General features: G+C 46.5%; 1 long non-coding RNA gene and 1 pseudogene across 1 annotated transcript; one reads left to right on the top strand and one right to left on the bottom strand.

The window, feature by feature from the left end:
- Positions 1-18242: 18242 nt before the first annotated feature.
- LOC124695972 lies at positions 18243-49007 on the bottom strand (annotated as a pseudogene).
- On the top strand, positions 22721-24466 carry LOC124698847. The gene is made up of 2 exons (XR_007001139.1): positions 22721-23875; positions 24133-24466. It is a non-coding gene; the product is annotated as an uncharacterized LOC124698847 (long non-coding RNA).
- Positions 49008-72089: the final 23082 nt, after the last annotated feature.

Genomic DNA, 72089 nt, shown 5'->3' with positions numbered 1-72089 from the left:
AACGGCAGCCGGGATCCGGTGTGGCGCAATAAATGCGGGTGCAGAAGCCGAAGGGAAGTGACCCCTGGCACTGGCGCGTCAGAAACAGTGCGCATGTCTCTGACAGGCACTGTACCCGAGAAATTCTCGACTTCACCGATGAGGAGTTTAATGACATAGATACCGGAAGGGAAGATACCGTAAGTACTTTAAAAGAAAGGAAGATGTAAGTCCGGCAAAGATGCCGGAAGATCTAAACTGACAACCGGAAAGATTAAACCGGTACCTTAGGATATGGGAACCTGGCATGGTCCGTCGGATAAAATCTACCGGACTATACCAGCTTCGGGGACTAATGTTGGGGGGATGACCCCCGGTATGTCAAAAGCATGCCAAACCGGATGGTTTGAGCCATCAAGATACCAGTTTAATGTTTATTCCGGAGCTTGAAGTTAAGCGTTGGGCTGAGTAAGTCTATACCGGTATCCTCAAGAGGGGTATACCGGTATAAGGTAAAAATACACCGGATGACCGGTAAGAGGTGCACTGTAGCACGTCGGCGAGACTGGTCAAAGATTCTCTCCAGAGCTAGAGGACAAAGATGAGCTAAGCAAGGTAGCTTTAAACGAAGCCCTGGCGCCAAAGAGGAAGGTGACGCCAAAAGCAACCGGAGGACGTCAGCCTCCCTGATTAAAGAGGATACCGGCGTCACCTATGATTAAAGTAACTTTGTAAAGTAGTTTGTCTGTTCAAAGATGCCATTAGGGTTTCCTAGGGTTCCTTCCCCTGTAAGCCACCCTCTCCTCTATATAAGGAGAGGGGGCACACTCCATCGCGGGCACGAGATGTATGTACGAGCTAAGTGTTGTGTTGTAGCCAGAAACCTGTAACCTCATAAGATCAATGAATAGAAAGATCTAGAGCAGAGTTCTTCCTTGTGTCTTTCTTCTTCTACCTCTGGCCTAGGCCTGGTTCTTGAGGAAAGCATCCGGAAGTTCATCCAATCTAATCGAAAACCCTCCCCCGAATCCACTAGCGCCCATTCGGCCCCAACTTAAGCCATCCCATGGCATATGTTCGTTCGCCACGACGACAAGCTTCGGGAACCTATCCTTGCAAAAATATACCCAGACCATATCACCAGGCTTGAACAACATCTTCTTATGCTTCTTGTTCATCCTTGCAGCATTGCTCTTGCCTTTCTTCTCGATCAACTCTTTAGTCTTCACATGTATCTTTCGCACAAAATCTGCCCTCTTGGATGCCTCCATATTAACTCTCTCATGTATGGGCAAAGGCAACAAGTCAAGTGGAGTAATGGGTTTGAAACCATACACCACCTCAAAAGGACACAGCTCCGTGGTAGAATGTACCGCCCTGTTGTAAGCAAACTCCACATGCGGCAAACACTCTTCCCACTCCTTCAGGTTCTTCTTTATCATGGATCTCAATAGTTGTGACAATGTTCTATTCACCACTTCAGTTTGTCCATCAGTTTGAGGATGACAAGCAGTACTGAAGAGTAGCTTCGTTCCCAGCTTCCTCCACAGCGTCTTCCAGAAGTAGCTCATAAACTTCACGTCACGATCAGAAACAATAGTCTTCGGGACTCCATGTAGTCGCACAACCTCCCTGAAAAACAGATTAGCAATATGCGATGCATCGTCGCTTTTGTGGCAGGAAATAAAATGTGACATCTTAGAAAATATGTCCACTACCACAAATATAGAATCATGGCCTCTCTTAGTACACGGAAAACCCAACATAGAATCCATACTAATATCCTCCCAAGGTGTAGTAGGTGCCGGTAAAGGAGTATACAAACAGTGAGGCTTCAGCTTGGACTTGGACTTGTTGCAAGTAATGCACCTCTTGACATATCTGTCCACATCCCGCCTCATCTTTGGCCAATAAAAGTGATCAGCGAGCATGAGTAGCGTCTTCTCACGCCCAAAGTGACCCATCAAATCTCCAGCATGTGATTCCTGCAATAAGAGCAAACGCACAGACGATTCTGGAACACATAATTTGTTAGCTCTAAACAAGAACCCATCATGTATGTGATATTTTTCCCATGCTTTACCAATAGCACACAAGCGATATGGTTCAGCAAAATCATGATCGGTAGCATACAAATCACATAGTACATATAATCCAAAACCGTACCCCTGTACAAGAGCACAAGAGGCATGGCTGTAGGATCCTCGCTAAATTCTCTCATGTCTTCTTTGGTGGCTAATGAGACTAAGGAATTCACTCTCTCACTTTTCGTTATATCACTCACGACATTACAATTCTCTCGTCTATCTAAAGAAGCAGCATCCTCCAAGTTTACTTCAATTTTCTGACGAGATTCATTGACAATTTGCTGCGGTGACATAGGCTGTAGATTGATTTTCTTGCCCTTGAACTCCAAGTGATATGTATTGGCACGGCCATTGTGTTGCACAGAACGGTCATAGAGCCAAGGCTGACCCAATAGTAGGTGACACACCGTCATAGGAACCACATCAAAATCAATGCAATCACTACTAGGAAAAAGCTATTCAGTGGCGCACCACTATCCCCCATCAGTGGCGCACTGCTGGTGCGCCACTACTATCACGCCACTGCTAACTTTTAGTAGTGGCGCACTACTGGTGCGCCACAACTACCCTAAGTAACGATGGCGCACTGCGCCGTGCGCCATTGATATGTACACCGGTGCGCCACTACTACTCCAAACGGGTGCGCCACTGTTGTTCGGCAGCGAGTGTGCCACTACTGTCTCGCTGTCGGTGCGCCACTGCTGCCTCCTTGGGTGCGCCACTGTTACGGCGAGCTGGTGCGCCATTGCTGCTTGTTTAGGTGCGCCACTGTGGCATCTCAGACGTGCGCCACTGCTGGCAGCTTTGGTGCGCCACTGGTAGTTTCGAAGGTGATCAGAGGGTTGTGCGCCACTGGGTCCAGGCTGGTGCGCCACTGTTACTTGGTGGTCGTGCGCCACTCATGATCCAGTAGTGCGCCACTACTAGTAGTTCGTTTTCATTTTTTGCATTTCGGCATGTATTTGTACAGGTTGTATAGCACCAGTATAACAGCACAGATACAGAATATATAACACATATATACAACAGCACAGTATACCAATACATAGTCCTTCACATTAGCCTCCATGATTCACAAGATTTCAAATATTAGACAAGTGTTACGGTGTTACAAGTCAAATGAGCTAGTGGTTACACAAGGTCGATCATCTAAACTAGCATCACATAGAAGAGAGCTAGAGTCACTACTAGCACCGTCCCGATGAAAGTGGTCTTCATCCGGTTCCTCCTCCGCTCCGTCCTCTCTCCCGCCAGATAGCGTGCGTATCTGTCTTCGGCCTCCGCTCTAGTGGTGTACCCTTTGTAGCTGTTACCGCTAAAACGGTGAACCTGTCTCCGACACTCCTCCCAGTCGTTGTAGACTCCGGGAACCTTGCCCTTGTACACGACATACCACGTCATATCTGCGTACATATGCACAAGCCAAAGAAACATTAGTGCACGCTCATAGATGTTTGCAACGAATAAGAGCAAACTCAAAAACGATCCAAGTAGTATGAACTAAAAGGCATGCCTCATACTTTGTTGGTCGGAACAAATATGAACATCCCGGGATGGCGTCAGTGAGGCCAGGTAGGATGCACAAGAGATTGATATTTGTGCCATCACACCAGGCTCACTGGCGTCACCCCGGAGTGTACAGTTGACCAAACATTCTAATCATTGGCACTAAAATGGAAGAAAGGCCAATGCAATTAAGAAGTGCCAACTCAAATAAGAGACAAGTAGCTATTATGAACTAAATGGAATGCCTCATATTTTGGTTGGTCGGAACAAATATTAACATTTAGAGAAGGGGTAAGCGAAACCAAGTAGGATGCACAAGAGATTGATATTTGTGTCATCGCACCGAGTTCACCGGCCCCTCCTCCAAGTGTATAGGTGACCAAACATTCTAATCATCGGCATTCTGAAAAACCTAAGCAAATGGAATGACGATGGCCTCATACATTGTTGGTCGAAACAAATATGAACATCCCGGGATAGCGTAAGTGTAAGTGAGGCTAGGTTGGATGCACAAGAGATTGATACTTGTGCCATCACACCAGGCTCACTTGCGTCACCCCGGAGTCCTCTGTTGACCGAACATTCTAATCATCGACACTAAAATGGAAGAAAGGGCAATGCAATTAAGAAGTGCCAACTCAAATAAGAGACAAGTAGCTATTATGAACTAAATGGAATGCCTCATATTTTGTTGGTCGGAACAAATATGAACATTTAGAGAAGGCGTGTCAGTGAAACCAAGTAGGATGCACAAGAGATTGATACTTGTGTCATCGCACCAGGTTCACTAGCCCCTCCCCCAAGTGTACAAGTGACCAAACATTCTAATCATCGGCATTTTAAAATACGAAAGCAAATGGAAGAATGACAAGGGCCTCATACTTTGTCGATCGAAACAAATATGAACATCCCGAGATGGAGTTAGTGAGGCCAGGTAGGATGCACAAGAGATTGATATTTGTGCCATCACACCAGGCTCACTAGCGACACCCCGGAGTGTACAGTTGACCGAACATTCTAATCATCGGCATTTTAAAATACGAAAGCAAATGGAAGAATGACAAGGGCCTCATACTTTGTCGGTCAAAACAAATATTAACATTCCGGATGGCGTCAGCGAGACCAGGTAGGATGCACAAGACATGGATATTTGTGCCATCACACCAGGCTCGCTTACGTCACCACGGAGTGTACAAGTGACCAACCATTCTAATCATCGGCCAAATGCAATTAAGAAGTGCCAACTCAAACAAGAGATAAGTAGCTACTATGAACTAAATGGAATGCCTCATACATTGTTGGTCAAAACAAATTTTAACATTCAGGGATGGAGTGAGCGAGGCCAGGTAGGATGCACAAACATGGATATTTGTGCCATCACACCAGGCTCGCTCGCTCCACCCCCGAGTGTACAAGTGACCAACCATTCTAATCATCGGCATATGCAAACAAAATTAATGACCAAATCAAGTGCGGAAAACGACAGAGCCATATATATAAGTTCACAAACATAGCCGAACTAGTAATTAATAGCAAGTAAAGTGCTGGATAAAGTTTATTACAACGAAGCTCGTCTTTAGTTCACAACTACATAACTAGGCTCGCACATCAAGACTTTCTCGGAGCGTGGATAAAACCGCCGCCTTTCTTCAAGCACATCCATGAGCGGTAGTCGTCACCCTGCATTTGGAGCTTTGTGTCTATGTCACTGTTTGACGGCTGATAGCCGGCGAAGAACTCCCCCGCGGTTCTAACGACATCTTGATGGACGATTTCACAAAACTCTACTTGGATGCGGAAGAAGTCTTGCTTGATGCCGTCGTCAGGGACCCGCGCCAATTTGTTGGCCCAGTCTCTGAGATGCTCAGGTAGCGTAAGCTGCTGCTGGTCCCGTATGAACTTATCCATGTGATAGAGGGCGTAGTAGGCATCCTTGTTACTAGAAGGCGGCTTCTTGAGGCAGGGAAACTTTGTTTGGTGCTTGAACACATGCTTCCCGTACCTAACATTTGGCCTCTGCATGTTGCCTTTCGCTTTGACGTAGCCATTGAGAGCATCATCAAGTACGGCCTTGACATTCGTGTAGTCCGTGGTTGACTTACCGTCCGCATCGAGGTATGTGGCCACGGAATGCTTCGGGGTTATGGAGATGAGTGTGCAGGTTTTGTCTCTGCGTAGAACACATAATGTTTAAGAACATGACGATTGAAATCTAAAAAAATCACGAGTTAAGACCAGTACGGTGAGGTGGTGACTTACTCGGGAAATACAGGCAGGAGGATGTTACACTTCTTCTGGTTCGCTAGAAAGAAGTCTTTGAGGTATCCACTCGCGACTGCCCGGTCTCCGGCGGTGGCCAAGTGGACGGCACGCATGTAGAAGGGGTCGGCTATCGCGATGTCCGGGATGTTGTTTCTAATGATCCGCATCGCCTTGCTGAGCGAGTATAGGCGAATGAAGGTGTAGTGCAGCGGATAACTGTTCAGCATGGCGAAGATGTCATCATACCGCAGGAAGATATTCTCCGCGAAGCCACTATCGACAAAGCCATGGCCCGAGGGCACCTTGGCAACATACACTGGGTATCCATGATCTTTCTCCCTGAGACGCCGCTCCTCCATAAACATAACACCGTCAACCAGAGATCGCATAGGACCGGGTGCAGCATCGTACAATCTTTGAATTAGCATCCGCTCACCCGACACATGCACCCTCGCCTCTATATTCTTGGGCACCGGTGGCCCGTCCCGAGCACGGATAGGTGCCGGCTGGCTCGGCGGACTTGTCATCCTTCTTCTTTCTTTTCCGTCCCTTCGGCTTCATTTTTACTGGGACTGCATTCTCCTCTTCCCAAGCCTTCTTCAGTGTGTTAGGATTGATAACACTTCTCACCTCGGCTATCGGCTGAGTCTCGGTGAAATCGGCAGCTGGAGGCGTCTCCTGAGAACAGAATAGGCGCCGCTTGTTGCAATAGGTTTTCCCCTCGGCGGCAGCTTGGGAGGGTTGGCTACTGAGATCGTAGTCCATCACCCCAAAATCGAAGTTGCAGTCCAGGTTGGCGAACGTACTGTCCTCATCCGGACCATCGTTCGGATCCTGTGCCATCTGCATGTCCACATCAGCTGATGGCGGCACCGTTGGGGTGGTCTTGCCATGGCTTGGCACCGGCACGGCTGGGGGTGCTATCTGTGGGGTGGTGTCCCTCGCCCCCAAACGAATATGGCTCTTTGGCCAAACCATGGACCAATTGAAGCAATGCTGGAGGGTAAGGACCTCATCTTCGTCGGCACCATGGGGTTGAAAGGGAGGTAGCACGTCATCGTAGCCGCTAAGCACCCGAACCAGTTGAATCCTATACACGTCGGGTTGCATGGGTGTACCGTGTAACTGACGGTTGCTCGGTTGAACGATTTTGGCCTTGGCAACATCGATCAACTCGCCGTTCACAAACTGCAGGAGAGTGCATGGGACGTCGACGGCGGAGCTCTGCGGAAAACATGTAGGGCGTTACGGATGGCTAGCTAGTCAAAGGCAAGGATATGGAAGTCATTGGCCAAGGGTTGGTTACCGTGATGGCGTCCAGCTCGGCTAAGGTCGAGGCACCGCCGGCGGCGGGCGTGCAACTGATGGAGTGGCCGCTTGTTGGCACGGTGTCGGGCGGCGTATTATCCGCAGCGACGGGTGCATTGAGCTGAAGTAATGGCGCCGCGGGAGACACCAAGGTTGGCGCCGCGGGAGCCACCATGGTTGGCGCCGCGGGAGCCACCAAGGTTGGCGCCGCCGGAGCCACCAATGTTGGCGCCGCCGGAGACACCATTGTTGCCGCTTGCGGACTCACCGATGGCTCCACGCTGTGGGAGTTGCTGCCCGTGAAACTGGGAACCGGGGGAGGCCCCTTTTTTCCTCCCTCATACCACACGTCCAGACCGGCAACCAAGGTAGGGATGAGGGAGCTAAGCGTCGTGCCCACTTGGTCCTCCACTTGCTGTCTTTGCGTCCTCTGTTGGGTCTCCACGATTTGTTGCACTTGTTGCCGCACTTGCTCCTCGACCAATGTCGGGATCTGCGCAACTTGTGCCTTGAGCTGTGCGACCTCCTTCTCAACGATGGTGGCCTTTCTCTCCTTTTTCCCCGACTTATAGTATTCTGACCATTTCATAGAGCATCCTTCGCCGACCACACGACCAGCCGACGTCGGCTTACTCAATGGATCCCTCTTCTTGTGGGCATTCAACGCCCTATTTAAAGGGTTGTCCCAAGGGGCACACTGCGAGGAGCTCGTGGACCCCACGCCGCTACTAGCTTCCTTTTCACTTTCCGCAGCGATCTCCTTAGCCTACGGGAGGAACATGCATGAACCATTTAGAAATTTGGATTCATCAATAAGAATGCAACCATAAAGGAGCTAATTAAGCGGGTGCATTCCTTACCAGAAGAGCCTCAAACTTCTTCACATCCGGAGTGGTGGTGAGCTCCTTTGTTTTCGGGTCAATACGGTACCGGGCCAGGAGAAAGTTCCTGGTTTGCTTGTTTGTGTATTGCGGGAGGAGGGGCTCGAGGCCGTTCTTCACACGCTCCTCGTCCGCGGCGTCCCATTTCGGTTGCGCCACCCTAAAACCGCCAGGACCAAGTTTGTGGGTGCCTAAGTTAGGTTTTCGCATGTCCTTCCCCCACTGACTAGAATCCGACGTTGACTCGCTCTCGCACTTGATCTTGAAATCAGTGTAGTCTTGCTCGGTGATCGAGGGATTTGACTCCTTGATCTTCTCGTAACTCTCACCACTATTAATCATTTTCTTCACTCGGGTCCTCCAACTAGCGAGGGCGGTGCTCATCTTCGTGAGGGCGGCATTGTGCACTTTGTTCCGCATGAGACGCTTTTCTGAGCAGTCCACCGGGAACTCGTATCGTTCGTGTAGCTTCTTGAAGAGGAGGGTGCGCAAATTCGCTCGGTCAGGATGCCTGAGGTTCTCGGTGTTGATCGAGACCGTGCTCCGGAGGATGCACCCGAGTTGGGCAGAGTACCCTTTGACTAAATCAGGGGGCGCCGTTGGATGCCCACTGGCGTTCACTTCGGTGAATGCTTGCTTCACAGTGCTGAGCACATTCGGGCGAAGCTCCCTCCGTAGCTTCTTCGGTGCGCCGGTGTCATCCTCGGCGGCACCATCCGTGGTGTCATCCTTGGCGGCACCATCAGTGGTGTCATCCTCGGCGGCATCGTCCGCTCGGTACTCTGGATCGGGGCCATCATCCTCGCCGTCGTCGCGGCGAGGTTGTGACTCCATCACCTCAATTTCATCGGTTAGCATCCAGAACGGCTTGCTGCCGCCGGCCTCTTCGTTGTTGGCCATGTTCGAACTAAGTAGAAAAAAATGCATAAAATTAGCGCAAGATTTCACGGAAAAATTGGGCATGACCTATGCTAATTTATGGACATATGAGTGCCCCATTTTCGCCGAAACGGAAATGAATCAACATTTCGGCGATAATGGGCAACTCTGTCGATCCCTGCACAAGAATATGACACCATATACACCAGCTGAGCACCATGGCACATGTACAATTGTTCCTCATATACACCAGCTGAGCACCATGGCACATGCACAAGAATATGACACCATATACAGCAAGCAAGCAGCAGCAACAGCTAGCAGCATGCATCAACAGCAAGCAAGCAGCAGCAGCTAGCAACATGCATCAACAGCAAGCAGCAACAGCTAGCAGCTAGCAGCATGCTCACCGTGAGTCGCGTGGAGTCGCCGAGAGGTGAGGTGTTGCCCCGGGTCGAGGAAGATGCGGCAGCGACGGTTAGGGCTGTGAAAGAATGACAATATGGTAAGAAAATGATCAATAAAATATGCACAGCTTAATTACCAGTGGAGTTCTTCATTATTTTCATCTAAATGATTCTACTGAATATTCCAAGCAGCCCATGCCAATGGTGTTATTTTTGATTTATTTGCTACTGCTAGCTACTTCATGATGGAATAGCTTGATTCTGTTGATCGTAATCATTAAGCAATGAATCCATGATCATATGCATCCAATAGGAAAAATTGCTGAAGTTGCTACTACTATGGCAGAAATAAAAGAACTACATCTAGCAGCAGCACCTATCACTAATATGCTAGCAGCAACACCTAGCAACCAGCCAACAGCAGCCACAAGCAGCAGCAAAGCCACCGCAACCAAAATGCAGCTAGCAACAGTGTGTAACCAGATATCTTTTGACATATAAAATGGCTGTCAGCATCATTGTTGAGATAACCATGCATTTGAAAAGGAAGTAAATCCACCCATAGAGGAACACTTTCTAGCAGCAGCCTAGGTAGCACCAGCAAGCAACATCACTAGAGGAGGAGGGGCATCGGGGGCTACCTGTCTGCAAGTGCGGCGCCGTCAGCGGTCGAGGGCGGCGCGGCGCGGCGTGCTTCTCCAGCTGCTGCTCCAAGCTGCTGCTCCAAGCTGCTTCTCCAGCTGCTGCTCCAAGCTGCTGTTCAAGTCTCAGCCATGACCTCCTTCTCAGCCTTGCAAATGTTTAAAATAAAAAGTCAGTAAGCTTTGAACTCTGAATATAAAAGAGCTACAGTTGCTACTATGATGGCAGAAATTAAAAACTGCACCTAGCACCAATATGCTAGCTAGCAGCAGCACCTAACACTAATATGCATCCTAGCAGCAGAACCTAGCACTAATATGCATGCTAGCAGCAGCACCTAGCAAAACAAAACCTTGCAAGATATATACTATAGCAGCCAAATGCAGACACAACACCAACTACATATTTACCATGAAGTTCTTGGATCAGCCAAATTTTCAAGCCACTAAACCTACTGTCAAAGAGAACATTTCCAAATTTCCATTTCAACAGAGAACATTTCCAAATTTTCAAACCACTAAGAGAGAACATTTCCAAATTTCCAAACCACTAAACCTACTATCAAGAGAGAACATTTCCAAATTTCCATTTCAACAGAGAAAATTTCCAAATTTTCAAACCACTAAACCTACTGTCAACAGAGAACATTTCGAAATTTTCATTTTCCAAATTTTTAGAGAACATTAGGTAGTAGCTAGTAGCCAATTAACAGAGAAACTATACTCAGAATAAAGCTAATTAACAGAGAACATAGCAGCAAGCACATAGCAGCAGCAGTACAGATGTACCAAATTGTTTAATTTTCTCTTATCTTAAATATTTTTGCTTTCTTCTTTGTTGCAGCAGCTCAAGCATGCAGTAGCACATAGCAGCAGCAAGCTACCAACAACAGCAAGCAAGCATGCAGTACCTAGTAGCAGCAGCAAGCTACCAACAACAGCAAGCATGCAGTAGCTAGTTTACTTAGCAGTTTACTCAAGCATGTTATCCATGTTAGCATGAACTGCCAGTGACTATTAGTCGTCGAGCGGGGAGGTGAATCGAGGGGTACCTGGCGGGGGCGGTGGTCTTGGAGCAGACGAGGACGGCGGCGAGGAAGAACCTGCTCCGCGGCGACGAGGTCGCAGACAAGGAGGTCTGTGGTCGCAGACGAGGAGACGACGATGAGGTCGCAGACGAGGAGGCCACCTGCGTGACGCCGCCGGGGTCTGTCGTCGCTCGCGTCGCCGGGGTCCGAGGTGAATCGAGGGAGAGGCGGACGCCGGTGGGAGGTGGCGTCGGAGAGGGGGCACCGGTGAATCGAGATCGAGTGGGGAATGGGCGCAGTGGTGGAGGCAAAGGAGGGCGAGCAGGTGGCTTCGGAGATCCAGGAGCAGGTGGCCGACGGAGAGGAGGGCGCAGTGGTGAATGGGCGCAGGGCGTCGCCGGCGGAGAGGAGGGCGCAGTCGCAAGGAAGAAGAGGGCGCAGTCGCAAGGAAGAAGAGGATCTGGTCGGGACGGGGAAGAGAAGGGGATTTTTCTCTAAGTCCCCGACTCCCCTTAGCAATAGCGCACCTCTTTGGGTGCGCCACTATGAGGCTTAGCAATAGCACACCTCTCGGGGTGCGCCACTGCCTCTTTAGGTTTAGGTCAAAAAGCAAACAGACCAGGGTTTGACAGAAATCGATTAGTACCACACTGGCTCTGTCCCCTTGTTGGTTTGCCAAACCTGGCCGGCCAGGTTCGAACCCTGGCGGCCCCATTTTTTCACTTTTTAATTAAATTGATTTAACACTATAATACATAGCATAATACACCAAAATAAAAGGCATAAATAATTATAATTATGTAGAATATTTAAAATACTATAGAATCTAGAAAATATCCAAAAATATAAATTATGTAGAATATATTTCTATTTTGATCGGTACAATGTGTAGACTAACAATATGACATCCATTATTCATACAAGAAAATGATACATAATTATCTTTTCACAATCTTCTTGCCCTTCTTTCTCGCGGTTGAATAATTTAGCCCCGGAACTCCTAGACTTCTTCTCTTGAATGGACGGCCTTTAGGTAGGGTGGTCCTGCTTCTTCTTGTTGTGTATGGTTCTTCATCATCGTCGTCGTCATCTTCCATCTTCGGATCGCCGTACTGGTCAAAGTCTAGCTCGTTGGCGGCTCCATCCATTCCGATGATGCTCCTTTTGCCTCTCCTCACGACAACACGGCTGGGCTTTTGCGGGTCGGTAATGAAGAAGCATTGGTCCACTTGGGAAGCTAGTACCCATGGCTCATATTTCGCGGTGACCTTTGCGCCCGCTGTCTTGGATTTGGCTTCGGGTATAACCATGGTGGTGAAATGCCGGTCTTCTTTTATGACGTTCTTGGCCCACCTGACACGGAACATCGGCACATTCTCTCCGGCGTAGCTCAGCTCCCAGATCTTCTCGATCTTTCCGTAGTATCTCTGCTTGACGTCACCGGTGTAGGACTCCATCGTTACCCCAGAGTTCTGATAATCGCTCTTCATGTCCTTTTCCTCGGTGTAGAATAATCGCATAACATATGTGCACACACACGTGTGTGTGCAAGACGATCGGAACCGGTCACACACAAAGCATAAAACCAACAAAGTGGCGCGCCACTGCACTGCTAAGTGGTGCGCCACTGCTACGCCTCTCATCTCTAAAGGGGCTCTGGCCACCCCCTAGCAGTGGCGCACCTAATGACATGCGCCAAAGGTAACCTATGTAGCAGTGGCGCACCACGAGCGGTGCGCCATTGCTAAGCCTATCATCTCTAAACGGTCTCCGGACACCTCCTAGCGGTGGCGCACCTCTACAACGTGCGCCATAGGTAAGGAATGTAGCAGTGGCGCACCCCGGAGACGTGCGCCACTACTAGGTTGGGGGAGGACCTGGCCTCCTGTCACCACTTACTTATGGCGCACCAGAATCAAGGTGCGCCACTACTACTTTTGTAACAGTGGCCCACCGTGTTGTGGTGCGCCACTGCTAAGTAGTAGTGGCGCACGGCAGCCATGGTGCGCCACTGATGGTAGTCTTACGGCTAGGCCTTTTCCTAGTAGTGAATCCTTATACGGTCCAGTAGCAAATTCAACACGCACCATGTGGTTTACCTTCATCTCACCATTGTCGATCAACCACTGAATATAGTATGGATGCGGGTGCGGTAGATACTTCAACTTCATCTTGGTACACAACTCCTTGCTTGCTAAATTGCGGCAACTCCCGCCATCAATAATGACCTTGCAAGCCTTGTCAGGACCAACTAAAGCCTTTGTTTGGAACAAATTGCAGCGCTGAGTAGATGCACTAGGCAACACATTAAGAGCACGCTGCGACACAACAATGGTGCGAGCTTTAGACGGATAAGCATTTTCACCATCAGTGTCATAGTCATCATCTTCTGGAGCATTAGGATCAACATCATCTCCAGTCTCATACTCATTGTCCTCATTGATAATCATGACTTTACGGTTAGGACAATCTCTCTTGAAGTGACCTTTGCCTCCACATGTATGACAAGCCATATCACGATTGCGCGCAGTAGACATGTTAGAGTCACTCGTACTTGCAGCAGATTCGGACTTCTTTGTGTTAAGCATATTGGAGACCAACTTGCTAGGCGGAGTAGAGTAGGGTGCGGAGCGCGTCGAGGCCGGCGCCGTAGATGGGGCCGCCCGGGGTGTGAAGTGTCCACTTCCTGTAGCTCAATTCTTAGTTCTTAGTTGCAGAGCTCAATTCACGTCGATAAACCCAAATTATTGTAGACCACGTTTAAGATAAACCCTAGTTCTTAGTTGTTTGCTCTGCAAAACTATTGAATTCCCTATACCATATTGCTTGATATTGTGTAGATCCTGATAAAGTCTTGTGTGATCTGTTGTTCCATTGGAAATTAGACGGTTGCAACTTACCGCTTCGTTGTCGGCGGCTACGTGCGCAAGTGTGTGGAGTTGCGAATATCTTGCAGGGTTGAGAGCTGTTGCATTGGCGACAGGGACCAATCGAGAGATCTCGTTGCGTCATACAAGTTATCATCCACTACATCGTCGTGTTCCTCCACTGCTATCACCCGGTGATCATCATCACCACCGTTGCTTACTGAGAAGATCGGGCCACCCCTTATTATGTGGTATCAGATTACAGGTTGATCACAGCGAATTGGTGTTGATCGATCTCATCTAGATTGGTTGATTTGGCGGAGATTGTTTTCTGTTCTGCGTGGAGGAGTTTGGCCGTCGGCTAGATGTTGGCACGTGGCGCAGCTGGACATCGCAATTGATTCGTTTCAGATTGATTGCGTGGAGTAGAGCTGGGCATCCAGGTGATTTTGCTGATCGTTTCCGGCCGGAGACGATCGTGGGTTTTCCACACTGCAGGAAGCAGATCGCCGGATCGATCTCACTTGAGGAAACCGATTGTTGGCGTTTTTGCTTGGTGCGTTTGGAACAGATCAGGCTAGAATAAAGAAAAAGGAAGGCAAAGGAGATTGATTTGCTTGGAGAGATCGTGTATTGAGGCTGCCCGTTTTTCCTTTCCTTGGCAGCTGCACGTTGCCCGCGCTTTGCCCTGGTTTTGCCCCGCGTTGAAGTCCCTGGTCCGCATGTTCCCTGCCCCGCGGAGACGAGATCCCTTGCAGCTTTCTGCAGATTCGTGCGGCCGAAACGCAGACGTGCGTCACTTTAAGTCTCTGCCCCGCCGAGTTGGTCAGTTTTGGAAGTTCACGTGATCACGAAGATGCAGCAGTTTCAATCAGCTGATCCGGCGCCACGGCCGGCAAGGCCGGACGCCAGACTGGACAGGCCGGTGCAAACCGGGCTAGACACTGGTGCCAACCGGGGCAATGTCCAGGGGTTCAGTCCATCCGTCCGGTCGCTGGCCCGGTCAAACCGGATGACAGGTCGGACCAACCAGTCACCCGCCTGGTCAGACCGGCTGCTGGGCCGGCCCGTCCAGTTTCCAGACCGGCGCAACCAGCTTTCAGCCTAGCAGTTCAGCAGTCATCCACGACGGATTCGTTTCCAGGCGATGTTTTGGGCATTCGGTGTTCTCGTGGTAAGAAGTCCAATGCTATTTTTAATGATTATCTTGATATCAGGCTACGAATACAATGTCATGTATCCAAGCTTAGTTGGTATGTACACCATTGGGCGACTGTTGAGGAGTATGAAGATTGGGAGAAGAACATGGAATTAGGTTTCAATCGCTGTCGCACATACAATAAGAAGTTCAGTGGATATGATGCATATATTCTCGCTCACCGGCGTGTGGACGAGGAACTGGACATTTATTAGTGTAATGCAATTGATAGAGGCGAGTTTGCGTATACGTGGGGGGACTTCAAAACTTTTCTTCGTGAAGGTTTTGGGTTACCGTATGTGGAGGAAGTGAGCAGCCATCCGAAGTTGTGCATGTAATAAAGGAAGTGGGCAAATGCATAGTTCTTATTTAGGAGGTTGGTCCACTACCGACAGTTACTAAGGGCAAGGTGACATGTTCAGAGGAGAAGCAACCTGGCTCTGATACCAAGAGCACTACTGTGACTGTTGAGGAGGATGTACCATTGAGCGGGCTGAATATGCAACACAAAAAGGTACAAGGTGATGTTTGCAAGACAGTTGATAAGGTTCAGCGGTGGAGTTTGTTTCAGACTCAGTGCATTATCAAGGGCAAGGCTTTCAAGTTGATGATTGATGGTGGTAGCTGTACTAATGGCATTAGCAAGGCGATGGTGGCAGCATTGGGGTTGTCTACATATCGTCTTCCTGAACCTAAACGTCTTGAGTGGTTGAATAGATGTGGTATGCTTAAGATTACTCACAAGGTGTGTGTGCCATTTCCAGTTGATGACTATGTTGATGAGATAGAGTGCGATGTGTTGCCATTGGAGGTGTACGGATTGCTACTTGGGCGTCCTTGGCAGTATGATCGTAATGTGACACATGCTGGGAGACCAAATACATATTCTTTTATGCATGGTGGCAAACAGCGGACTTTGAAGCCTATGGGTGATGATCATATCAAGTCCGATGTGGAGTTAGTGGTGCGTAAGGAGAAGTTGCACAAGCCTAAAGTGCAACAAGAGATGCATGATGATCCGAGCATTGATGTTGGTGATGTTTCAGCCATGCTTGTAAATGACAAGCCAGTTCTTGTTGGTGACAAGCCGGATGAAGCTACACTTGTTGTTGATGTGGATGTTGCAGCATGTGCTACAGTTCCAGTTTGTGTTGATGCTAGTATGCAGACTGATGATGTTTGTGCTGATGGTGTTTCAGTACATATGGCGCAGATGCGCGTGGGAGGAGTGGGAGGCGAGCGCGTCAGTGGAGACAGTGGGCAGCGGCACTACCGTGCTAGGAGTACTGCAGTCCAGTTTTCCGCGACACCGCGGATGCATCGAGGCAAGGATGGACGTGTGAGACACTTATGTGACCCAGGCATTACACATCTTGTGCAGGGTCATGTTCAACGACACAGGGGTCCATCAAAACCTCGCAAGAAGAAGGAATTGGCGCCGAAGGCCAAGCTCATGTGGAGAAGAAAGGAGGCGCCAAGTGCTTTATCAAGTCGAGAAGGCCGCGAGGGGGGATGTGGTGTGGAAGGCAAGCAAGACTTGAGGACGGCAAGGACGTGTCATGTTCATATCACGTCACCTTTTTCCAGAAGACCCTCACGCGTTGGGGACAACGCTTCTTGAAGAAGGGGAGAGATGATATGGATATCCGGGCCTGGTACTCTAGGACAGCCATTGATATGATATTTTGGTCTAAGGTTGTACCAGTAGTTTATTACTCCCTCCGTTCCTTTCTATAGTGCCTATAGATTTTCGGCATTTGTTTCAGAATATAAGGTTTTAGCTTAGCTTTTTTTCAATTACCCCCTCCCCGTTCAACTCCCAAATCGTTCAGCTCCCAAAATTGTTATGGTAAGTTAGGAAGATATGGATTTCCCAAATTTTACATTGATCTCAAATCGTTCAGCTAGGGGTCTTGTGTACAAAATACTCTTGCGCTAATTTCCGTGCCAAAAAACAATAGGCACTATAGAATGAAACAGAGGGAGTATAATCTTGTTATTAGGAGATAATAATGTAGCCAGGTCATGCTGTGGGCCATCTAGGGTTTTAATAGAGTCTGTTTGACTTGGGCCTGTCCAAGTCGAACTAGGTTAGGCCCAATAAGGGGGTCGGCCGGCCACCTCTCCCTCTCATATAAGGAGATGGCACGGCTAGGGTTTAGGAGAGTTCAAGTTTAGTCTAAAAGATTAGGGTTTCCCTATTGCGTGTGATCACGTGTATCATCCCTCCGGGGGTACGGCGCTGCCGTTATCTATTATATCCGCTGCGAAGGTTCTTGTGTTCATCAAGGATTGTCTAGCTCTTGATTTGAGGCGTATCGTTCATCGATCCGTTGCTTGCTGGATTCGTTCCCTCTTCTCCATGCTGCGTTCATCGCGTTGTTGGGAGGATTCTCTACCCCAGGTTCTCGCTGTGAAAGATCGGGCATCAACCAAGGAGGATCCAGTGGGTCGTCCCCTTATCAGGAGGCCTCCTCTGCTGGTCCCCCTGACACTGGCGCACGGTCCATGATGGCCCGGTATTGGCAACACCGGTACGTGTCTTCATCTCCGACGCATCCCCGGGCCTGGCAAGCTCGGATCAGCTCCTTGTCCTCATCGGCCTCGACAAGGTCTTCCTATGTGAATTGTTGCAGATAACGTCTATTTCTTCTAATGAAAGGCAGTGCTCATGCCACTCGAAAACGAAGTACTATATATTTACTCGAAAATAGTTGGCCACAAACATTACGGTACTTTGAGCCAACAACATTACATGAAAACTATTTGAAGATTAATTTGAAGTTTAGGTTGCACCAGATAGATCTACTACAAATTGTAGCAATTTAGTTAAAATTTAATCAGTTCTGAAAGGGCAGAAGCTAAAGAAACTGAAATGTTGCATGAGTACGGGGCAAAGCAGGTAGGAGAGATCATTGGATCACCTTCACTACACTAGTGTCAACCTCTACTTGTGAATAATAATGTTCTATAGGATTTACAAAATTTACATATACTGATATTTTGATTGAAAAATAGTCCAGGAGAAAATTTTGATACTGATTCACCTATATGCATTCTCAAACTTGCCTTAAATATCAATCAGGCGAACAATCCCAGTCATGTCCAGTAGCAGGCATGACATTATTTACTTACAATTTACAGGAGGAGCTTAAGAAGAACGTACACAAGTTTCTAATGCATTATTGATATAATGTACCTAGGAATGAGTTTTGATTTGGCATGTTTCGGTCACCTCATACCGGTGGCAGATCCGCAAGGGCGTGTCTTTCGAAACAGGCCTCTCCTCGGACCATAGTTCCATCTTCGGATCCCCGGTTCCCCAATGCGGCAAACATTTGTTAACCTGACTTTGATCGAAGCGGTTTATCATGCTCAGCCCTGAACACTTGTCTACCAGCTTCCACTCCCCTGATCATTAAGTTTACCAGAAGATGGGAGAACAAATTAAAGAACCATCATAAATGTTACAAATGTCCTGGGTGGCAAGCCAAATATGCTGGTAAGGCAACAAGAAATTAGAAACATTGTGGAGAGTGACAGAAATTTACCGTTAGGTCGCAGGTCTCCCTCTAATGTCACTTCTTCGAACTCCAAAGAGATCTCTTGCTCTGAACCATTGATGGCCGTGAAAGCAACAACCACCTCAGTTGGGTGTAGAAGCGTAAAAGTAGGATGAACTCGCAAACAGACCAACCTTCAGAGGAGAAAAACCAAACATTGACGAGACAAGATTAATGCTAGCAAAATAAGCTCCATTAAGCAGTTCAGTGAGCTCTATTCAAGATGGATCAAATTATGCACACATTTTGGTCAAAATAAAGATGCATCAATTTTACTACACAATTACACTATAAAATAACCTTTTTCCTCTTTTCAGATAATATATAAAATGACCCTTTAAAAGATCACTTCCCCGGTGTAAATGTTGTGTTGAATATGAAATAATTTATGGTTATCTGAGGTTATCTTCTGATAAAACAAGCACTCAACCACTCGCCTTGAGAATCCACCAGAGCCAGGCCCAACACTTCTTGCTTGGATGCTAGAGTCAATCTGCAAAATTTTGGGATTGCCTTTCAGAATTGATATCTGACGCTGAATAACCAGTCCACCCCCAATGTCTCCTTCCAGAAAAGCAGATTCCTCCTCGCCTAATTGCTCCAGAGGCCTAGAACCCACAAACTATTCACTGACAGGCTAAAGAGTATCACACGAAAAACAAAAATTTGCCCAGTATGCAATGATTACTCATGTTACCTTACGATCTTGTATTCTTCTGTGCAGCCAGCAGACCTATATTCAGTGCCACTGTACTCTTCATAACCATGGATTTCAATTCTGCTGTGCAGCCATTGGGAATCTGAAGATATCGAGAGACCAAGTACACACGGTGCTTAAGTTAATAAGGTAATTTTCGGATATATTTAAAATTCATTGACTGTCATTTGTGAATTAATGCACGAATTATAACCTTCTAACTCATGTTTTAAAGCAACTAAGAACTAACTTCAAAAACCATTTTGCACTAGACATACTGACATACCAACAATAGTTCAAGAACTTTTTCTGAAGAAAAGGCAAAAGGTTTACGTTGGTTAATTGATGGAGTTGTACATAAGAACAACAACTCAGGAGCTTACAAACATTAATGCCTACTCTCGTGTATAAGGTGACCCAATTTTTCTGCCCCCACAAAAACCCAATTATCCACCTCTGATCTTGGGCGAAAGCCCTGCTCTGATCTTGGTCAGTGCCGACAACGGCGACGTCCTCGGGCGTCGTTGTCTTCATTGGAAGCGTTGTCTGGTTCCGTGCCCCCTAGTCTGGTTGTGGTGCTCTTGCTTGGGCGAGCTTGGCAAGTTCTAGCCCCTGTGCTTTGCGTCTCGGGGCAGCGCTAAATCCCCCTCGGGGCAGCGCTAAATCCTTGTGTTCTTCTGCAACAATGGCTGACCTCTCTTCCAGGGATATTCGTGGCAGCGGTGAGGTCTCGGTGATCATCCTTCGATGGCGCAGGAGGTTCTCGTTGCTTCGCATAGTGTTGAGGATCGCTCTTTTGGTGTTCTCATGTTTGAGGCCAAGAGGAGGTGCATCGGTCTTCTCGGTGGAACTCTGCCCTTCGGCCGCGACGTGACCTCGGCAGTGGGATACCCTTCGACGGTGGCCGCGACTCTCCTAGCTCTGCAATGTGTAGAATGATCGCTCGGCAAGCGGGTTTCATTTCTCCGCGTCCTCTCGACTTCGAGATCCTTTCGACTGATCCAACTCCACCCCTTCCTGCTTTTCTCGGTCTGTTCCGGCGTTGTTGGGTGCTAAGTGTTTAGGCTTGGTGGTGGCGCTTGTGCTCTCTTTCTCTTTCCGTTCTTTGTGTTGGTGTGTGATCTTCCTTTTTATTCTACTCTCTTGTAACCCATGTGTACTCTGGTTCACTTGAACCCATCTTGTTCTGAAAAGCCTTATAAGCAACTTGACTTAATACATGTTCAGGCTGGCTAACGCCCGCCGTAGTTACAGTAAAAAAAACGTGTGAAAACTACTAGTAGTACACAAACATCACAAGACTAATATAAGGTCATGCATCATACAGAACGAAAGAAGCATACCAGATGGAAGATGTGTCATTGAAATAATACGACCGCCAATCCATGGTACAACCTTAAGAAACCAGTCCCCACTCTTCAACTCAACAAGTTTTCTAGAGACCTCAGCACCTTCCAGTCTTGATGGCTCATCTATATCAGGTATAGGACGAATCATCTCTGTACAACCATCACAAGATACCAACACAAGACACATTTAGCCAATTAGAACCGCGGTTAAAGTAAAAACTTCAAGATCTAAAATATTAGAGCCATAGATAAGAGGTAGGATACCTAAACGTTTCTTGAGATCAATTTCACTTGTTGCAACCAAGGTGGAAAGTTCAAGCTCAGAAGGCATCACAAAATGTACCTGTTCGCCATCGACACCATGAGAACTTATCTGTGTTCAGCGAAATAATTCTTAATATCCTAAAAAAGGTTTATGTTTATATTGCATAATGTGATAAAAAATAGGAAAAACTATACATTACCATAGCACCTCCACCAAGCAGAATACTTATGTTTAAGTTACGTTTTGGTCTATTCCAGGATCCTTCAGTTTTCAAAATTTTCACAGAAACCACTGATGAGTGGACTTCGGCGACATAATATGTCAGTAGATAGTCCCCCTGTGTGAATCCGTATCCATCCCCGGCATCTTCAAACAAGACACCTTCAGCTTTACCTGTAAAAAAAATTCAGTCATGGCGCAGAACAGAAGATATGCACACCATATTGCAATGTTTTAATGAAAACTGGCTAACTAACACATTGTGGATGTTATTCTACTTGTTCCGAAGCATATTTGTGAATTCTTTATTTTTTAAAGTTTACTAATGGTACCTTGATCAAATTTTCATAATGGGGATAAGAGAGGCATAACTGTGGATCACATTAAACATAACCAAACCCTCGATAGACCACGGATCATGAATCCAAGTTATTCCAGGCAAAATTTAAAGAAACATACCATTTTCATCCAGTGCAACAAGTAGCGACAAATTGTCCTCTAAACTTGCTTCACCAACATGCTTAATTGGAAGACCTACAGGAAGTATTGATCCTCCTCTTAGATATAGCACCGGCAGATCCTATATCATTAGTTGTGAATAAATAAATTAGTTCTAGAATAGCTTTCAAGGCAGCTCAATAAAAGTTTACCAACCAACTTACAGGGTGTGAATCTTCAAAATCAAAAGGTAACCAAATGCCCTTTGGGAATTTATGTGCACATTCATGAGCTCCTTTATCAGGTAAAGTGCTGCCAAAAGGAATGTTTTACGTCATATAAAAGCATAGAAATATTAGATACAGATGGTGCGCTATTATTTGGCTATTGATTTCTATGTTTAAAAGGATAGCAAAAGCATTTTTCAGCCAACGATGAAGACCAGATTGCAAGCTCAGGCACGCAATGCAAGCAAATCTTGGTTTCCAAGAGAATGACGCAAAGAGGTATGCCGTGAGCCAATTGATGTGAAACCATTACCTTGCACATACTAAAAGTGGCCCCAGGAGAAAGGAAGTCTCAACTTTTCTCAATTCCAAGTCTTGCGGATCTACAAAGCAATAAATAAGATTAATCTCTACTAAAAAAAAAAATGAAACCGTGTCTAGGAGGAACTAGACACTTTTTGATATAGTAGAAGAAGCGGGACTTGGCATGACAATTCCGAAATTCGTCCCTGATAGGAATCGAACTCCGGTCGTTAGGGTGCGCCACTGCGACCCCAACCACTGGGCTAAGCCCACGTCGTCAAGATTAATCTCTACTACTTATAAAGGCACAAAGTGCCGTAGGAAAATTAAATCATAGCCATCTATCTAGATCTATCATACGGTCCACACTCATGCATTCTCCCCTCCCCGAATCACGTGAATTTACAACCCGCCCGCATCTCACGCGCATGCCTTTCAATCCTTTTGGTCAATCTAAAACAACAAAGCCGACGGTTCTCTCCTTCTCTTCTTCCACTCCTCCCACTCATGCATTCTCCCCTCCCCGAATCACGTGAATTTCCATCCCGCCCGTATCTCACGCACATGCCTTTCAATCCTTTTGGTCAATCTAAAACAACAAAGCCGACGGTTCTCTCCTTCTCTTCTTCCACTCCTCCCACAATCTCCTCCTCCTCGCTGGTTGCCGCCTTCAATCCCCCACCGCCGCCCACACTGCCCGGATCGCTCCTCTCTCCGCCGTGCCTTCAGCGCCTCTCCCTCATCAAACCGCCAGCCCATCATGCATCGCCGGCACGGGTCAACCGGTAGCGCTCCTCGCTGGATCAACGCGCTCCTCACCTGCCCTCCGTGCTCCCCACTCGGTCATGCTCAATCAGATGCCGGTAAGATCCGGCTCCGCCGCCCCTACTGGCGCGTAGGCGTCGTCTTGGATGCCACCGCTGCCCCAATCGCCGAGCTCGCGCCGCCCGCCCCTACAGTCGTTGCCACCCGAAGCTAAGCCAGCCTGCAGGAGCTACGGTAGCCCGCCTCTCTTCAGTTTTTTTTCTGTGTATTTGTCTATCCGATCTTCGTTTCTATTCTTGGATGAATTGTAGTAGTAATAGCACGAATTTATAAGTACTGATATTCCTGTGGTTTGTGCGTAAGAAAATAATGAATCTGGAGACATTGATAATTGAATGTTACATCGATCTACTTTCTCATTATGTGACGCTGGACAACTATATTCAACCCGTTCAGTCCACATGTTTGGCTTAATCATCATGGATTGTATTTATCTGCACGCTGGTTATTTGCATATTCAGACTTTAGACTTCTCCTCTGTACAACCCTTAAGCTGAACTTGACATAGGGTAAACTGTAAAGATGTTTTATGCTCAGTTAAGGAAAGTTTTTGCTGAATAGAAGGTAGCAATTTTCCACGCATCATCATCTGCCCCGCGATGTTGGTTCCCCATGCGACGGTAACATCTTCACACCGTGATCTTATCTTGTTTTGGATGTGTTATGTTTTGTTGAAGTTTGCTGTGATTTCGTCTGAAACAGTTTAGTGTCCTGTTGAAATAAAGAATTCTACATAATCTGCATTCCAGATTCAAAGCATGTAGGCCACGGTCTGCACTGAATTGGTTCGGAAAGTTCAGATGTAGCATCCTATCTCCTGCTTGTGCTCTTCTTAATTTTCAAGTGTCACAGTCTGATTTTTAAATGACAATTTCAGATCGTTAGACAGTGGGATATTTGGGAAAGACAGTCTTTTAAAATTCCATGCAGACCATCAGGACTAAAGGTATAGGCTGATTTATCTTCATTGCAATGTCTACATTTTGATTCTGTTGTCCTACATTATTGTGGACCTATCATGATTTTACTTTCTGTCTAGAAAGAGCAGAATCTGAACGAGGGAATGGAATCATGTCTGCTTGCTTGCCATATTATCACAACAACTGAAGCTATAGAATGTTGCTTTCTTGCCATGGACAAATCAGCATTTTGATTCGCTGTCTTTCATTCTTGTTGATATTTCATGATTTGGTTTGGGTGCAGAAAGAGAAGAATACGAAGAAGAAAAGAAAACCATTTCACCATCAAAATTCAGAAATAAAGACATGCGGTAGAACATGTCCTCCAAGAGCTCACGAGGGAGTATCCAGATCAGCTTCATCGCATTTCAGGCCGAGAGGGATTAATTATGAGTTCATTTGATTTTTTTGTCACTAGGTGCTTATGTGGCCTTTAATTTTTCTACACTGAAATAAAGAATTTCCTATGGTTAGTACAACGACTCAGAGTAGGTCTTTTGGTAATTTCATGGTAGGAAGAAATCAATTGTATACATGTTAACTTTCTACCTGAAGAATTGCGGTGTATCTTTGATGAACATCTGGCCGACCTTATTTATTACTGTACCTAACTAATTTATACGCTGGTAGGTTACGCCGAATTACAATAAGTAATTAAGTGCACAACTTGTAGCAGATATTATGTGTTGTGTGGAAGAAAATTCAGGAGTATTTTTTTTTGTTGTATTATGGTGATCTCGAGTAGTAAGACATATAAGCAATATTCTTGATTTGTTATATTATGGTTGTTGAACATAATTCCTGTATCAATCCAACATTTTTAGAATTAGGCTTTTCTGAGTTGGCACCTACATTTCAAACATCTTTTGGTTGTAGAGTCGGTACCATAGTTTTAAATAGCGGGCTATGAAAAATAGCGGCAGCCCTCTAAATCAGGCTATAGCGGGTTAAATGAGGCTATAGCGGCTAATTTGTACATGATTTCATTTAGCGGCAACAGCTATAGCGAGGCTATAGCCAGGCTATAGCCGGCTATTTGAAACTATGTACCCCATTACACATAAAGTAAGGAGGAAGAGTGCCAAATGAAGTTCCATGGTAACTCCAATACAAAACACAAACTACTCCTAGATGAAAAGATTGGGAGATGGGAAACACTTCATAGTGACATATCCAAAGTTTTAAATAGCGCGCTATCGCTTCGCTATAGCATCACTATAGCAGATTCACAAGACTCCCGCTAAAGATAACCACTTTTAACGCTAAATAGAATCTCTCGCTAATAGCTCGCTAAATCGCGCTAAAACGCTAAATAGGGCTAAAAATAGCGCTATTTCTCCCGCTAAGACCAAATATTTTAAAAGTTAAATCTACTTATGTAATATGTATTTATGCACTACTTTTATTCCTAAATCATCATAATTATTGAGTACAAGTTTGGTACCATTGAATCATTAAATTTCTTTTCATATTTATAGATGATGTGAATGTTTGATGCCTAATGTTTTTTAGGAGTTTTCTTGTTTTATAAAAAAAACGCTAAATGACTTAGCTTCGATATAGCATCGCTATAGCTTCCTTAGCGCCTAAAAAATATTGCCGCTAAGAAGCATAGCTCGCTATTTGACACATTGGACTTATCTGATTTGTACACTATTAACGATTTGCTAACTAAGAAAATCGTGCGTTGCACGTGCAAGCTTACTAGTAGTAATAAATAACATAAATTCTCCAAATAAGGGTCACCAATGAATAGGGGCAGCAAAGAAAAAAAAACTTCTTCATTGTCTAGTTTTGAATCATCAAATTCAATCGAGTTCTATTTTCATAGACCCTATTTAGGTGGGAATTTCACATGTTTCATAGACACTAGTTCCTTCAAATTTTATATGAAATTATTGTGTTCCAAATATGCCCTTGTCATAGTAGTGAATAAATAATCTTAATCTTTTTACATGTGTACCAAGAAAACACAAAAAAAAGGCATCCATAATTCACCATTCCATGGATTTCTGAATATTCTAAATGCCAACTTAGACTATGGGTCCAGTTCTAACGATGTGGTTATATATGAGTAATAAGCAATAGTAAGACGGCCATTATTACCAGCAAAGAAAAGTGGAGTAGCAACTGGAGTACCCTTCTTATGTGAAACATAAAATAGCGTGTAGATGTGTGGCAGTAGCCGATACCGTCTTAGTAGTGCAAGACGACAAACTTCTTCGCACTGAAATATGCATTCACTCTTAGAAATAGCTGGCGGTATCTTCATTTACAAATTAACAAGCACCAAAAATGCATTTGGGAGCTTGATTTATGAATAAAGTAGAATTTGTAAACATCAACACAATATTACTTGATGAAAAAGCTTCGTCTACACTATATGCACAACAGTGACAAATTTTAGGGGGGGGGGGGGGGGGGTTGTCCTCAGAGTGCATAAACCATAGATTATGATGTCTGGGTGAAGGACTGGCATTATAAAGTGGAAGAAATGATGTATAAATTATATGCTAATCTCATGAACAAGGACGCTGACCTGAAAATTAGACATGTATACCGAGCAAAAATATGTTGATGGAGATACTATCAACTTGTGTATCAAAATATAGCATACAATAATTCTAGTACAGAATATAGCGTACAAAAATCAAACATAATTGAAGCTTTTAGGAGAGCAACAAGATTTTCTTTGCATGCATGCACACATGTGTGAGATGAGGGACATGAAAGAGTACCTCTTCACCAAAGGACCATGGCTCATGATCAATAGTTCCAGCTTCAGAATGACCACGGGAGAATGGAAACAATGCACCGAAACCCATCCATCTTGCAAAAAGTTTTGGTGTAGCATTTCCAGCAAACCCACCAATATCAGGACCCGACAGTGGCTGGCCACTGAGACCCTGATCATATGTAACCACACCATTATATTTCTAGAAATTTATGCTTATCATACCGATAATAATAATAATTTTCCCATAGTGATGTCTTGTTTATGTCAACATAGAGAGGATGACTTAGTACAAAGTAACACTAAAACAAGAACATGCTTGCAGAGTTGCAACAAAAGTAAACTAAAGAACAACCAAAAATTGCAACTAATACATGTGGGAATGGTCGACACCAAGAAAATTGAGAAATTGTATGTTACTCTAACCTCTAAGGTCACAAGACCGTACTCACAGTACAATTAAACCGCAGGACTGATCGCATGTTCTTTTATTCATTCAAACAACTGCATACATTTTGTTTTAGAGTGAATTCCAGTTTTTACCCTACAGTTGTGCATTCGGTACACAATATTACCCCATCTAATTGAACTTATATTAAAATAGCCCATCTAGGAGACTTAAAAGACAATCTTACCGATGTTTAGCATTTTGCTTATTTTTGTTATAGGACCGGCGTGTTTCGTCTATGTGGCACGCCAAAATGTGTAAAGATCAGAGGGCGTCATCGACAATTAATTATATCCAGACTAATCTTACCCAATTATGTTTGAAAGCCGGTTATCACCACACACCTTGCCCAATGGATACACAAAGGAAACGAGGGTCCAAATATTCTAGAATGTGTAATCTAGATGACTTTTCACTCAATAGGGCAATTAGTATCCCAAATATATAACTAAGAGGGTATTTGGGTGGATACTCTAAATAAAGATATATACTATGCTCTTGATAGTTGATACATTTATGGGAGGAACTCTCTTGGACTTGAATAAATATTTTACTTACCAACTGAAGGACCATTGATATACTCATGTGTAAATGCTCCCAATTCGATAGGTTATCGCCAGTCCATGTTGCCGCATATCGCTGGCTTCCAATAAAACCAGCTCGTGTAAGAACAAATGGTCGTTTTGCTGTACTAGACATCACCATTCCTTCATAAGTAGATCTTGCCATGAGCATTCCATAAACCTGGAAAAAAATTAACATTAAAGCATGATCACGTACAAAAAGAAGCAAAACCTGTTTGTGTTACATTGCTAGCATTTTTCTTGCCAAAGCGACAGAGACATTACATTATGATAGTAAGAATGATTCTGGACACCGCCAATATCAACATCTCCTTTATGTATATTGCTTTCAGGCATTGTTTTGGTAGTAGTCTGCAAGTTGATACCATCACTTCATTTGCACAAATAAAATCAGATGACATAAAAATGAATTGGGACAAGATCATATACTGTCATAGCAGGCTCGTTCATATCATTCCATATTCCATCAACACCGTTGCAGATGAAATCCCTTACTAATCTAGCCCACCATGTGCGGATTCTTTCAGAGGTAAAATCAGGGAAAACACAATCACCAGGCCACACCTCACCTGAAATTACAGAGCAAGAGGCATCTCAGGCTGGTATGATCATTTAGAGGAGGTAAAAGCCCATTTAAGTTGGTGAAACATACCAATGAATGGGCTACCATCTGCCTTTTTAATCCACACATCATTTTCTGAACCACTTTCATACGCAAAGTAACCCTTCTCTTTCTTGATTCCTGGATCAAGCATCCAGATTGATTTACAGCCGATGGAACGTAGATTATCAACCATAGATTTTGGATCGGGAAAACGGTTCTGTAATATATCAAGTTCAAACATAAGCATTGGCCATGGAATAAACTTATCCTAGCTAGTGCATTCAGAATCGCACTAATACAGGCTAAAGAATTCATGTGAAGTAGATATTTTGGTAGACAATAATAGTGACACTGAGACAAAAATGCAGGCTCAATATCCAATTTTAAAGCAATGTAAACCCATGCAAAGAACATAGTGCAGATGTACAAATATACTATTCCCTCCGTCTAAAAATAGGTGTCTCGCTTTTGTCTAAATACGGATGTATCTAGATGCATTTTATTTAGAGATACATCTGTATCTAGATAAAGTTGAGACTCCTATTTTTAGATGGAGTGAGTACTTGTAGTGAGAAGGTACTTACACTGTCAAATGTGAAGCATCTGAAACCATCCATATAGTCAATATCCATCTAAACCACATCGCAAGGAATGCCTTTCTCTCGAAATGTTCTAATAACCTGTGGAAGCACTAAATGAGTATCAACATAAAGATACCATCTCCAACATGTTTTTAAGTTTCAGATGTTTTAATAACCCGTGGTGATAATAAAATACATAAGTAGCAACATGAAAATATCAATACTACATACTCTTAAGCCTCAAAGTGCATTCAGAGAGGACAAAGATAAAACAGGAGACGTACTGGTAAATCGGTCGACTATCATAGCACACTGCGCAACAAAGTGGAACTCTTGAAATGATAAATAAATCAATTGTCATAGCACAGTGCTCAAAAAATATAACTCTTGAAAATAATGTGGGTTACATAACATCAACAGGGCTAAGCCATGAAGATCATTATTTTTACATTATGATCTACTCTCGGTTAAGGGCATACTAGTAATTTACTTTAGTCTAAGAGTTCGATCTTCTTGGTTTACTCTTTAGGTTCTACGTATTGGCCCTTTCGGTTTCATATCAAACTTCACTCATGGCACACTCCAATAGTATGTACAACAATGAGGAAAGATCCGCATGTCAAAATACTTCTTTCAATTTCATTTCGCTTAGGAAGTTTATCACATAGATTTTTCTGGAGGAATTTTACCAGAATGTTCAAAGCTGTATCATGTTATGATAGCAAATCGGCAATACATCTACCACACTTAAAAAGATAGCAATCAGAGAAATTCCATCTTGTTTTTTTTTGAAATATTAGGAACTAGTGTTCCACAAAACAAAGTTACATGTTCCCCTAATTATGATTCTTTCATCATCTGTCCCCACGTTTTGCCAAACGAGTTTCCCATTTTGCCTCAATTGGATATAATCGATGCATCAAACCACACCAAGCTTTGGGCCGATCAAAATCTAATAAAAAAATCCACACACGACCAAACAAGGAAGCTAGAGTGGAGTGGACACTAGCCGACCGTCGCGTGTCCCAGTGAGCGTCACATCTGGGCAACGGCGTGGGTTTGGTAGCTTCATCCAGTATATTCTAAGCATGTGAGACTCTTCATTGGCTTAATCGCCATGGAAGTATTATGTTATCTCCTCTCTTTGGAACTGAAGCTTGATAAAATCTTCATTTGGATTCGCAAATTTTGTGGGGTTGTTCTTGGTATGGATTGTGGGACTCATGTGTAGGAATGGCGGGTAATGGAGGGGAGAGATCGTCGGGATGGGGAGGGGAGAGGTGGGGAAGCCTTGCTTGGATCTCGTCTTGATCTCGACTGGTGGTGCATCGGCGGCAAGGCCGCCAGGGCAAAGCCAGTGGCAAGACAGACAGGGTCAGCTCGCTTCAGCTTGGTTTGAAGATGGTAGGGGTAAACAAGGAAATTCAAGTGTGGCGATAATGGCATGAACCAAACTACACATTACATTTTCATTTACTTATTTTCTAGCTATTCTTCACTTAATATAAGATCAAAAGGTTAGTCTTCACTCGAGTATACCACCCTTGAAACAATTAAAATCGATTTCTAGTCTGTTTGCACCGTTTTCCAAACTATAGTACATACATGTAACAAATGTATCATACTAGTATTGTTCTACAAACTAATCACATATTTCATTCATCATAAGTAGAAGGTTTTGGCTGAAGGAGATATGCCCTAGAGGCAATAATAAAGTGGTTATTATTTATATCTTTATGTTTATGATAAATGTTTATATATCATGCTATAATTGTATTAACCGAAACATTAGTACATGTGTGATATGTAGACAACAAGAAGTCCCTAGTATGCCTCTTAAACTAGCTTGTTGATTAATGGATGATTAGTTTCATAATCATGAACATTGGATGTTATTAATAACAAGGTTATGTCATTGTATGAATGATGTAATGGACACACCCAATTAAGCGTAGCATAAGATCTCGTCATTAAGTTATTTGCTATAAGCTTTCGATACATAGTTACCTAGTCCTTATGACCATGAGATCATGTAAATCACTTATACCGGAAAGGTACTTTGATTACACCAAACACCACTTGCGTAAATGGGTGGCTATAAAGGTGGGATTAAGTATCCGGAAAGTATGAGTTGAGGCATATGGATCAACGAGTGGGATTTGTCCATCCCGATGACGGATAGATATACTCGGGCCCTCTCGGTGGAATGTCGTCTAATGTCTTGCAAGCATATGAATGAGTTCATAAGAGACCACATACCACGGTACGAGTAAAGAGTACTTGTCAGGAGACGAGGTTGAACAAGGTATAAAGTGATACCGAAGATCAAACCTCGGACAAGTAAAATATCGCGTGACAAAGGGAATTGGTATTGTATGTGAATGGTTCATTCGATCACTAAGTCATCATTGAATATGTGGGAGCCATTATGGATCTCCAGATCCCGCTATTGGTTATTGGTCGGAGTGAGTACTCAACCATGTCCGCATAGTTCACGAACCGTAGGGTGACACACTTAAAGTTGGATGTTGAAATGGTAGTACTTGAATATGGAATGGAGTTCGAATATTTGTTCGGAGACCCGGATGAGATCCCGGACATCACGAGGAGTTCGGAATGGTCCGGAGAATAAGATTCATATATAGGATGTCATTTTATGTGAATTAAAATGATACGGAAGGTTCTATGGAAGGTTCTAGAAGGTTCTAGAAAAGTCCGGAAGAAACCACCAAGGAAGGTGGAGTCCACATGGGACTCCACCTCCATGGCCGGCCAACCCTAGTGGGGGAGGAGTCCCAAGTGGACTCCCCCTTAGGGGCCGGCCACCCCCCATATGGGAGGTGGAACTCCCACCTCTAGTGGGAGTCCTAGCTTGGCTAGGTTTCCCCTCCATATGGAAGGTTTTTGGTTCGGGTCTTATTCGAAGACTTGGAGACCAACTCTTGGGGTTACACCTATATAATGAGGACCAAGGGGGAGGGGGCCGGCCACCCAAGAACCACCAAGGTGGCCGCACCCCTTAGTGGCCGGCGCCCCCCTCTCCCAAACCCTAGCGGCCTCTCTCCTCCACCAAGTTCCGCACGCTTAGCGAAGCTCCGCCGGACTTCTCCACCACCACCGACACCACGCCGTCGTGATGTCGGATTCAAGAGGAGCTACTACTTCCGCTGCCCGCTGGAACGGGAGGTGGACGTCGTCTTCATCCACAACCGAACGTGTGACCGAGTACGGAGGTGCTGCCCGTTCGTGGCGCCGGAACCGATCGTGATCAAGATCTTCTGCGCGCTTTTGCAAGCGGCAAGTGAACGTCTACCGCAGCAACAAGAGCCTCCTCTTGTAGGCTTTGGAATCTCTTCAAGGGTGAGACTCGATAAACCCCTCGTTGCTACCGTCTTCTAGATTGCATCTTGGCTTAGATTGCGTGTTCGCGGTAGGAAATTTTTTGTTTTCTATGCAACGTTATCCTACAGTGGTATCAGAGCCGTGTCTATGCATAGATGGTTGCACGAGTAGAACACAATTGTTTTGTGGGCGTTGATGCTCTTGTTATCTTTAGTTTGAGTACTTTGCATCTTTGTGGCATAGTGGGATGAAGCGGCTCGGACTAACTTTACATGACCGCGTTCATGAGACTTGTTCCTCGTTCGACATGCAACTTGTATTGCATAAGAGGCTTTGCGGGTGTCTGTCTCTCCTACTATAGTGAAGATTCAATTTACTCTTCTATTGAAAACATTAGTATCAACGTTGTGGTTCATGTTCGTAGGTAGATTAGATCTCTCTCGAAAACCCTAAACCACGTAAAATATGCAAACCAAATTAGAGACGTCTAACTTGTTTTTGCAGGGTTTGGTGATGTGATATGGCCATAATGTGATGATGAATATGTATGAGATGATCATTATTGTATTGTGGCAACCGGCAGGAGCCTTATGGTTGTCTTTAAATTTCATGTTGAGTAGTATTTCAAAGTAGTTGTAATAGTTGCTACATGGAGGACAATCATGAAGACGGTGCCATTGACCTTGACGCTACGTCGACGATGATGGAGATCATGCCCGAAGATGATGGAGATCATGTCCGTGCTTTGGAGATGAAGATCAAAGGCGCAAAGACAAAAGGGCCATATCATATCACATATGAACTGCATGTGATGTTAATCCTTTTATGCATCTTATTTTGCTTAGATCGCGACGGTAGCATTATAAGATGATCCCTCACTAAAATCTCAAGATAATAAAGTGTTCATCCTTAGTAGCACCGTTACCAAGTCTTGTCGTTTCGAAGCATCTCGTGATGATCGGGTGTGATAGATTCAATAAGTACATACAACGGGTGCAGGACAGTTTTGCACATGCGGATACTAAGGTGGCCTTGACGAGCCTAGCATGTACAGACATGGTCTCGGAACACGTGATACCGAAAGGTAGATCATGAATCATATGGTTGATATGGTGAACACTTTGAGTGTTCGCCATTGAAATCACACTTTTTCTCGTGATGATCGGGTTTAGGTGTGATGGATTTGGTTCGTGTGATCACTAAGACAATGCGAGGGATATTGTTTTGAGTGGGAGTTCACCTAGATTTTTAATTATGTTGAATTAAAATTTGAACTCAATTTGTCATAAACTTAGTCTAAACTTTTGCAAATATATGTTGTAGAGATGGCGTCCCCAATCAATTTTAATCAGTTCCTAGAGAAAGAGAAACTTAAGAGCAACGGTAGCAACTTCACCGACTGGTTCCGTCATGTGAGGATCTTCCTCTCTGGCGGAAATCTGCAATGTGTGCTTGATGCACCGCTAGGTGACCCTCCTGCAGAAACTGAAACCGATGAAGTAAAAGTTGTTTACGAGACTCGGAAAATTCGGTACTCTCAAGTTCAGTATGCCATCCTGTGCAGTCTGGAATCCGATCTTCAAAAACGTTTTGAGCACCACGATCCTCATGAGTTTATGAAAGAGCTGAAAGCTATTTTTGAGACTCATGCGGCCGTGGAATGCTATGAAGCATCGAAACAATTCTTCAGCTGCATGATGGAAGAAGGCAGGTCCGTTAGTGAGCACATGCTCGCCATGACCGGGCATGCGAAGAAACTCGGTGACTTGGGAATAGTGATTCCTAACAGACCGGGGATTAATCGTGTCCTTCAATCACTACCACCAAGTTACAAGAACTTTGTGATGAACTACAATATGCAGAACATGAACAAGGAGTTACCTGAACTCTTTGGCATGCTAAAAGCTGCTGAGATTGAGATCAAGAAAGAGCACCAAGTGTTGATGGTCAACAAGACCACCGAGTTTCAAGAAACAGGGCAAGTCTAAGGGAAAATTCAAGAAGGGTGGCAAGAAAGCTGCCACGCCTCCTGTGAAACCTAAGAACGGCCCTAAGCCCGATGCTGAGTGCTATTACTGCAAGGAGAAGGGACACCGGAAGCGTAATTGCTCCAAGTATCTGGCTGATCTGAAGAGCGGCCTTGTCAAGAAGAAGAAAGAAGGTATATCTGATATACATGTTATAGATGTTCATTTCACTGGTTCTCGTTCTAGTACCTGGGTATTTGATACTGGTTCGGTTGCTCATATTTGTAACTCGAAACAGGAACTGAAGAATAAACGACAACTGCTGAAAGATGAAGTGACGATGCGCGTTGGAAACGGATCCAAGGTCAATGTGATCGCAGTCGGCACACTTCCTCTACATCTACCTTCGGGATTAGTTTTAAGCCTAAATAATTGCTATTATGTACCTGCGTTGAGCATGAACATTATATCTGGATCTTGTTTAATGCAAGACGGTTATTCATTCAAGTCTGAGAATAATGGTTGTTCTATTTTTATGAATAATATCTTTTATGGTCGAGCACCACAAAAGAATGGCTTATTTCGGTTAGATCTCGATAGTAGTGATACGCATATACATAACATTGATGCTAAGCGAATTAAATTGAATGATAATTCTACTTATATGTGGCACTGTCGTCTTGGTCATATTGGAGTGAAACGCATGAAGAAACTCCATAATGATGGATTACTTGAATCACTTGACTTTGAGTCACTTGATAGATGCGAAGCATGTCTGACTAAGACTCCATTTTCTGGTATGATGGAGCGAGCTACTGACTTATTGGAAATCATACATACCGATGTGTGCGGACCAATGAGCGTAGCATCGCGCGGTGGTTATCGTTATGTTCTAACCTTCACGGATGATCTGAGTAGATATGGGTATATCTATTTCATGAAACATAAATCCAAAACTTTTGAGAAGTTTAAGGAATTTCAAAGTGAAGTAGAAAATCAACGTAACAAGAAGATTAAATTTCTACGATCTGATCGTGGAGGTGAATATCTGAGTTATGAGTTTGGCATGCATTTAAAGAAATGCGGAATACTTTCACAATTGACACCGCCGGGAACACCTCAACGTAACGGTGTGTCCGAACGTCGTAATCGAACTCTCTTAGATATGGTTCATTCTATGATGTCTCTTACTGATTTGCCGTTATCATTTTGGAGTTATGCATTAGAGACAGCCGCATTCACTTTAAATAGAGCACCATCAAAATCCGTAGAAACGACACCGTATGAACTATGGTTTAATAAGAAACCTAAGCTGTCGTTCCTGAAAGTTTGGGGTTGCGAAGCCTATGTAAAGAAGTTACAACCGGACAAGCTAGAACCCAAAGCGGAGAAATGCGTCTTCATAGGATACCCTAAGGAAACTATAGGGTACACTTTCTATCACAGATCCGAAGGCAAAATCTTTGTTTCTAAGAACGGAACCTTTCTTGAGAAAGAATTTCTCACTAAAGAAGTGACTGGAAGAAAAGTAGAACTCGATGAGATTGATGAATCTATACTCGTTGATCAGAGTAGCGCAGTACCGGAAACTGTTCTTGTACCGCCTACACCGGCAACAGAGGAAGCTAATGATAATGATCATGAAACTTTGAACGAGGAAACTACTGAACCTCGCAGATCGACAAGGGAACGTGCCACTCCTGATTGGTATGATCCTTGTCTAAATGTCATGATTGTGGATAACAATGATGAGGACCCTGCGACGTATGAAGAAGCGATGATGAGCCCAGATTCCAACAAATGGCAAGAAGCCATGAAATCTGAAATGGGATCCATGTATGATAACAAAGTATGGACTTTGGTAGACTTACCTGATAGCCGAAAGGCTGTCGAAAATAAATGGATCTTCAAGAGAAAAACAGATGCTGATGGTAATATTACTGTCTATAAAGCTCGACTTGTCGCAAAGGGTTTCCGACAAATTCAAGGAGTTGACTACGATGAGACTTTCTCACCTGTAGCGAAGCTAAAATCTGTGAGGATTTTGTTTGCAATAGCTGCATTTTTCGATTATGAGATTTGGCAGATGGATGTCAAAACGGCGTTCCTTAATGGAGACATTGAGGAAGAGTTGTATATGGTACAACCCAAAGGTTTTGTCGATCCTAAAAATGCTGACAAAGTATGCAAACTTCAGCGTTCAATCTATGGACTGAAGCAAGCATCGAGAAGTTGGAACCGACGCTTTGATAAGGTGATCAAAGACTTCGGGTTTATACGAGTGTCATGGAGAGGCCTGTATTTACAAGAAAGTGAGTGGGAGCTCCGTAGCATTCCCGATATTATATGTAGATGACATATTATTGATCGAGAATGATATAGAACTATTAAGCAGATGTTAAAGGTTATTTGAATAATAGTTTTTCAATGAAAGACCTTGGTGAAGCATCATATATATTAGGCATCAAGATTTATAGAGATAGATCAAGACGCCTAATAGGGCTATCACAGAGTACATATCTGGACAAGATTCTAAAGAAGTTTAGAATGGACGAAAGTAAGAAAGGGTTCTTACCTATGTTACCAGGCAAAGTCTTGAGTAAGACTTAAGGACCGGCTATGGCAGAAGAAAGAGAAAGGATGAGTAAAATCCCCTATGCCTCGGCAGTAGGATCTATCATGTATGCCATGCTATGTACTAGACCGGATATAGCACATGCTGTTAGTTTGAGTAGCAGATATCAAAGTGATCCAGGAATAGAACACTCGGACAGCGGTCAAGAATATCCTGAAGTACTTGAAAAGAACTAAGGATATGTTTCTTTGTTATGGAGGTGACCAAGAGCTCGTTGTAAGTGGTTACACCGATGCAAGTTGGAACACTGATCCTGATGACTCTATCACAATCTGGGTACGTGTTTATATTGAATGGTGCTGCAGTAAGCTGGGCAAGCTCGAAGCAGTGCACGGTGGCGAAGTCTTCAACAGAATCAGAGTACATAGCGGCTTCAGAGGCTTCATCAGAAGCGGTATGGATGAAGAGGTTCATTGTAGAGCTCGGTGTGGTTCCTAGTGCATTGGACCCATTAATCATTTACTGTGATAACATGGGTGCCATCGCCAATGCAAAAAAGGCAAGGTCACACAAGAGCCTGAAGCATATCAAGCTGCGTTACCACTCGATTCGCGAGTACATCGAAGATGGAGAAGTAAAGATTTTCAAAGTACACACTGATCTGAATGTAGCAGATCCGTTGACTAAATATCTCCCTAGGGCAAAGCATGACCAACACCAGAATGCCATGGGTGTTAGGTATATTACAATGTAATCTAGATTATTGACTCTAGTGCAAGTGGGAGACTGAAGGAGATATGCCCTAGATGCAATAATAAAGTGGTTATTATTTATATCTTTATATTTATGATAAATGTTTATATATCATGCTATAATTGTATTAACCGAAACATTAGTACATGTGTGATATGTAGACAACAAGAAGTCCCTAGTATGCCTCTTAAACTAGCTTGTTGATTAATGGATGATTAGTTTCATAATCATGAACATTGGATGTTATTAATAACAAGGTTATGTCATTGTATGAATGATGTAATGGACACACCCAATTAAGCGTAGCATAAGATCTCGTCATTAAGTTATTTGCTATAAGCTTTTGATACATAGTTACCTAGTCCTTATGACCATGAGATCATGTAAATCACTTATACCGGAAAGGTACTTTGATTACACCAAACACCACTGCGTAAATGGGTGGCTATAAAGGTGGGATTAAGTATCCGGAAAGTATGAGTTGAGGCATATGGATCAACAGTGGGATTTGTCCATCCCGATGACGGATAGATATACTCTGGGCCCTCTCGGTGGAATGTCATCTAATGTCTTGCAAGCATATGAATGAGTTCATAAGAGCCACATACCACGGTACGAGTAAAGAGTACTTGTCAGGAGACGAGGTTGAACAAGGTATAAAGTGATACCGAAGATCAAACCTCGGACAAGTAAAATATCGCGTGACAAAGGGAATTGGTATTGTATGTGAATGGTTCATTCGATCACTAAAGTCATCGTTGAATATGTGGGAGCCATTATGGATCTCCAGATCCCGCTATTGGTTATCGGTCGGAGTGAGTACTCAACCATGTCCGCATAGTTCACGAACAGTAGGGTGACACACTTAAAGTTGGATGTTGAAATGGTAGTACTTGAATATGGAATGGAGTTCGAATATTTGTTCGGAGTCCCGGATGAGATCCCGGACATCACGAGGAGTTCCGGAATGGTCCGGAGAATAAGATTCATATATAGGATGTCATTTTATGTGAATTAAAATGATACGGAAGGTTCTATGGAAGGTTCTAGAAGGTTCTAGAAAAGTCCGGAAGAAACCACCAAGGAAGGTGGAGTCCACATGGGACTCCACCTCCATGGCCGGCCAACCCTAGTGGGGGAGGAGTCCCAAGTGGACTCCCCCTTAGGGCTCGTTTGGCTGTTGGGACCGAAATTCCCCGGGAAAATATTCCCGGCCGGGAATAGACTGAAACATGAGCAAAACTCCGGGATTCTATTCCCGACCTCCGGACTAGGGGAAAAATCTCCCCGGGAAAAGGCCGGGAACCCGCCGGGATTCGACTAACCAAACGAGCCCTTAGGGGGCCGGCCACCCCCCCATATGGGAGGTGGAACTCCCACCTCTAGTGGGAGTCCTAGCTTGGCTAGGTTTCCCCTCCATATGGAAGGTTTTTGGTTCGGGTCTTATTCGAAGTCTTGGAGACCAACTCTTGGGGTTCCACCTATATAATGAGGACCAAGGGGGAGGGGGCCGGCCACCCAAGAACCACCAAGGTGGCCGCACCCCTTAGTGGCCGGCGCCCCCCTCTCCCAAACCCTAGCGGCCTCTCTCCTCCACCAAGTTCCGCACGCTTAGCGAAGCTCTGCCGGACTTCTCCACCACCACCGACACCACGCCGTCGTGCTGTCGGATTCAAGAGGAGCTACTACTTCCGCTGCCTGCTGGAACGGGAGGTGGACGTCGTCTTCATCAACAACCGAACGTGTGACCGAGTACGGAGGTGCTGCCCGTTCGTGGCGCCGGAACCGATCGTGATCAAGATCTTCTACGCGCTTTTGCAAGCGGCAAGTGAACGTCTACCGCAGCAACAAGAGCCTCCTCTTGTAGGCTTTGGAATCTTTTCAAGGGTGAGACTCGATAAACCCCTCGTTGCTACCGTCTTCTAGATTGCATCTTGGCTTGGATTGCGTGTTCGCGGTAGGAAATTTTTTGTTTTCTATGCAACGTTATCCTACATTGGCTGCCGCCTATACTTCCATTAGAAGATACCTCGAGGACTCTCTCAGAAGACATGTAACTAAAACGACATTGATGGTAGCCAAGAGACCATTTCGAAAGCATGGGAACAGTTCCTACAATAGAAAAATGTAGATTTTTAATTGTACATGATGAACAAGGGAAATGTATTCGCTTCTAAATTTCAATTTTGTGCTATGTTATAGCCACTTAGATATTTTTTCCATTAGGAAAAAAGAAGAACATTATTCTTATATAAATGATGTCTTCTGAAAGAATACAATAAACTCTGGACATGATAATGTAGCAAATACGCATACCCGCGTGCCCCGTTGCAAACTTAAAATTGTGCAACACAACGTTGCTCTATATACAATAACTATCTTTTGAAAACCTTGAATGCCGAATCATAGATGACTTGATAAGTAAATATTTGGCTCACCATGTATCATAACATTTAAGTGATTTACAACTTCATCATAATAGAATTAAACATTATGTATCATTCAAAACATATATGTGTACAAAATTAAAGTTTTGACAAACATATTTGTTTGCTTGTAGCATATTGACAATGGAAATTGCAAGTACAAGAAGGGATTGGTTATGAGAAAATAGTTACCAATTGCATAGGACAAGGTTGTCATCACTTGAGCTGGCGTATCAAACGGTCCAAAAGTAATAACAGGGTAAGCAGATGAGGCAGAATACTTTATAGTGGATTCTTGTCTCAGGTCAATCTATCATAGAATATGGTTATTGAGTTAACTACACTTATCAGGTCGAGAAAAATTAACATATAAGTATATTAAAAATATACATCTCATATGTCTGTCATGACTAGAAGAACTTGATAAAAGAAACATTCAATATATAATGCATCTATTGGTAGAAAATATGATGTGTTAGATCAATCATTATTTATATTTATATCTTTTTGTCATGTGTTTTGAAAAAGTAATGTTAACTGGAATTACTACGTACCTCGCAACGTTGTGTGGTATCAGCTAAGACACCGATAGCCTTTCCATCAGGGAGGACTGACAACACCCAAGGGTGTGACTGATATAGTGAAGTAGTTCCTGGCCCATATCCCCATGCATCTGTATTCCAGGTGAAAACCTAACGGATACCAAGTAGATACCACAGGAGGGTGGCAAAATATTTTAATGAGAAAGTGGCAATATAAGAATACATAAAAACATATGTCATGCTTACTCGTTTTCCTGTTCGTTCAAGCGGGCCACTTGCTTCTCCTGTTCCATAAAAAGACGTCCCAGAAGGAAGCTGCTATGAATATATGCATTAGTATTTATTCCATTTATCTGTATTTATTCCATTTATTATATAATATAAAAGTGACAAATAGTATTTTTTTTGCCCTACTGTACAGTTGTCAAAAAAAATGCATTAGTACAAGCCTATGTGTACATTCCGTTATTTCAGCCACCTTATTTTTTAAAGAAGGAACCACTAGGAACATACATAACAAGTTTAAGTCAAGCGACTCATTGAGGTTAAGGCAACATTGCTCACAAATATTGACTTCATTGTCTTGATAGATTATTCGGATGCACAACAGTAACATGTTGCATATAACAGTTTCATGTTGACATCATGATTGGAGCATGCTAAAACAATAGGGATAGATAACTTTATGTATTGCTTTGGCACAAATAATCAAAAATATCTCAACTCTCGTTGACCTATAATTAAACTTGTAGTATGTGTTACATGTAGACAAGAAAAGTACAGAAACTAAGAATAAATATGGACATGTCCATAGTTTGATGAAAAGAGACAAATACTTCAGTGAGCCATGCTATGCCCTGAGGCGTCAGAACTCACCCTCCCTTTGTGGAAGCTTCTTCACCTTTCCTCTCATTGACCTTTCGCTGTTATGCCCATGTTTTAACGAAGCAACATGCATGTTTCCCTCGTGAGTGTTGTTTTATTTAGGGATTTGTAGAAATAGTAGGAACATGCATGTATCATATGTTGCCATTGTTCACGAGTGTGTTCATTTTTATTTGATTGTTGCATGGTTGTTCCATGTATCATATGCGTGTGTTCTATAATGCATGCTGCCTTAACTTGATGAAGTTCATTATATGTGTAAATACGGACAAATATGGTGTGCATGTGAACACTATCAACACCTAAACCTACATGAGTGTGCAAGTTAACCTAAGGCTAGAACTAATTTCGCTTAATTTCTACTAAGGGTACCATGTGAAATGTGAACTCCCGGATTTAATCCATTGTGGGTGGAGATGCCTCCACCACCACAACAAGAAGTAGTTTTATTGGACGAAGATAGTTGTATACTTAAAAAAAATTTCCAAAGAATGAAGGTTTGTTTTCGAAAAAAATCTTAGTTTTAAGTGCAATTTTTGATAACACATGTTTAAGGACGTGCTGCATAGATGCGATAGGATAATATTGTGTACTTTTTGTGTGTGTGTTTTATTGTGTTTATTAGACCATGACACTTGTTACATACATGTACGGAAACTTTGTTGCACTGAGGTGGCTGAGATCAACCAAAATATCATGGCGGGTCGAAAGGTGACCATGCATGGTAGGCACGCATATGTCAGTACAAGAAGAACAAATAACTTGATAAGTCTCCAGTGGCGGCTCCAGGAATTGGAGCCTGGGTATTCATTGCAAAAAAATTTCTAAATGCAATACGTAAACTATAACAATTGATAGCAGTAGCATACCACTGTATATCATAGGACTATTGTATATGATAACAAAAGATTCAGTCAAGTAACAATCAATAAGAGAAAGCCATGACACCTTAATTCCATACGAAGTACCAATACGTACAATAAAAATTCAGCATTGAGGCATTACCTCTTGCTTGAAGAATTGATCAAATTACAAAATAACTTTGGGATCGCCTTGTTGGAAAAGATTGATGATATCCTCGTCCGTAACTTGATTGAAGAACTCTCTCTCAATAAATGTAATCATACAATTGTTCAAGTACTCATCACCCATCTTGTTCCTTTGCTTATTCTTCACATAGTTCATTGAGGAGAAAACCCTTTCAACACTAGCAGTAGCTACTGGGAGAAGCAACACCAACTTAAGAAGCTTGTAAACAATATAATACTGCTCATGGAAGTTTGCCTCGACAATCTTAACTGAAAGTTCATTCAGATTCTTCAAGTTTTTAAACTTTTCATCTCTGCGCACATGACTAATATACATGTACAATTGTCATGGAAGTCTTGCCAGTTCATCACTTGTGAAATCATTAGCGTAAAACTCTGTAGCAAGCCTAACCAACTTCTTTCGATCATAAGCAGCAAATGAATGAAGTGGACTGAATGCTGCCCTGCAACAAAGTAGATCCGTGTTTACCTCATCAAATATGTCATTCAACTCCGAGAGTTTCCTATCAATGACACCCACATACATATCAATATGGAAGCGATGGAAATTGATTGCTTTATTATAGAAACCCCTTCTAGGTCGCCCAACGGGATAGTAAGGACCATCCATATCAAAAACTTTGATCTTATGCTTCGTACAGAAAGATGTTACCTTCAAAAGAAAATCATCCCATCCAGGATCAGACCTCAAGCCCTCCAAGTGGTACTTTGTGAGATCAACAAGCTCAATAGCATTAACAATATCTTGGTCTTTCCTTTGCAAAGCTCTGCTCAATTCATCTGTGTATCCAAATATTTCTTGCATCAAGTGTGCCATGAAAACAAACTCAAATGACCGAAATGATGTTAGCACGGTTAGAGCTGCTACGGCTTCTGCACCGTGGTACCCTTTTCCAATCCTGATGAGAACGTGTCGTATTGCACCATACATAGAGATGCCATTGTTCACGGTTCTGAAGTGAGATCCCCAACGTGTATCACATGGCCTTGCTAAACCCATCTCCTGATTCTGCCCACTTCCTGTTTCCACTTCTTCCAATTCCAATGCATCAATCAGCTCCTCAGCCTGAGCTATTCGAAGCATTCTCATCTTTTTATAAGACATGCCAAGAGCATTTAACAAATAAGCAAGCTGCTGAAAGAACCAAGTACAAGAGTTAACTGTAGTTGATGGGAAAAACAATGAACATAGTAGGCAGAAGGTGACTCATCCATAATCAATTTTTTCAGACCGTTAGCATTACCTTTCATGTTACTAGATCCATCATATCCTTGCCCACGGACCATTGCAAAGGTTAAATTGTAGTTCATAAGCATTTGCGCAATTGCATCTTTAAGTGTCAAAGAGGCGGTATCTTCGACATGAGCAAGAACAAGAAATCTAACAACTGCCCTTCCTTTCTTATCAACATAACGCAAACAAACAGCCAACTGCTCATTCTGATACACATCACTAGACTCATCTGCAAGTATTGCAAAATGACCACTATCAAGTTCTTCGATGACTAGTTTAGTAGTCAATTGTGCACAACATTTTATCAGCTCATGTTGTATATCATGGTGAATCATCCTACAGTTTCGTGGAGCATTGTTGAGAACCACCCTGTTAACCTCCTCAAAATTTCCTGCTAGCCAATTTAAAAGCTCAAGGAAAGTTCCTTTATTTAGTGAGTCTTCACTTTCATCATGTCCTCTAAATGCCAAGCCTTGACGCAATAGAAACCTCAAACACTTCAGTGTCCATGTCAATCGGAGCTTATACAAAGCCTTGTATTCTGAGGTGTTTGAAGCAAGACACTCTTGAATTGATGCTTTTGGTGTAGTGAACATATTATATTTCTCGACTTTCAGCATGAGCACTACTAACATCACCTTCATGTCTCTTCAATCTGAACTTCATGTTCCAATTTCTAAACCCATTCTTCACAAATGAATCTCCACCATGACATTTTGTTCTATCCTTGAACAAATAACAAACAAAGCAAAAAGCTGCATCTTTTTCAACACTATACTCAATCCATGGAAATTCTTTAAACCAAGCACGACAAAAACGACGCTCTCTTCCACTTTTATTTGTAATCGAAAACTTATGATTCTTCGGTTGGCATGACCCCATCTCAATGTATCTCCTTCTTACTCTATCTTGGTCATTGACGGCATACCTCTTGATGGGAATCCGCATCCCAGGATCATGTTTGAGTGCCCCCAAATCTGCCTGCATTTCTTCTTGTTCATCCTCCTCATTAATTTCTTCATCATCTTCTACAATTGGGGCTGATGTTGCACCTCTTCTCTCCGGTTCACTCGCCGGATTATGTTCTACATCCGGTGTTTGCACTACCGCCAATTGCAAATTATTCTCGGCCTGATTTGGAAAAGAACTCGATGCGGCAACGGTCTGATTTGGAGTGGATGTTTCATCTGTCTTTTTTTGCTTTTGAAGCCTTTTCCCATAATGTAAATATACTACTGCTACTAGCAGTACCTTTCTTCTTCATCTACGTTACAAAGAAAAACAGGAAATTGAGGGGAAATTAAAATTGATCTAGGAACTAAAGGCTAGGGTACTATCATCTACAAAACATGAAGAATATGGAATTTAGGGGAAATTACCTGGACAACACGGTCCGTCGCCGTCGCCTGTGCTGGGTGCCGGTCGATCGCCTGCTGCAGCCTGCGGGGTGTCCGTCGATCGCCGTCGGTTGTCGTCGTCCGAGATTTATCGATCTCTATTTTCTGCTGGGTGTCGCGTGTGCCACCGCCCGACGCCCGTGTGCCTCTCCCTCTGGTATCGTCGATCGAATCGGCGCAGGATCCAGGAGCGGAGCGCAGGACGGTTCGGTTCAGCACTTCAGCTACGCGATCAACCGATCGATTGACTCGGTGTGGGCTGCGCCAGAACTCATGGGCTGGGTTAGCGTTGCACACTTGCACTGAACTCTCAGTCTCTAACTAATGGATCAGCCAGCCACGTATACTATATGTACATAATTTTTTTTGGGCCAAAACATTGGTATTCCCTGGAATACAGGGGCATACCCCCAGCGCCGCCTCTGTAAGTCTCGCTGCCCTTCGCGTCTACATGCACACACATCCACCACACCAGTTCGCAAAAGAGAAGGCGGTATATGTTTTTTTAAGTCAAATCATCTCAAGTTTGATCAAAACTTATAAAAGAATATCGTCTATCATGCACTTGAGATCAACCAAAATATGAGAATCAACCTGATGTTAGACAATTAGGAGGGCACTGTACCCCGAGCCCATCACGAATAAAATCTTAGTTAGTTTGAAGCATTCGTGTATCATAAAGGCGATATTTTCTTTCGGTAGGTGGCAACGTTTCCATCGATAGCGGGGAGCTTCCGGTGACTTCGGCAATGTAAATATCAACTTGCTCGTTCTCCACCCTTTCACGTGTGCATGGTAGAAGGTGTACAGTTGTTTTGGAAGTAAAACCATGTCAAGTTTAATAAATTTTATAAAAAATTGAAAAACTTACGATGTCAAATAAATGTTATTAGATAATCCCTCCGTTTTTATTTACCCTGCATTTTGGCTTTAGTCAAAGTAAAATATTTTAAAGTTTGACCAAAGATATAGCAAAAACTATCAACTTCTATAATTGCATACCTATACTATTGTATTCGATTTGGTGATGGTACGTTGCAATTTGCACTTTTGCTTTTATAATTGAAAGCTAAAGAAAATATGGTAATTACTTAGTAGATAATTTATCAATCACTAGGATCCACCAACCAGAAAATCAACGCATTTGATTTGTTGGTAAAAGGAAAGATTATGTACGATTGAACCTGTCGCCATTTCATGATACTCCAAGTTAATTTTTCTGAACAATGTTATAAGCTCCGTGGATCTCCTCCGAGTTAATTGAATAATTAGAAAAAATCTAGTGTGAGACACCTTATACCAAACGCCAGACTTCTTTTCCCCACTTTAATTATATAATCTATACACCATACTTATAATTGTAGTACTCTAATAAATTACGAAGATTAGGACAAACAAAAGAGAGATCAATCAAGGAAATTATTTGCAATTTGCAATCGTCATCACCACTCCTCCTTGGCTTGAGGGTGGGGAGGGGCAAGGGAATTATAAGTTTGTTTCGGGTATCTACAATCTGCAATTTTCAGAGGACAAACTAACACTCAATAATTAAGGATAAAGGAAATGGCATCATGCACATAATTTGTTTATACATGCCCTTCTTGGGTCCTCTAATATAGAATAGATCAGTAAACTATAAAAAAACATTAGAAGAAAAATAACACAAGATAGGTCAACATGCAAAAAAGAAAAGTTAAAATAAGCTAAATCGGCACAGTGCCATAGAGGTCTGTTTTTTTAAAAAAATTAAAAATATATAACTAAGTTTAAGAAAAATCTGAAAATAAATCTAGATATAGTAAATTACGTAACCAATAAGCGTATAAATTTCAATGTGAAATTTTTTATATTGTAGGGTACACAAAAAAGACAAAATCTGTTAAAATTTGGAGATTTGAAATATGCATACACCTGAAATATGCATACACCCTATCCACCCTATCCACTCTATCAACGCATTATGCTGGTTATAGATAAAATGCTTTGACTCATATTTTGTTTTGCAATTTGAGGTATATGTGAAGCTTATAACATTGTCTGAGGCACAACATAGATAGAGTGGATAGGGTGGAAGAGAGAGTTTTACAAGATAGAGTTGTAGGATTGAAGCGTCCATCCATGAATAGGAAAAAAAAACCTTGATCGATCATTGTGTTTTTATATTCTTATAAACTGCATCTAGCCATTAGGGTAATGGTTGATCATTATTTTTCACAGTGAACATTCTATGTTACACATTCTTACATCTTTGGTAATTGCTCGTGAAAGATTTTTCTAAAGGAAGACTTCTTTTTGGTAACCTAACAATGCAAACGAAGCGGAAGAACACATTCCTAACATTCTATACCACTCCCTTCATTTCTTAATATAAGTCATATAGTTTTTGGCACGGAAATTAAAGAACGCACATTGAGAAAAAATTACACCAGTTTTTGGCGAGATAATCACTGAACAATTGACGTGAGAAAATAGAGGATTTTGCATAAGATAAGATAAATTAATCTCTTAAAAAATATCGAGACAAGTGGTGCAACACAATACACCTTATATTCTGGATTTTTTTTCTCAAAAAACTATATGGCTTATATCTGAAAACGGACGGAGTATTATATTAAAGTTGGAGATGGTACGTCCACTTTGCACTTTTTATTTTTCACTTCACGCTTTGCACTTTTGCCTCCCAATTGAAAGTTACAACAAATCACACTAATCAATCACAATCACTGTATTTCGAAGCTACATGGGATAGGTGTTCAGCACAGACGTGTGGGGTAGGGTCGCACCTGGGAACTCCATTGCAATTCTCCATGTAAAGCTGACTATACATTTCGCTTGGAATATTATCATTTTTGGATTTTTTTTAAGATTATCAAAAAGGACTAGCATTTCTTTCACATGTTTAGGGAGCAACTTTATTATTTGTGTAACTTAAAATGATATGAAGTTATCTCGCACACTTCCATGACGCAAGTTTATTTGCTTAAACAAAAATTCAGAGTAGGACTTCCAATGAATGAATGCATCATTACTATTTCAAATGTGGTTAACTTTAACTACAAAGTGAACTATTGATTCTTCTTCAATTTGTTATTGATGTAGATGACAAAAATGGTAACAACCAAGGGGATCTTATCATGGCAGTTGATCGATCTAGCCAGCCCAGAACCAAATTGCATTCATGTTAAGAAATGGTTCCATGGTCATCTCAGTGGGCAAGAAGGAAAATGATCTAGAAACATTGATGATTAAGTCACGTAAATTGGTGACATTTCAGCTGATGCATCAACAAGAACAAGTAGATGCTAGACGATATTGGTCTAAATACATAAAATATAATTAGAAATGATTTGATTAATGTATGAGGTCTAAGTTTGTTAGCCGTAACAACCCACGGCCATTAAACTAGTTTACATAATATGATAATACATTTCAAGATGATTCTAATGGTACTAATTTTATATTTTAGATATTAATATTTTTTTCCTATATTTTGTAGCCAAACTTTGTAAAATTTAACTTTGATTAAAGCTAGAACGCAGGGTAATTGTGAACGGAGGGAGTGCGTTATAAACTATCTACACGTCATTCGAATGGTTGACATTTTTTAAAAAACTTAATCAAACTTTACGATGTTTGACTTTGCAGAAAATTTATACGGTAGAACGGCGGTAGCAGTGAGAGCAAACACCGTGTATACCGGCGTACAGATAAACATCGATCGATCATTTCCCTGATCAGAAGTTGAGAACCTGCAAGGCAAATATGAAGTACTGTACCTTGATGAGAACCTTCTGTACGCCGCGGTCGCCCACCACCTCGCACTCCGGCACGACCGCGGGGCCGTCGCCGTCCACTCCCTCACGCAGCAGCACCACCTCCCGCCGCCACGGCTCGGCGAACGACAGGCTGGGCCCGGCTGCCGCGCGCGCCGCCTCTGACGCGTCGAACCGGAACACCCGGTCCTCCAGTATCGGCATCCAAACCATCGCCGACGCCATTGATCCGCGCCGGAGCTAGCGAGCGAGCGCCTGCAATGTAGACAAGGAGGAAGCTATAGCTAGCGCGGGCGCGCGCGCTGTTGGGAGGGGACTGTGGCCGTCTGCTCGCGCGGGCGCGCGTCTATTTGTAGCTCGAGCGCCTTGCCTGCTTGCGTGGATTGTGGTTTGTTTAATGGGACTAGGTGGTGGACTTGCCTCTCTCCATCGCTTTGCTTGGATTCGCGTCAGACCTCAAGTTTAGGGCATGAGCAATGGAGGCAGCTGTCCAACTAGGTTTGGATAAAAATTTTGACATATGCATGCCATGTTATGATTTCATTAATATATCTTTCTCTCAAAAGCTGATTTGGTTTTTCTATTTCTCTCTCACATTTTCACTCAGTTTTCACTTTATGGCTGAAGAGGTTGCCTCCTGATGAAGAGGCTACCTCCTCATCTGAACCTACTTTGGACCACCCGAACCTAACTAAAGTTGTGAGGCAGTACCTCTAAGGCAGTGCATTGAGCATGCCCTCAGTGGAAGCAGTGGGAGCAATAGTGTGATCTTCTCGGGTGCACTCGTTGCGATTGGCTCTGGGTGCCTGACATATGGGGCGGATAGGATGGTCGATTTGTCGGGGTTACCTTTCATGTGCGAAAAAGGTAACAACAGTTCCCTGCACCACGTCAGCCGCCCACGACTGGAGCATATCCTGGCCGGAAAAAATTACACTATCTCAGCCGCCATCGATCATACAAATATACAATCACTGAAACACAATCACGTTCCACGACGAGCTCAATCGGTGCCTCGGTTGGAGCAGGTCGATAATCTCTCGGACAATGATCGGTGCCACGATGATCAATCAGCTGGCCTGACAATGACTTATTTGACTATCAAAGACCGAATCCCCTCCCTGTCAATCGAGCGCTCGAGCAATCACTTTCTGTGGCGCGGAAGCTGATACGTCCAAAACGTATCTACTTTCACGAACACTTTTGCTATTGTTTTGCCTCTAATTTGTGTATTTTGGATGCAACTAACACGGACTAACGCTGTTTTCAGCAGAACTGTTCTGGTGTCTCGTTTTTGTGCAGAAATCCAACTTTCGGGAAAATCCTCGGAATTTATGCAGAAGGCCCTATTTTCCCAGAATAATGACGGAGCCAGAAGGACAATTAAGGTGGAGGCCCGAGGGCCCCACACCATAGGGCGGCGCGGCCCAGGGGGCCCGCGCGGCCCTGTGGTGTGGCCCCCTCGGCCGGCCTCCGACGCCCTCCTTCGGACTATTTATCGGCCTCGACCTAAAAACGCACGGGGAGAAGTCGAAGTCGCCAGAAACCCTCCAGAACGCCGCCACATCGCGAAACTCCGTCGCGGGAGCCAGAAGTCTCCGTTCTGGCACTCCGCTGGGACGGGGAATTGGAGGAGATCATCGCCGCCATCACCGCCAATGCCTCTACATCAACCAGCCATGTTTCCCTCATCCATGTGTGAGTAATTCCCCCGCTGTAGGCCGAAGGGGATGGTAGGGATTGGATGAGATTGGTCATGTAATAGCATAAGATTGTTAGGGCATAGTGCCTAGTGTCCGTAATTGGTACTTTGATGATATTGTTGCAACTTGTTATGCTTAATGCTTGTCACTAGGGCCCGAGTGCCATGATCTCAGATCTGAACATGTTATTGTTTCATCAAGATAATCATTGTTTATGGTCTTACCTATAAGTTGTATACACATGTCGCTGTCCGGAACCAATGGCCCCGAAGTGACAAGAATTGGGACAACCGGAGGGGATGGTAGCGATGTGAGGATCACATGTGTTCACGGAGTGTTAATGCTTTGCTCCGGTACTCTATTAAAAGGAGTACCTTAATATCCAGTAGTTTTCCTTGAGGCCCGGCTGCCACCGGCTGGTAGGACAAAAGATGTTGTGCAAGTTTCTCATTGCGAGCACGCACGACTATATATGGAACACATGCCTATTGATTGCTTTGTACTTGGACACCGTTTTATTATTATCTGCAAATGCCCTGCTATGATTGTTACATGAGTTTCTCTCATCCATGCAACGCCCATCATCCGTCCCCGTGCCTACAGTATTTTAATCCTGCTGTTTACTAAAATCACTACTGCTGTCTTTGTTACTCTGCTGCTGTTATTTCACTACTGCTACTGCTATAAAACTGTTACTACTGATAAACTCTTGCGAGCAAGTCTGTTTCCAGGTGCAGCTGAATTGACAACTCCGCTGTTAAGGCTTCCAAGTGTTCTTTGTCTCCCCTTGTGTCGAATCAATAAATTGGGTTTTACTTCCCTCGAAGACTGTTGCGATCCCCTATACTTGTGGGTCATCAAGACTATTTTCTGGCACCGTTGCCGGGGAGCATAGCTTTATTTGGAAGTTCACTTGGATTAATATTGTTCGCTGCAAATTCTCCATCATGGGTAAACCTCGCGATACTAAGATCGCCATATTACCATCCACTACAAGAAAAGGTACAATTCTGAATACCTCTGCTGCTCTTGATTCACCATCTGTGATTGATAAACTTGTTTCACCGCCACATGCTTCACATGCTGGTACGTCTGCTGAATCTGAAAACTCTCATAATATTGATAATGTTTCTACTGTGCTTGATGATAGTGGTTCATTGGGATCCTTTCTAGATGCTACAATTGCTAGGTCTAGACAAATTGAAAATACTGAAACTCCTAATGCTACTACACCTGTTAGTTCACCTGAACTTGATTATTTTAGTGATGATCCTGATGAAGATTATGTGGAGCTTAATGATGATTTTATTGAAAAATGCAATGTTACTACTGATGCAAGAAAAATTAAAAAGTTGCTTGCAGAACATGCTGTTAGATATAAACTGTCTCCTGATCCTAAGTTTGCCACATCTCCCATAAACATTAAGGATAAAGATTATGATTTTTCTCTTGATCTATCTCATATAGCTATTGTTGAGAAAACACCCTTTTGTGGTACTGAAAAAGAAAGTGCTGTTGAACACATGACTGAGTTATCTATTCTAAGTAGCTTGTTTTCTGATGATGTCAAGATGCGTACTTACTTTGTTGCTAAAATCTTTCCATTCTCATTAAAGGATGACGCTAAAACTTGGTATAATAATTTGCCACCTAATTCTATTAGAAGTCCAAAAGAATTGCTTGATGTTTTCTTCCGCAAATACTTTCCTGCTAGTGCTCAACATATTGCTTTGCAGAGAATTTATAATTTTGACCAGGGAGATGAAGAGAAATTGCCTGAGGCTTGGGCGAGATTTTGCTCTCTTATTAGAGCTCGGCCTGATCATGATTTGGAAAAGCATGATTTACTTGATATATTTTATAGTGGACTAACCATTGAGTCTAGGGCATACCTGGATAGTTGTGCTGGTTGTGTTTTCAGGAAAAGAACTCCGGACGATGCTTGAAGAATTATTGGCTAAAATAAGCCGGAATCATGATGATTGGACTACGCCTGAACCAACTCCAACGCCAATATTGAAGAAGAGGGGTTTAATTAAATTGAATGATGAAGATATGAGGGAAGCCAAGAAGTCTCTCAAGGAGAAAGGTATTAAATCTGAAGATGTGAAGAATCTACCTCTTATAGAAGATATATGTGAGATAATTCCCTCTTCATCCATGATTGAGGTAAACTCCCTTCAACGCTTTACTAGGGAAGATATTCCGTATTCGAAACCTCCTGCACAATGCTTAGATGAGTTTGATAATTATATTGTTAAGCAAGAAAATTTTAATATGAGAGTAGAGAATCATTTAATGGAAAATTCTCGAGCTATTAGTGAATTGCATGATATTGTGGAGAGAACCTCCAATGATGTTAAGATGCTTGTTAAACATTTCCATATGATTCAAACTCAAATTGATCAACTCACTAAAGTGCAAAATGACTTGTTAGGGAATAATTCTAAAGAGAAACATGCTTATGAAGTAACAACTAGAGGTGGTGTCTCTACCCAGGATCCTCTATATCCTGAAGGGCATCCCAAAAGAATTGAACAAGATTCTCAACGCATTGAACCTAGTGCTCATTCTAGGAAGAAAAAGAACAAGAAACATAAAAATGTTGTACAATCCTCTGAACCTGCTAATGATCCTAATAGTATTTCTATTTCTGATGCTGAAACTGAAAGTGGTAATGAACATGACAATGATAAAGATAATGATAAGAATGATACTCCTGATAAAGAAGAGGTTGAAGAAGAACCTGAAAAGCATGCTAAAAATAAAAAGTACACTAAAGAAGATTTTATTGCTGAGAAACATGGTAATGAAAGAGAACCTTGGGTGCAAAAGCAAATGCCTTTTCCTGCTAAGAAACTAAAATCAAAGGAAGAAGAACACTATAATAAATTTTGCGATTGGATGAAACCTTTATTCTTGCAAATCCCTTTGACTGATGCTATTAAATTGCCACCTTATTCAAAGTATATGAAAGATATTGTTACTAACAAAAGGAAAATCCCCAATGAGGAAATTTCCACTATGCTTGGTAATTACTCTTTCAATGGCAAAATACCAAAGAAGTTGGGCGACCCAGGTATACCTACTATTCCTTGTTCTATCAAGAATAATTATGTTAAAACTGCTCTATGTGACTTGGGAGCCGGTGTTAGTGTTATGCCTTTTTCTCTTTATAAGAGACTTTACTTAGATAAGTTGATACCTACTGATATATCTTTGCAAATGGCTGATAAATCTACTGCTATTCCTGTTGGTATATGTGAGAATGTTCCTGTTCAAGTTACTACTAACTGCTTGATATTAACTGATTTTGTTGTGTTGGAAATGCCTGATGTCGTGGATGTAACCACGGCAGATGCTACAGGGGGTAGCACTTCGTTGATGCGAGGGGAAGGGAACATCGCCATCTACGGGTCGAGGTGCAAGAGACGCAAGGGTTTTACCCAGGTTCAGCCCCTCCGGAGAGTAAAAGGCCTACGTCCTGCTAGATCTTTATTGCTCAGTGGAGAATTACAATGGGGGGGCTCAGTCGGCGGCTACGCCGAGAGCTTACAAGGGGAGATTGGATCTCGAGTGAGGTGTCCTCTAGGGTTTAAGCTCGGGGGTTTATATAGGCACCCCCGATCTAGGGTTACATGGCGATAACTCCGAATCGTATCAGTTGCTACTAATCCGGGATCCGCTAACCCTCTCGCAAGTAATCTTCTTGTCCGGCCGCGTGGACCTCCTCCTTGGGATCACGGCCCAGTCGCCTTAGGGCCCAGTTGCTTGGGCGACTGGCGGTCCACCCGAGCCTCCATCTTCACAGCGAGTGGGACTGGCGACCCACCCCCTATGGGCATATCCCCATCAGTAGTCCCCGAGCGCGGCGGTGATGAAGCGCAGATCTAGAGCAAGTCTTGGAGAGGCGCGGTGATGGATCAAGGTGAGTCGCCGCCGGGCTCCCGAAGATAAAGTCGCGGGTTCGGCACCAGTCTCCAGTCGCCAGAACTTGGTCAGTCAGTCGGCGTATGACAGTCGGCGTATGACAGTCGCCGTTTGCCAGTCGGCGTTTGCCAGTCGGCGCGCATTCACCACAGAGACACGTGGAGAGGCCAACGGCTAGATTTCACGTTGACCGAGGCATGAACCGTTTGCATGTTGTTGACCGTTGGGCCTGACGTGACCGCTAACGGCTAGTTTTAACGGCCATTCAGCCGGAGACGGCGCAGATCTTGACCGTTGATTGCGGGGCGGCGATTCCGGGATGAATTAACGAACAGATTTCATCCTTAATCCGGGCGAGTGCGGACGGTATAAAGGGCTGCCCCTGGGATTAGGGTTCACCACTCCTCCGCATTCTTCTCCCATCTTCTCCCCATCTCATCTTCATTCCAAGCTTCACACGCATCCATGGCGACGAAAGGCTGGGGCAAGTCGAAGGTCACGCGGGAGTCTCTCCTCCCGTACGTCGCTTCCGGGGTCATCCCGGAGTTCAACCAAGAGCGATGGCGAGTTCCGCCGGCGAACGAGGTGGAACCCCTCCCGCGGCCCGGGGAGTTCGTGATCTTCCTGAGCTTCCTCGATCGCGGGTTCGCTCTCCCCACCTCCGATTTCCTCCGGCAGCTGTTAGCCTTCTACAGCATCAAGGTCTCCGACCTCGGGCCGCACAGCGTCCAACAGATTTCTCTGTTCGTGGCGCTGTGCGAATGCTACTTGGGCTGTCCGCCCTACTTCCCGCTGTGGGTGTCCATCTTCCACGGGCGGGCGACTCGGGCCAGCAAGAACAGCGAAGCGCTCATCCCGAACGGTGGGATCACCTTCCAGGTGAAGTCCGGGGAAAGCTTCATCGACATGGCGCTCCCCAAGAAGGCGCAGTCGCTGTGGCGCCGCTTCTGGTTCTATGCCAAGGAGTACACTCCCCGGCGAGGTCTCGCATTCCCCAGCACAGCCCCGAGCCAAGCATCCCGCGGCGCCTCAATGTCCGGCCGCCGCCGCGCGAGCAGGAGGAGGTGGTGAAGGAGATGCGCCAAGCGATCCGGGCGCTGAAGGATAGCGGCCTGACGGCGGTCGATATGTACAACTGTTGGCTTGGCCGGCGGCTGATCCCCCTGCGGTGCCGAGCTCACCCCATGTGGGAGTACCGGGGGCAGAACGACCGCACCCGGTCGACGGCGACCGAGTGGGACGAGGGCGAGTACCGGAAGGCGTTTGCCAGGATCACCACTGCCACCTTCACCTCCTTCGAGGACGGCTTGCAGCCCTACTCCGAAGATACCCCGGCGCCTCAGGTAATGCTTCGTATGGCGACTCCGCACGGCTTGGCCGCATTTCTTCCTTTCTGACTTGTTCCTTTGATTTGATTATAGCGCTGGCAGAAGATCGCTGACCACCTCCCCCCTCTCGCCGGGAAGGAGCCACCGGAGATGACCGAGGGCGAGGAGGAAGAGGTCGACGAGGAGGAGGAGCGCACCGAGTCGGATTCCGAGGCGCGGGACTTCATCAGACTCCCGCGCGGGTCGAAGAGGGGTACCGAGTCCTCGTCCCAGGGCGCGGCTGAAGAGGAGGCGACCTCTCGCCCGGAGGGCAAGGCGGAGCCCTCCAAGGAAGAGGCTGAGCCGCTGTCGAAGCGACTGCGCCCCACTCTCCTGGAAGGGTCCATGAGGCTTCAGCGTCCCTTGAAGGACGCGATCGACGCGGGAGCTCGGGCCGGTCCGGGCGTAAAGGCGATCCCCACAGTGAGGTAGGTGCTCCTTGTCGAAGTTGTTCTCCTTGCGGCTGGATTGGGTGCCGATTCACCTCGTCTCCTTGTAGGTCCAAGAAGAAGACCTTGGCGAAGCCGCCCGCGGCTGGGGTGGCGGCCACGAGGGCGGCCGAGGCGAAGAAGAAGGCCGCGGAGAAGAAGGCGGCGCCGTCCGACCTTGGGGGCGCGGGGTCGGCTCCGGAAGAACCCGCCACCGCGAGCCGAGCTGAGAAGGTGAGCGCCAGCCGCGCCAAGCCCACCGCCGAGGTCTTTCCGCTACCCAGCATGGTTCGCGGGGGCATGGCGAGCGCAGCGGCGGGGCCGGACGTCATTCCACCCGTGGCGGAGGAGGAGTCGACTGACGTCGGGTCGACCGAGGGGCAGAAGGCGCCCGAGGTCGAAGAGAACGTCGTCGAGGAGGGCGGCCTGTCGGAGCCGCTGAAGGAGCGCCGGTCCAAGGCCGCTAGGGACCGGGCCCCGCTCATTGATGCCGACACGCGGGCGGGCGAGGTGCCGTCGACTGAGGCGGTGATGCAAGCGGAAGGGGCGACCGAGTCACGCCATCCGCCGCCTTCCACCTTGACTTTCACCGAGCTCCACACGGCGCTTGGTGAAGCGCACGTGGTGAGTGTGGTCTAGTCACCCCCAGTCCCCGAGGGTCGACTTGGTCTGAAAGGGCGAGTCGAGTCTCCTTTTTGTCCGTCTGTTTTTCTTTTGCTGACTTTGGCACTTGTTTTTGGATTTTCGCAGGCGGAGGTTAAGCGATTGACCGCGCTCGTGGAGGAGGCGGCGCAGAAGAACCGGAAGCTGATTGCTCTGGGCAGTAAGTCATGCCCGCTCGCCTTCCTCTCTCGGTATCACTGGCCCTGACGTTCGTTCTCACCGTCTTCTATTTTTTATAGCAGAGGCGCAGGCAAAGGCTCTTGCCGAGGCTCGGGAAGGATTCGTCAAGGAATCTTTCTATCGTGAAGCCGAATTCCGGGCGCAGCAGGCCGAAGAGGCCCGGAAAAGGGCGAAAGCGGAGGTGGCGGAGTTGACGAAAGTCCTGGAGCAGAAGGGCCGGGAGCTGGAAGACGTCATCTCCGAGTACAAGGTAAAGCTGGAGGCGGCGACTGATGCGCGGGACTCCGCGCGTGGGGCTGCCGCGTCCCTGCGGGAGGAGGTTGCGGCCTTGAAGCAGCAGCACGCCAAGGAGCTTGCTGCGGAAAAGGAGGCGTCCGAGGGCATCGTCCTGGCGGTGCAGGCCGAGAAGACCAACTTCGAGGCGTTCGTCAGAGAGATGTCGCGGCGCATTCTTGGTAAGTTCCTGTCTTCGCGCTTGCTGTTTATTTGCCGGGGATTCGAGTATCCGATCGTGGCGAGCCGGCCTCGGGGGCCAGTCCTCGAGCGTGGCGAGTCGGCCTCGGGGGTCAGTCCCCGAGCGTGGCGAGTCGGCTTCGGGGGCCAGTCCCCGAGCGTGGCGAGTCGGCTTCGGGGGCCAGTCCCCGAGCATGGCGAGTCGGCTTCGGGGGCCAGTCCCCGAGCATGGCGAGTCGGCTTCGGGGGCCAGTCCCCGAGCATGGCGAGTCGGCGTTGAAGGGGAGTTCTCATTTTTTCCTTTGTGTTGTTGATTGCAGGTACGTGCGACTTCGTGGAGACGGCGACTCCGCGGGAGTGCCTGTCGACCGCGACCGCGCGTATCATCGCCTGTGCGGGGGAGATACTGGCCGCGCTCCAGTACCTGAGTCCGCGGGAGGTGATTCCGCGGGACACGCCGTCCGTCTTCAAGGCCGTGTCCAACATTCCGGCTGTTGTTGATTGGCTTCGCCGCTCCTCCTGCCGCGTTGGCATTACCATGGCTCTGAGCATGGTGCTGGCGCACTACTCTGAGGGGTTCGACGTGGAGGAGGTTACCGCTGGCTTCCCTCGGAGACCGGCGAGTTCGATGTTGCCGAAGTGCTGCGGCTGATGGATGCGGTGCGCCCCTTTGCCGACCGAGTACTGGCGACTGCGGACTTGGAGACTCACATCCCCAGCCAAGCGGCGCCTGGGGACGCGGAGAAGGAGCCAGGCCCGGTGGACTACCCCGCGGAGCGCCTCTTCCATGCCGCGGCCGCCGGCTCGTTGTCGACATATCCGGTCGTGCTGTACACGCCGAAGTTTCGTCACGGCGATGATGGCGTCGAGCCTGTCGTAGAGGGGGCTCCGGGGTCGTCCTCGTAGTTTCCTGAGTCCCTGTGTAAGAAGTAGCTTAGATTCCCGCGAGCGGGTGTCAGTTGTAAATACAGTGATAACTTTTGCTTAAATATAATTCGGTGGTTGCTTTTGAATTTGCGTTATTTGTGGCGGCGATGCGTTGGAGTTGGTTCCGACTATCCATGGCCTTCAGGCCAGTCGCCTTGCGACCCCGATGAAGGCTATCGACTTGACTGTTTTCCTTTTCGAGCTGGGCGTCCCCAGTCGCAGTACGTAGTCATTATAGTACGAATAGCAGCCTCATGGGTGGAGTAGCGGTGAGTTGTAGTTTGCGCTGTTCGGATGTAGCGCGCCACTCGTCGTGGCTCGGTGAGCCAGTCGCTAGGCGACTCCAAAGGGGGTCATTGCGGGCGTATTTTCCTTGGCGAGCCGTGGGTCCGTTTTGCGGGGTCCCTAGTCAAAGTACTTAGCCACGCAATTCGCCAGCCTAAGGTAGAGGAGGGCATTGGTATGCTGTATATCGTAGCACAAGGCGGTCGCCGTGGCCCATGGGGCTGGCCGAGCATGCGGCCCTGCTGTGGGTTCCAGTCGCCGTTTTCACCCGACGGCGTAAGGGGTGGTGGGTGGCCGGACCTGGTGTTGCGCCCGGTCACGCCATCATGCCCTTGTTAGCCCGGCTACTTGGCCGATCGTGGACTTCGCTCTTCCAGCAGCGGCGACCGGAGGTCTCTCAGTACCTAGTCGCTTATCGCGGCGACTGGGCCGGTATGTACCGGGATGAGAGATGGGGATATCTGGCGGGTGAAGGAGAGGCAGTCGAAGCTGGAGATCAAAATGGTCGGCGATTTTTATTAACCTCTGAATTTTCGGGCTACATTTTGGTCCTTAGGTATAAAACCGTCGGAGGAGGTTGATGTTCCAGGGACGCTCCACCTCTTTGGTGAGTGGCTCGCCTTTGTCGTCCTTGCGGACGTCGATGAGGTAGTAGGAGTCGTTGCCGAGTACGCGGCTGATGGCGAACGGTCCTTCCCAGGGCGGGGACAGCTTGTGCATCCCTTTCTTGTCCTGGATTAGCCGGAGTACCAGGTCGCCGACTTGGAAGGAGCGAATCCGCACACGGCGACTGTGGTAGCGACGGAGGTCCTGCTGGTAGATGGCGGTTCTGGAAAGTGCGAGGTCTCTGGCCTCGTCGAGGAGGTCGACGTCATCTTGGCGAGCTCGCTCGTTGTCTTCGTCGGCGTAATTGGCGACCCGAGGCGAGTCGTAGGCGATGTCCGTAGGCATAACGGCTTCGGCGCCATACACCAGGAAGAAAGGCGTGAAGCCGGTTGACCTGTTAGGCGTTGTGCGGATGCCCCATAGTACTGAAGAGAGCTCTTCTCGCCCAAGCAACCGGCTGCGCGCTCTAGGGGCACGACCAGTGCGCGGTTTGAGTCCGTGAAGGATGCTCCGGTTTGCCCTTTTCGCTGGCCGTTCGACTCGGGGTGGGCGACTGAGGCGAGATCGAGTCGGATGCCCTTCTCTTCGCAGAAGTCAGCCATTTCCCCTTTGGCGAAGTTGGTGCCATTGTCGGTTATGATACTGTGAGGGTAGCCATACCGATAGATAAGCTCGCGTAGGAACTTTGTGGCTGTCTTCCCGTCGCACTTCTTTATGGGCTTTGCTTCTACCCATTTGGTGAACTTGTCCACCGCCACCAGGAGGTGAGTATATCCACCGGGGGCCGTTTTGAATTTTCCCACCATGTCCATGCCCCAGACGGCGAAGGGCCAGGTGAGGGGGATGGTCTTCAATGCCGATCCTGGCATGTGCGACTGGCTTGCATACTTTTGGCACCCGGCGCACGAACGGACGAGGGCGATTGCATCTTCGTGGGCTGTTGGCCAGTAGAAGCCGTGACGAAAGGCCTTGGCGACGATTGAACGCGCGCCTGCATGGTGGCCGCAGTCCCCTGCGTGGATGTCGCGTAGAATGTTGCGCCCTTCCGCAGTAGCGACGCATCGTTGGAACACTCCCGAGACACTGCGCTTGTATAGCTCATTGTTGATAATGGTGAAGGACTTCCATCTGCGCACGATGGCCCGTGCTTTGGCTTCATCCATTGGCAGTGCCTGGCGCTCGAGGTAGCTTATGTATGGCTCGGTCCAATCGATGCTGTCGGCGGCGAGTGCGACTAAGGTGGAGTCGGGAGCAGGTGGCTCGGCAATGTCCAGCTCGCGTGGTGCGCGCACCGAGGGGTGGCTGAGGATGTCCAGGACGACGCCCGGAGGAGGTTGGAGTCGCTTGGACCCGATTCTGGCTAACGCATCGGCTTCTTCGTTCTTGCGCCTGTCGACCCATTCGACGACGTGACCGGCGAAGCCAGCGCCGGCTTGGTCGACGGCGCGCTTGTACGCGATCATGTTGGCGTCGGTGGCGTCGCAGGTGCCGGAAGTCTGGCTGGCGACTAGGTCGGAATCGCCGAGGCAGCGCAGCCGTGTTGCGCCCATCTCTTTTGCGACTCGCATGCCGTGTAGGAGCGCCTCGTACTCGGCCATGTTGTTGGTGCAGGGCTCGAATCTGAGTTGCAGGACGTACTTCACTGTGTCGCCCTTTGGTGATGTGAGGACGACTCCCGCCCCCGCCCCTTCGAGGTTTTTAGAACCGTCGAAGTGCAGTGTCCAGTGTTTAAGGTCCGTGGGGGAGCTTGGCTGCTGGGCCTCTTCCCAATCGGCGAGGAAGTCGGCGAGTGCCTGAGATTTGATGGCATGGCGCGACTCGTAGGTGATGTTGTGGACGCCGAGCTCGACCGCCCACTTGGCGATCCGGCCGGTTGCGTCGCGGTTGCGGATGATGTCGGCGAGTGGTGTTGAGGCGACTACCTTGATGGGGTGCTCGTGGAAGTAAGGGGCCAGTCGCCGCTGGGCCCTGAGGACTGCGTACACCAGCTTTTGGTAGTGTGGGTACCGCTGCTTGGATTCGATTAAAGCTTCGCTGATGTAGTAGACCGGGCGTTGTACCAGTTGATCCCTTCCTTCTTCCTTCCGTTCGACGACCATGACCGCGCTTATAGCGCGGTTCGACGCGGCGACGTATAGGAGCATGGTTTCTTTTGGCAGCGGGGCCGCGAGGATAGGGGCATTCGAGAGAGCGTGCTGGAGTTCTTCCAGGGCCCGTTGCGCCTCGTCTGTCCACCTGAACGACTCCGACTTCTTGAGCAAGCGGTAGAGTGGCATGGCCTTGTCTCCGAGCCGGGGTATGAAGCGACTGAGGGCGGCGACTCGACCGGCGAGTTTCTGCGCGTCGACTAGGCAAGTCGGCTGCTTGGTGCGCATGACCGCCAGTGTTTTCTCCGGGTTGGGCTCGATGCCTCGCTTGGAGACGACGTAGCCTAGCAGTTGTCCTGATGGAACCCCGAAGGTGCACTTCAAAGGGTTGAGCTTGATCTTGTACCGCCGTAAGTTGGCAAATGTTTCGGCAAGGTCGCTGACGAGGTCGGTCTGGCGAGTCGATTTGACCACCACGTCGTCGATGTAGACATGCACATTGCGGCCGATCTGGCTTTCCAGGCAGCTGTTCATGCACCGCTGGTATGTTGCTCCGGCGTTCTTGAGGCCGAAGGTCATGGACGTGTAGCGTAGGGCGCCTAGGGGCGTGATGAATGCTGTCTTCTCTTGGTCTTCCTTGGCCATCTTTATTTGATTGTACCCGGAGTACGCATCAAGGAAGCATAGCGACTCGGACCCGGCGACCGCGTCGATAATCTGATCGATTCGCGGTAGGACGAATGGGTCCTTGGGACACGCGCTGTTGAGGCTTGTGTAGTCGATACACATTCGCCACGTCTTGTTTTTCTTTAGCACTAGGACTGGGGTTTGCCAGCCATTTTGGGTGCTTGATTTCTATGATGAAGCCGGCAGCGAGTAGCCGGTTTACTTCTTCGGCGATTGCGCGTCGCCGTTCTTCTCCCACAGGGCGCATTGCCCGCCTAACGGGTCGCGCGGTGGGATCGACGTGTAATTTGTGCTCAGCAAGTTCTCTCGGGACACCCGGCATGTCGACGGTTTCCATGCAAAGATATCTCGATTCTCACGGAGGAACTTGATGAGCGCGCTTTCCTATTGGGCGGACAGGCCCGTCCCAATGGTAACTTGCCTACTTGGATCGTTTTCTACAAGATCTACTTGGCGAGTGCCCGCTGCGGCCTTGAAGGTTGTTGCGGACGAGTCGAGCTCGGTTGGCTTCTCCAGGATGGCGGGGTCGTTGCGGTCGACTGGGTACTTGGCGAGCTCGGCGGAGTTGTCTTGTTCGTCGGCGATGACGGCGTCGGCGAGCTTGGCGCTGTCATCCTCGCATTCCAACGCCATCTCCGGATCGCCGTGGACGGTGATGACGCCTCGAGGCCCCGGCATCTTCATCATGTTGTATGCGTAGTGCGGGGTCGCCATGAAGCGGGCGAACGCCCGCCGGCCGAGTACGCAGTGGTAGGAGCTTCGGAAGTTCACCACCTCAAACGTTATCCGCTCGGTACGGTAGTTCACGGGCGTGCCGAAGGTGACTGGCAACGTCACCTTGCCGATTGGGAAGGCCTTCCGCCCGGGGACGATGCCGTGGAACGTAACCTTGGTGCTCTCAAGGCGTGAGTCTGGTAGGCCAAGCCGCTGGAAGGTTTCGTAGTACATAATGTTGATGGAGCTTCCCCCGTCCATCAGGGTTTTTGGTAGCAGTAGTCGGCGACCTTAGGCCTGACGACTAGCGCCACTCGCCCGGGGTACTCGATGCGGGGGGCGTGATCTTCGCGGCTCCAGGTGATGCTTTGCTCGGACCAGTTAAGCCACCGGGGCACGTCAGAAAGTATGACTGCGTGTACCGCCACTGCCCTTGCGAGGACCTTCCTGTCCCGCCAGTCGCCGACCCCGGTGAAGGTGTGGAGCGAGCCGGCGCTGCGACCGAAGCCCTCTCCCTTGTGCTGGTCCTGGTCTTTGGCATGGTCTTTGTGCTGGTTACCGCCGTCGTTTTCCTTGGCGCGGCGGGCTCTTTCTATCTGCTTCAGGGAGTAGCAATTTCCCGTCGTGTGATTGGCGGGCTTGCCCTCCTTGCTGTGATAGATGCATGGTGCGTCTAGGAGGCTGCGGGCGTCGAAGCGCTTGGGTTGGGGCCGATCCTCCCGAGGTGCGCGAGTGTCGCGCCGGAATGATTTTGGCTCGCGCTGCTCGTAATCGGTGGTGGCGACCAGCTCGTTGTGTCCTCCCTCTCCGCGGCGCTTGCCGTTGTTAGACCGGCCGGCGAATCGGTAGTCGCCACGCCGGGGCTCCGTGTGCGCAGGGCGGCGATTGCGTCGTTGACCGTACTCGTCATCCGAGTCGACTGTAGGGTCTTCGTCGGCGTAGCGGGTGGCGATGTCGAAGAGTTCGGAGATTGAGATATTATCCCTGCTGACGCGACGGAGCTTGGCGCTTAGTGGTTCATACCGGCAGCAGCGTCGGAAGCAGTAGATTGCCGTGTCCGTGCTGATGCCGCTGGAGGTCGTCCACATGTCCTGCCAGCGCTGCACCCACCGGCGGGTCAACTCGTGCGGGCCTTGGACGCAGCGATCCAGGTCTTCTATGGTTGTGGCACGGGTGTACGCGCTGGCGAAGTGCTGGATGAATGCGGCGCGGGCTTCTTCCCAGGAGTCGATGCTGTTGACGGTGAGGGTGTTGAACCAGTGGCGATTGACGCCGTCCATCATGAGAGGCAGGTAGCGTGCTGCGAGTAGCTCGGAGTGGCCCTGGATCCCCATTGCCATGGCGTACGAGTCGATCCAGACGGTAGGGTCGATGTGTGTGTCGTACTTCTCGATGTCGCGGGGTCCTTTGAACCCCACAGGGTACGGCTCGCCTCTGATCATCGACCCGAAGCAAGCGGGGCCGATTCGGGTGAACGCGCTCTGGCGCGGGGCTTCATCGGCGTGGCGGTCGTTCAATCGGTTGCGCGCCCGCCATTCTTGATCATTGACGATATGGGTTCGGGCATCGACTGGCTGCCCGTTGGCGGCGACCATCACCCGCGCGGGGCGTGGCTCAACTCGGTTGTTAGACGAGTGGGCCGCGCGCGGTGCTGGGGGCGGGCCGTTGTTGGCGTTGACGATTGCGCGGTTTGCCGCGTCTGACGACGCCGCGCGACTGACGGATGTGCGCGAATAGAGTCGCCCTTGCGAGTCGGCTGCGGCGTGTTGCTGCTCCAATGCCTTGGCTACCAAAGCCTTGGCGTGCTGGACGAGGATTGCACCGTCTCCCGTTTCGGGGATTCTTGCGAGGACGGCCTGTGCAGCTGCAACGTTGTCGGCTGGAGACGAGTGCAGTGGTAGGCCGTTGGCGTCGACTTCTGCCCGAGGAACTTCGGGTGGTGGTGGTGGGGGTGGCGGAGGTGCTCCGCGCGCCGCTCTATCTGCAGCAGCCCGACTTCCTTCCGGGATGTCAGGGTTTTGGATTCGGGCGACTCGGATTTCTCCGTCTGGGTCGTCGAAGTTAAGGCGTGCGCTGGGAAAGTCGTTCGCACGGGCGCGCTCCATGCGCCGGCGGTTTCGCTGCTGACGATAGTGGGATACGGCCCTCACTTCATCTTGCTCGAGGCGGAATTTCTGCCTTTCGGCGAGCTCCTTTTTCCTCTGCTCCTCGAGGGCCGCCCGGTGCGCCTCGATCTCGGTTGCGGTGGCGGTTGCAGGGAGGGAGTGGTGAAGGCGTCGACTGGGAGCTCTTCTTCACCCCCTGCCATGAAGACTGCGGTCGGGTAGCGGTAGCGCGGGGCCTCGACGGAGTCCGAGTCGGAGTCGCTGCCGAAGAGGGAGAGGATGGAGTCGTCCTCGAAGCCACCTTCGAAGTCGCTCGGGTGGGAGACCAGGGAGATGGAGTCCTTGGTTGACGCTGTGGCGACGGAGCGGGCAGTCGGGGACGCAGCGGTGTATCCTGCAACCGACGTTATAGCGATGATGTCGGCGAAGTCGGCGTCGATCGCGGCGATGACGGGGTCGATGACTGGGATGGTGTCGGTGGAGTCGGCGGCTGGAGCGGTGTCGGCGGAGTCGGCGGCTGCCGAGGCAACGGTGGAGTTGGCGGTTGGTGCCACGACCGCCGACTCGGCATCGTCTTCCAGGGCCGTCTCAGCCTCCGCGTATACCTCGCCGGTGACCGGGCGAGTAGCAGTGAGGAGCTGCCCTGGCGCGAAGGGGTCGTGCGAGCGACCGGGGCGAGGCTCGAGGGGTCGCTGACGCCGGCGAGCCCAACGAAGAGGTTGATGGAGCCGATCGGCACCATCCAGGCGTGCTTGAGAGGCGACGAGGCGGGCCGGTAGGTGCTCGGCTGGATGTGGAAGAAATTGCCGGTGGCGATCATCCTGCCGGAAGCAACCGGCCGCCGCACTGGCGAGTAGGGCCTCGCCGTAGCTCGGAGGCTTGATGTCCCATGCCCCACGGTGGGCGCCACTGTCGTGGATGTAACCACGGCGAGATGCTACGAGGGTAGCACTTCGTTGATGCGAGGGGAAGGGAACATCGCCATCTACGGGTCGAGGTGCAAGAGACGCAAGGGTTTTACACAGGTTCAGCCCCTCCGGAGAGTAAAAGGCCTACGTCCTGCTAGATCTTTATTGCTCAGTGGAGAATTACAATGGGGGGCTCAGTCGGCGGCTACGCCGAGAGCTTACAAGGGGAGATTGGATCTCGAGTGAGGTGTCCTCTAGGGTTTAAGCTCGGGGGTTTATATAGGCACCCCCGATCTAGGGTTACATGGCGATAACTCCGAATCGTATCAGTTGCTACTAATCCGGGATCCGCTAACCCTCTCGCAAGTAATCTTCTTGTCCAGTCGCGTGGACCTCCTCCTTGGGATCACGGCCCAGTCGCCTTAGGGCCCAGTTGCTTGGGCGACTGGCGGTCCACCCGAGCCTCCATCTTCACAGCGAGTGGGACTGGCGACCCACCCCCTATGGGCATATCCCCATCACCTGAAGATGATAATATGTCTATTATTCTTGGGAGACCTTTTCTTAACACCGCAGGGGCTGTTATTGATTGCAATAAAGGAAAGGTTACTTTCAATGTTGATGATAGGGAGCATACCGTTTATTTTCCCAAGAAGATTGAGAAAGCGTGTGGAGTTAATACTATTTCTAATGTGAGAACTATCAAAGTGGGAACTATTGATTTTCCTATATATGAGCCTAAGGAAGAATATCAAACTCTCGTGATTGGATCCATATCAATACAATTCAAGGTAACATGATTGATTTGAGGTTTATTTCTTCTTATGCTATGTAAAATTTATTTTGTGGCAAGACTTGATCAACCTTGTTAACAAATACCTTTTACATGCATAGAGAGGGTAAACAACAACTCTTTCTTCCTCCACTTGCTCTAGTTGTTGTAGCATTTTTAATTTGCAAAGTTCCTTAGTTAATCGAAGATTTCAAAAAAAAAATTCCTGGCCAGTAATAATAAACTAAATACCCAGAAATGTGCATTTTTCAAAGTTTTCAAAAATTCACAAAAATTATACCGTTGGTCCTATTTTTCGACGAGGCACCTGGGAGCACAAGAGGATGACCTGTGGGGCACCGAGAGGCGCCAAACCACAGGCCGGCGCGGCCAAGGAGGTGGCCGCGCCACCATGTGGTGTGGGCCCCTCTTTGCCCCACTTTGACATCTCTTTCTCCCAGCATCTTCTCTCTCCCGAAAAAACTCGTACCAAGTTCCTCTCACTCGCGTTTTTGCTCCAGAGCTCCAGATTTTTCGATCTCTTTGCTCAGCCCAGATTTCTTGCTGAAATTTGGCACATTTGCTCCTTGGTATGTGACTCCTCTACCCATCCAAGTAGAATTTTGTTTGGTTGAGTATATCTTGAATATTTTGCTGCTGTAGGTAACATGTTTAGTGAGCTTGCATGCTTGTTCTAAGTGGTAGAAACTAGTTTTGATGCATGATTAGTACTCTAGCAAGTTCCTATGGTAGTTTCCCTCAATTATATGTCACCAAATCAAATTTTATATCATTTGTTAAAAAAATTCAGAGAAGCTATGAAGAAGTTCAACTTTGGAGAGTTGTTCAAGAAAGGGACAACCAGCACCGGGAGGCCTTCTAGGGCCGCCACCCGGATTAGGCGATCATACAATGAAGACATCATCGCGCCTAGCTTCGCGCCCGAAGAGGACAACGGGGCTCCTAATGCTTCGTCTTTTCCATGCTATGATTTTCTTAGGAATGCAGGGATATTGGAGGATTTCTTCGCCCTTGTCAACAGGGCAGGGTTAACCACCTATGTGGGAGATGAAAGGGAGCAATATTACATGCTCACCAAAATCTTCGTCGAGAGTTTCCGGTTCAACAACAAACAATATGAGCCGACGGTTGCATTCAGGATCTATGGTAATCCTGTTACTATGAAATTGGAGGATTTTTGTCGTGCATTGGATATTGTCCACTGTAGGTACAGCAAGTAGGATTGATGACAAACCCCGGGACTTGTTGGAGCTCTATCGAGGGATTACCGATGATGATTGTCGCACCATTCAGCGTGGCAAGATAAGGAACATTCAACTCCCCGCCATTAAGTATTTTGCATACTACATTGCTACTAGCATTCTTGGTAGGGAGAACACTAGCAACATTTCTAGTTACCATCTTGCTTTCTTGAATATTGCACTTACTGGTCGGACATCTTATCACCTTGGTGCTCTTATTGCTCGCCGCCGACTAACGGGGGCCTATTTTTGGAGGAACTATCGCCTCTGCGTGTTTTACATATCTAAGTCTTCCTATTGATCCTAATGATGTGCCATTGGCCCCTAGGAAACTCGATATTACTGCTATGAAGAGTCATCATTTTGTGACTACTGATTCTACTTTAGATAATATGGTTTATAGAATGTTGTTTTCTGACGGGGATGAGAAAGAAATTCCTCTTCCCCAACCAGGTTTGTTCAGTATTGACAGGCAATCATGGTCGTGCACTAAGGAGGAAGTGGATGAGCATTTGAAGATAAAAGACTTCCACCAGCAACATGACTCCGAGGATGCCGGGGCCTCCTACGACCACACCGTCACGTATCCGGGTGCTTCTTCTAGCACACACCCGGAATACGATCCATCTTCGTCATACTACGGAGATACTACCTCATGGGATCGATGGGATTGAAATCCACTTAGGCCAAAAGCCTAAGCTTGGGGGGAGGTATACCGGCATCACTCATTCTTTGCATATTATGGTTGCTGGATACTTGTACATACTTTCTTTGTTCGTTTGAGTGGTTTTCTAATGAGAGGAAGATGATATTTGGGGAAGTGCTGCCTGAAAACAGATTCTGGAATGTTACCGTAAAAATTCTCAAAAATAGCCCGAGCGTCATTTTGAGCTGCCAATTTTTGTGCAGGTTCCCCAGGTTGTTATATAACTTTCATTAGTTGAACACTTTTCGAGCTGAGCAACGTAAGATTTTTGTAAAAATCGATTTCTGTACTGCTGGCAGGTTTTGGCAGATTTCTGCCATCTCGCTTTTCTGTGTTTCTTCTAGTTTGCTATTTCTTGTTTTTGCTTTGTTTCCTTCCCAAAACACAAAAAGACCAAAAATATTTCTGTTGTTTCTCTTCACCATTTGTTTGCTCTGGTTTCTTGCATTTGTTTCGCTTTATTTGCTATTGCTAGTTTGCTATAAGAAAACCCAAAAAGATTTTGCTTTGTTTGCTTGTTTCCTCTTGTTCTTGTTTCTAATTTGAAAACACCAAAAATATTTGCTGTTCTTCTCTGGTTTGTAAAGTTCTTTATGAGTTCAATGGTCTTTGGTGGCTGGAGCGTGGTTTTCATTTCATATTATCCAAGCTACACAAGTGAAAAGGCGGAGGAGCAGAGGAAAAAGGAGCTCGCCGAAAGGCAGAAATTCCGCCTCGAGCAAGATGAAGTGAGGGCCAGTCTTATAGGTTGCAATTTAGTGCTATTCTTTATGTATATGATTGTTATGATGTCATAAACACCGGGTTTCGCGATATAGTAATCAAATAAGTTCTACATCATCTTCCTCATCGTCATCATCTTCATCCTCATTGCCCTCATCCTCAACATCTTCCTCCTCCTCATCGTCTTCATCATCGTCCTCATGCCCTGAACGAAATTGATCCGTAGAGCAAAGAAACGGGCAAACGTCTTGCGAGTGGGACGAATGCCGATATAAGCCTCCATGAAGGTGGCAAAGCAAGAAAGGTAAAAAAACGGTGGAGGCCCCTTCCACTTGTCGGGCAAAGTTCTGTGATTGTGTTGTGCAGGTTCACATTGATGCGTGTAGTTGACACGTCCGTTGGGTATAAACAAGACAAATGTGTGTGCTTGTACCTGTAGCCTCTCGCAATCGTGACACCTAGAAGAGCCCGAAAGGTGACCGATCTGTCACGCAGCGTGCGCTTCTCGCGCGTCCTCATCGACGGGGGCAGTAGCACACTTAGGCCAAATAGTATCCATAGAGCAACTATTTTCAGAAATCTGAATTAGGAGTGCAAGTATCTCTCAGAACCCTGCTGCTGGTAACACTTATTTCCAACAAGGTGCATGAGTGTAACGGGTCGAGGTGCAAGAGACGCAAGGGTTTTACCCAGGTTCAGCCCCTCCGGAGAGTAAAAGGCCTACGTCCTGCTAGATCTTTATTGCTCAGTGGAGAATTACAATCGGGGGGCTCAGTCGGCGGCTACGCCGAGAGCTTACAAGGGGAGATTGGATCTCGAGTGAGGTGTCCTCTAGGGTTTAAGCTCGGGGGTTTATATAGGCACCCCCGATCTAGGGTTACATGGCGATAACTCCGAATCGTATCAGTTGCTACTAATCCGGGATCCGCTAACCCTCTCGCAAGTAATCTTCTTGTCCAGTCGCGTGGACCTCCTCCTTGGGATCACGGCCCAGTCGCCTTAGGGCCCAGTTGCTTGGGCGACTGGCGGTCCGCCCGAGCCTCCATCTTCACGGCGAGTGGGACTGGCGACCCACCCCCTATGGGCATATCCCCATCACTCGAAGATGATAATATGTCTATTATTCTTGGGAGACCTTTTCTTAACACCGCAGGGGCTGTTATTGATTGCAATAAAGGAAAGGTTACTTTCAATGTTGATGATAGGGAGCATACCGTTTATTTTCCCAAGAAGATTGAGAAAGCGTGTGGAGTTAATACTATTTCTAATGTGAGAACTATCAAAGTGGGAACTATTGATTGTCCTATATATGAGCCTAAGGAAGAATATCAAACTCTCGTGATTGGATCCATATCAATACAATTCAAGGTAACATGATTGATTTGAGGTTTATTTCTTCTTATCCTATGTAAAATTTATTTGGTGGCAAGACTTGATCAACCTTGTTAACAAATACCTTTTACATGCATAGAGAGGGTAAACAACAACTCTTTCTTCCTCCACTTGCTCTAGTTGCTGTAGCATTTTTAATTTGCAAAGTTCCTTAGTTAATCGAAGATTTCAAAAAAAAAATCCTGGCCAGTAATAATAAACTAAATACCCAGAAATGTGCATTTTTCAAAGTTTTCAAAAATTCACAAAAATTATACCGTTGGTCCTATTTTTCGACGAGGCACCTGGGAGCACAAGAGGATGACCTGTGGGGCACCAGAGGGCGCCAAACCACAGGCCGGCGCGGCCAAGGAGGTGGCCGCGCCACCATGTGGTGTGGGCCCCTCTTTGCCCCACTTTGACATCTCTTTCTCCCAGCATCTTCTCTCTCCCGAAAAAACTCGTACCAAGTTCCTCTCACTCGCGTTTTTGCTCCAGAGCTCCAGATTTTTCGATCTCTTTGCTCAGCCCAGATTTCTTGCTGAAATTTGGCACATTTGCTCCTTGGTATGTGACTCCTCTACCCATCCAAGTAGAATTTTGTTTGGTTGAGTATATCTTGAATATTTTGCTGCTGTAGGTAACATGTTTAGTGAGCTTGCATGCTTGTTCTAAGTGGTAGAAACTAGTTTTGATGCATGATTAGTACTCTAGCAAGTTCCTATGGTAGTTTCCCTCAATTATATGTCACCAAATCAAATTTTATATCATTTGTTAAAAAAAATTCAGAGAAGCTATGAAGAAGTTCAACTTTGGAGAGTTGTTCAAGAAAGGGACAACCAGCACCGGGAGGCCTTCTAGGGCCGCCACCCGGATTAGGCGATCATACAATGAAGACATCATCGCGCCTAGCTTCGCGCCCGAAGAGGACAACGGGGCTCCTAATGCTTCGTCTTTTCCATGCTATGATTTTCTTAGGAATGCAGGGATATTGGAGGATTTCTTCGCCCTTGTCAACAGGGCAGGGTTAACCACCTATGTGGGAGATGAAAGGGAGCAATATTACATGCTCACCAAAATCTTCGTCGAGAGTTTCCAGTTCAACAACAAACAATATGAGCCGACGGTTGCATTCAGGATCTATGGTAATCCTGTTACTATGAAATTGGAGGATTTTTGTCGTGCATTGGATATTGTCCCTGTAGGTACAGCAAGTAGGATTGATGACAAACCCCGGGACTTGTTGGAGCTCTATCGAGGGATTACCGATGATGATTGTCGCACCATTCAGCGTGGCAAGATAAGGAACATTCAACTCCCCGCCATTAAGTATTTTGCATACTACATTGCTACTAGCATTCTTGGTAGGGAGAACACTAGCAACATTTCTAGTTACCATCTTGCTTTCTTGAATATTGCACTTACTGGTC

Source organism: Lolium rigidum, chromosome 3, assembly GCF_022539505.1.
Source record: "Lolium rigidum isolate FL_2022 chromosome 3, APGP_CSIRO_Lrig_0.1, whole genome shotgun sequence".
Lineage (NCBI taxonomy): Eukaryota > Viridiplantae > Streptophyta > Magnoliopsida > Poales > Poaceae > Lolium > Lolium rigidum.
This window is presented reverse-complemented; position numbering and strand designations above follow the sequence as displayed.